The following is a 72,089-nucleotide window of genomic DNA, read 5'->3' on the forward strand; positions in this document are numbered from 1 at the left end:
GAATCTGTGCAACAGCAATACCAAAATTTGTATGAACATTAGCATCCATGCATAGTAACTGTTATATTAAACAACATGATTTTTCCATGTAGGATGTAGAATTTCACAAAATTCAATAAAAAGCTATTGTAAACAAGAGGAAAACTGGACACTTTATATACATACTTGAAATGTCCTGCTGTTTCTTTAGTGAAAGCTGGCACTAGTGAAAGATAACAGACTGTTACACTTAGGGAAACTACTCACAGGACCAGTTTAGCTTCAGGAGTCAGTTAAATCCAGCACTTCATCACAGAAAATTTAAAAAATACCAATTTCACCCCCAAATTGAGTTTAAGGAATATAAAACCAACTTAAGAATCAGAGTAAAATTCAGAGAATAATCATGGGAAAAAAAGGGAGATGTAAGAGGGATTTTAAAAATAATATTAAGGATTACTCCGTAGAAAAAGTGACATAAATTAAAGAGAACTCAAGCTGAACAATTGGGCTAAATAACCCTAAAATTAAATGAAATGTTTAGTTTTGGGTCACATGAACTGTATTTGTTTGCATAAAAACTTGAAATATTTGTTTGGTTTTGAAAAGGCTTTTGGTTTTTTTTTTTCCTGTTCAGATTAATTCCTCAACCAATAGCTGAAACCCCTGTGATTTGGCTTGGTGAATACTTTCTGGTGCAAACCTGACGTTGCTCCTCCTGTAGCATACAGTAGCTTTAGACTTATGCAAATTTATAGGACATAGATTTTATATGCCGAGGCCTCTGTGTCAATCTCTATGGCTAATCCAAGGCCTTGACTGATTTCAGCATTAATACACCCCAGCAGATTATGCTTTTTAATTGTTCTCTCAAATACGCTGAAAAAGTGCCTTCAAAGGCTGAGGAGCCTAATAGGCAAAGAGATTTTGCAGTCATCTCCAAATGAAAGCTGGAGTAGGGGACATGAACACCATAAACTGAACATGAAGAAAAGAAAAGGCATAAACAAGAGAAAAGGTGGAAATGTATGTGGAATTTACTTCCTCTAAATCAGCTGTGCACCTTGAAATCAGGAAATCCAGCTCCTGACAGATATTACAGTTTTACAATCATTTTTGAACTATGGGATGAAAATGCAGAGTTAAGGTCAGCAAACAAAATAAAGAATATTGCAGAACTAATTCACATACATAAATGTGAATGGGTGTTATAACCCATAACATACATGGGTGTTACTTCATGTTTATGGCCTCCCTTTGGAAGCTCATCCAAATCACCAGGAAATAATTCAAATGAGGGAGTTAAATTTTTCTTTGCAGCTCCCTTTGGATTCAGTTGAATGAATTTGAAGGCAAAGTCTGGTTATAAAAACTGCATTGCACTGGTGTATGCATATATAATTCTTATGAATATGCACAGAAAGCTATAGTTGTTTCATAGACAACCTAAAAAAAATTCACAGATTCCCAAAATGAATCAATTTTGGGAATAAGAATTTATAAATGGTTAAGAGTCTTTTTTAATTAGGCTTGAGCTAGGTTTCTGGGTGCCTGAATTCACCAAAACTCACTACCCAAGTGCCAGATACCTGACTTTTTAAAACTGTCTGTAAAGAAATGTTATGAACAGAAAGGTAAACAGAAGATACCTTTTCACACCTGGAAGAGTCTATAGAATAGTTTAGGTTGGAAGGGACCTTTAAAGGTCATCTAGTCCAAACATCACAAGGTACATAAGGGGACACCACTTAAAAATCTACATTGTGCTTGTAATTTCTACTTTTTTCATAACTCTTGATGCACTGTTTTGGATTAGCATTTTATTCTGCAGAATTCTTAGAAGAACTCTAACATAAAGTAATTACTGGATAGGTGCAGCCTACATGCCTCATTTTTTACAGTTACATCCATTGACATGAATGGTGTGACATATGATGAATTATTTTAGACCCTTCTCTGTAAAACCTTTTTTTTTTTTTCCTGAAAATAGAAATTACTTTTAAATAGGTGGGCAAGATTATCAAGTGTTAAAATTCTTTTGCAGCTCTTCTGATATCCATCCTGATACCCAGCTTATGGTAGCCAAGAAGCTGGCCCACATTAAGAAGATGCAAAATCTACAACAGTTGTCACCAAATTACTAAATGTGGTATATGCCAGGTTGTTTCCTGATCATTTCAGAAGCTTTCCTTTTTTCTTTTTTTTTTTTTTTAAATCAGTTTTGGACACACTTTCCTCTCTGGTTAACCTCCCTCTTACCAGGATGAAAAAGGCATTGTCCTCTGCTGGAAGAGTTATGTGATGAGGAAACCACTTCTGCAGGAGACAAGCTTGTGGTTAATTTTCTCCCTGTGTACAGAGCAAAGAAAAAGCTTTCTGTAAAGAAGAATTTAAAATAGGATTTTCATGAATCATTGTTTGCTGGACATGCCAGGGAAATCTAAATTAAGGAAGACATCCTTTCACTTAGTTAGGGAAAACTGCAGTTCATAATTCTTTCAGAAACACACAATGGCAAACATTGTACTATTTAGATACTGAAAGCCAAACCAGATTAGATTAAAAACTGGTTAGCTATATTTTATAATTCTCCAGGAAGTGCTTTTTATGAGAATTGGAGGGAAAAAACTTAACTGCAGTAGAAATGATCAGGAATTTTTGACTACATGGATTTTCATTGGAAAAGATTAATGTTCAAAACCTAACTTTTTATAGAAAAGGGAAGGTTTGGAAGGAATTACTTTTGGAAAGCTTCACAGTGTCAAAAAGATATTTCAGGCTTTATTACAATTAGATGAAAACTGCAGAGATCAAGAGCCTGGCCGATGTCCCATAGTCCCGAGGCACAGGAAAACAGACTTCCAGTGCAAAACATGTATGACATGGAACATGAACACAGATCTGCTATATTCCAGGTGAATGTCCTAATGAAAGGGTACATATTCAATGTTTTTCTTGCTCAGACAATGTTATTTTTACAAGCTCAGTCAACTCCCAACAGGAGAATTACACAGCTGCTGCTCAATAGGCTGGGGGTGGGACATTCACCTGAAACACGGGAGACTGAGCAGTTCCCTGCTCCAAGAAGGCCAGAACAGTAACTTTCTCTCTGTTGTTTCATAATAACAAAGGGAGGTAACCTAATTAATCAAATCATCATCATCATTATTACTATTAGCGTAACTGAAGTTGTTAACTATGTCCAAGACATCTCTAGACTATAATACTTCACTAGCTTACATCTTCCTACAATAAACTGGGTTTTCACCATTCCTGCCACTTTGTTTATCTGGGAAATTGTTTATTTCTTTGTTGATGCTGTGAATTTTGAAATGCAAGAAAGATGAATGTAGTTGTCTGAGGGAAAGTTGTTTACTGAAATTAGAGCCCAAAGTAAAACCAAGATCTGAAGGATTACATCCTGGCAATTTATGTTTCATTTTTGTCTAGAACTGGAACAAAACTTTACAGAGGCTCCTGGAGGAACGACTTATAAAGCCCTCAATGATGAATTAAAAGCCCTCAAATGAGAGGCGTTTTAAATTTGAATCAATATTATAGCTATGCAATCATAAGTCTTAGAAATTTTTGAAACATAATAAAGCCATGAAATAAAGTTAACCTATTTTTTTATTAATAGTCTTCAAATTTACTGTTATTTTACTTACATTTGAACTTCATAGTCATCATCTGAATCAGAAACAGGTATTCAGGAAGGACTGGCAGGACATGAAAAAACAAATGAATCCCATCATTATTAAATTTTGATGATTCATTAAAATTTTTTATTAACTCATCCCTTAACTCCAAACTTTAGTATAGTTCTCTAAATTCATATAAAATCTTGAAAACCTTAGAAATGTGATTAGCTTTTTACTTGAAGTCAGGAAAAGCTTGGACCAAATTTTATTTTCATTGGATACATTGAGTTCAGTCATGGCTATGACTAAAAATTTGAGAAGATGCAAGTCCATAGGGATGAGAATCTAAGGGGTCAGATACTTGCAATTTCATTACTCGGCTTTGAAAATACTGTACACCTCTAATTACTTTCTTCTGAACATTCTTGCTTGGCAAACAAAGTAAGTCTTAGACTGACAGTCCCCTACACTGAATGAGTCAAGTGTAAAAATTGTATTATTACATCCACAGTGGTATTAGGGTGTAAGAGAAAAAACATTTGCAGAGAAAATTAATTTAACTGTTGCTACAGAGGGGAAAAACGAGGGCTTTGAGCAAGCCCTTTTTTAGTGCTCAAATAGAAGGAAATTAAATACATGCTGAGAATAATAACAACTCTATTTTAAACTTAACTATGCTAGCTACTAGCCAGTTGGAGAGAAAAGGGCAGTTATTATCAGAGAGGAATATTAGCAGAAAGAAAGTGATAAAAGCTGTCAGCTCTGTGAGTTACAGATGGTGACATAAGAGTTAGCTCCTGGAGAACGACAATGCAGGGAACACAAAAATGTTTGTGTATGCCATGAAAATGACATCTCTTTTTTAGACTATGGTTTTTAGAGACACCAGAAACATTAATGCCAAAAGCCATCTGTGGTAGATGTTTCAAGTATTAAGAGGTTGAAGAAAGACTAATTATTTTGAAAAGGTTTTCTTCCATAGTCCTTCACTGACTGTCTTTGTGAGCTCATTTGGATGCATAGCTGTAGTTTTGCAGATGATTTTAGATGTATTAGCTGAAGGATGTTGCATTCTGGTACACACAGGTTTAAGTCTGCTGGATTTAAATAGTTTTTTCAGTGTTGGGGGCATTTTTTTGGTGTCTGTAGACAGGTAATGGCAGGATTTGCTAATATAGAAACTAAGAAATGATCCTGAGAGATCCTAAGATAAGACTTTCATCATGCAGCTTGAGCCCTTTACTAGGAAATCATGATTTTCCAAATTCTTTTAGGCATTATGGTAAGCATTGGATTTCTCTGTGGAAACACTCAACAGCCAAACCACAGAAGCTTGCTTTAAATTCCACTGAAGCCAGTTCACAGCACTGAATCAGGTCTCAAATTGGACCTAGATATAATCAGCATAATTAAAAGTTGAATTCATAAGCAAGGGGCAGAATAAAACTTCATAACAAATAAAGGCCAGAGAAACCAAGATGAAACAATAAAAAAGTCTGTTCTCAATGTAGCAGTCTTGTTCCTGCAGTTCTTTTCCTACTGGTTTATATCATCCAGCTCCTGGGAAATCAGGTGCTTCCTGCCAATTGAAGATCATTAACACTCTGAAAACAAACACATGGTTTTCTGTAGATTCTTGTTAGCATAATATTAAGGCTCTTGCTTTATAGGAATACATTTTGATCTAACCTCAGACAGGCAGGCGCTTCAATATGCCTTTTTAGCTTAAAAGAGACAAATGCTTAGTTTATATCAGATCATAAAGAAATCAGAATAACACAGAAAAGAAGAAGAGAGACAAAAATGAAATTCATCTCATCTAACTCTGGAATCTGTAGTGGGAGACATCTGTATCTAACCTAATAACCTCCCCAAGCTCCTTTTATCATAAATGGAGAGGAAATAGGTACTTTTGGTACTCTAAACAATTAGCTCAGATGTCAATGCTTACAGTGTAAATGTTTACATTTATTCAGGTGAATCCCACTCTGAATTACTATAACATGTAACCTTTAAGTTATGATGTCATGCCCTTAAGTCTGAGTTGATTTCTGTGGCTTCAAATCAGCAATGTACTTAAGCAATGCCCTAATTTTAAGCATATAAATAGTCCTATTGAAGTCAGTGGGATATTCACATATTAAGGATACACTTCAGCACTTTGCTGAATCAAGGCCTATGTGAGTAATGTGCCACATGTGTTTTTTCTTGCAATAACTCTGTTACATCACTTTACCTTTAGGCAATAATTTCACTGTACAGTGGAATGAATGCTTTCAGAAAGCTCTCTTAAATTTTTAAGATTTTGGCATTTTTAGAGCAGATGCTAGTAAATTAGTAAGGCTTGTATTCTTTCCTATACTTCATAATAGCACTAAAATCTAATAAAATATAATTCAATGTTTTGGCTACGGCATTAATTGAACACTAAAGCCGTTTCCATCTCTTAGTAAGAAAGGTTCAAAATATAATTAGAGACATATTAACTTTTTTTCTATGTTTCATGTAAAAAAGATGAGCCCAATAGTAACACCAGTTACCAAAGTAGTAAAGATCTTTTCAACCATTTAGCAGTTGGACAGTTCAACACATCCATCGCTCATCTATGTAATTTCTAATCCTTAAAAGCATAGATGGCCCTAACAAGTTCTGAGCGTATCTAAATTTTTTAATGGTTTTGAAGCTGTCCTTAATATACAATTTATATGATCTCATTGAAGAGAGCCTAAACCTGGAGCATATCTTAAACTTTAGATTTTTTATGTGGTTTAGTCTTCTGGTTCAGGTGAAGGAAGACAGCTTGGTTATAGTGAACTGCAACCTGAAATCAGAAATTGTGAAGAAGGAAATCCTGCCTCAGGTGTTTGATGCTCTGTTTTGATCTCAGTGGACATCTGAACAGAACACAACATTCTGGGCTCAGCAGCGTACCTGGCCCCTTGGATCAGGACGGAGGAGCACTGCCAAGAACAGGTCGTCCCAGCCCCACTGCTGCTAGGGAGGTTTAAGCTGTTCAGCTGGACGCAAATTAAACGTAAGCCTGAGATTTCTGACAAATTCCCGACATGGCCTCTGGTAGGGTAAAAGCTTGGCCTCTTCTCCAGCAGGTAAGGAACACTGTTTTGCTTGTAGTTAACTCCCATATCAGTCAGCTACTCAGTATATTGAGATCTTCCCAAACAGGCCTCACTGTAAACTATTTTTATACCAAGATATCCTGTAGCAGTCTTTATAAAAATAAATGAACTAGTGACATTAAGCTGAAAGGTAAGCAAAGGTGCTGAGTGTTAAACATATTAAGAGGGGGAGGGAAAAATCTGTTAATCGTTTTATTAATGTTTTTTTTTCTGAAGAAATCCTTGAAAATGCTTGTAATTCTTTGCAGCTGACAGCCTGCTGATTTTGCAGAAAGAAGAGCTTTTTGAGTCCCTTAACTCCAAGTCACAGTTGTTCCTTGTTTTGACTGTTGGAGAATTAGTTCAATAACCTCCCAAATAGTAAGTGCCTATGCTCTTACAATTTAAGCATAAGAAGGTCTGCATCTGAGAAAAATTACAGTCAAACAAATACTACATTGAAACACAAGCTTAATGACTTACGCTGAAGCTGTGTAAGGGACTGTCAAAGTCATTTTGCTGCCGTATGGATTTTTACAATGCTGTTACTTCACTTGTTTCAACAGATTTAGTCCCAATTTGAAGGATTCCCCTCTTTCACACACACGAAGCGGCACTCAAGCATTCCCAGGCTCGTGGGAAGCAGCAGCCGGGGGTGAGGCTTTGGGTCTGTGATCTACCCTGTCCTTTTACCGTGCCTACGATAAAGTCCACGAGGCCCAGTCCCCAGCTGTCACTTGGCCTAGCCCTAGTGCTCTCTTGAGGACTGTCACGGTGGCACCTTTTCAAAACTCCCGTGGGGAACCTCCCACTTTGAGGCACACCTCTGATGCACGTCTCCAAGCAGACTGGATATTCCCCGCTTGGGGTATGCACCTAACAGCCACAGGCTCCTGCTGCCCGAGTCCACCAACGCATCTCCTGCAAGACGTGTTGCAGACCAGGCGCTTTCTCAGCCAAGCCAGCCTGTTCCCGTGCCCTCGCTCACTGCTCGGAGCACACGGGGCACCGGGTTGTCCTGGCCAACCCTGCTACCCACACCACAACATGACACCGGCCAGGGGGAAGGCAAGGACTTTCTAGGGAAGAGATGTGTTTTGGACCACAGGTGGAAACAGGAGCACATTCCCTCTGCAACAGTGAACAGAAAGTTATGCAGGGACACCATTCCTACCAAATCCCTGAGGCTTTTTGGCTTTCCTGAACACTGTGCTGAAGCACCTGATGCTCCTGCTCTAGCCAGCCACCGGGACCCGGCTTGACAGCGGACCCAGGTCTGACTAGCAGTTGCTTCATATGATCTGCAAGTAACGAGAGCCGTTCACCATTTTGCACGGTTGTACAGCTCTCCACCACTGAATCTTCTCTCCTTGCTCTGCTGCTTTTATCCTCTCCCTTCCCTTCACCTTCGAAGGCAGTGAAAGGTGTACTGACAGCTCAGAAGTGAGTAAAAGTATTTATCTTTCCCTTCCCACCAAGAGCCATTGCTTGGCAGAACAAGCAATTGCACCTAATATTCTCACAGTAAAAATGAATTTGATAAATTTAGGTTATATTTTTAAATACTTTGTGTCTTGTTCTGATTTTCTTTACATTTATGTCTTACTAAATACACCTCCAAATTTTGGCATGAGTGTTTTTGCTGAAGTGCTAGACAGGCTGATGTTCCTGTACGAAAACACCTATGACATTTTTCACTGTCTAATGTTTTATGCTGACAGAATCATTCTGGCAGCTTTTTTTCCTGTGGACCAACTGCTTCCAGAGACACTGAAAGAACAGACTCCAGGGTTTCAGGTTACAGAAGTCTGGAATAGCCGTATCGCACAAACAGCCTTCGTACACTTCCTAGGTTGTCTGAAAAGCCGTGGCCCTTAACGTACTGTTCTTGAACTAAAAAGGCTAGATAAGCCTCAGCTTTCCTGGTGGTAAAACAAACAAACGAACAAAATTAAAATGAAAAAAGTAATGTCAAATCATGTTTATTGTGCAGTGTGAGTGTGCTTTTCATATTCATGGAGGACAGTGTTAAACTTGGATAGTGAATTGTGTTAAGTAAACTTTTTAAAGGCAAGATATCACTATAAGGTCAAGTAGTTAGAAAAATGAGAAATTTTATTTTATTTCATCGTATAATTTCTATGAACCATATACAATAGTCAACCTTTCAAATGTACTATGGTCTCGCATGCATTTTTCTTGGCTCTGTCCTCATTCTTGTTATCTGAACGTTATGTTATTCTGTGAATCAGCTGTGGATAGGCCCTATTATCAGAGACCATGGTCTGGACTTGATGAAATAAATGATGAAATGAATGATGAGATTGAAACAGAATTGCATCCCCTTTCTTTTTTTCTGTTTTCCTAACTTTTATAATGTAGATTTTTTTTTAATTTGTTCTGAATTGAGCATCAGTATGTATTATTCAGTCTCAGATAAAATATATACATTATACCAGGAAAAAAAAGTATTCTCCAAAAATCCTTCTTTTGCTACTTCAAGTATAATTACCTGGTCAATCTTAAATCCTACATTCACCATAATCTCTTCTACACTCCCAAATTTCAGAGAATTTACTGGGTTAATTCAGGTCACTGCCTTTATAAATTAAATCTGAGAGCAACGGGAGCAGTAAACGAGTAAACAGGAATAAAGTACAGTGCAGACAGTTACAGCAACATATAGGAATTATGAATGGTTTGCCAGAAATACCAATCTCATGTAGAGACAGGAAGAATTACTGCGGGGTACGTATCCTCACATGGAGAAGAATGGAAGAGAGAGTTCTTATTTCCAGCAAAGAAGAGTGGAAGACAGAATATTTAAAAAAAAAAAAAAATTAATTTTAACCCAGGATTAAAAAAAGAGATGATCAAAGCAGCTAGCAGCCCTGAGGTGGTGACTGCATGGTTTTAGGACCATGCCATCATATCAATCCTACACCTGTTTTAAGCCCCAACTCCCTTGTTATCACCACACAATCTCCCGGTGCTCTGTGGAATTCACGTTTGTTTTCATGGCTAATGGGCATGGGTAAACGCCAAACTCTGCTTCAGTTTATGTTGGCATCTCTCCACTTTGCAATGAGACTGCAAAATCACTAATAATCCTCCTATGACCTTTCTGTAGTTCACTGGACTTTTGCAGTTGACATCTTTTGCAACTGCCACTATGGACTGAGAAGGATTTAGAAATTTTAGCTGCTTTTGGTAACTGAGGACCAAGGAATGAAGGTGGGATTTCCCTGTGGAAATCATTATACTCAGGGTGGTTAACCTTGACACAAAACCAAAACAAAAATGTGGATGTTGGTGGTATAAAAGACATGAGCTGGGAAATGAGGCTAACTTAGAAAGTATCATTCGTTTAAGGAGCATATTGGGCTCAGTTTCTGCTTAGTTAATAGACATCCACTCTAAGCACAGCATTAGTGACATTCAGAAATCAAACGCTGCCAAAATGAAGGTAAAATGCTCTCAACATACAGTTAGAACATTCTTAAAATTAAATTCAGCACAGCATTACATCACTAGGTACAGGATATTTTGGGGCTGCACATTGTCTGTCTGTACTTAGTTATACCAAGTGCAAAATAAGATACACAATGTATTTTGTGGTCCTTCTAGAACTTAAGCAGTATATTATGATGGCTGGAAATGGCATTCAATCTGTTCAGAGAGGGCTATGACTTTTTGATAACCACTGCAAAAACTTTAGGGAGTGCTTTGTTTCTCAAATATAGACTGAATTTTAAATTTAGAAAGTGAACCCTGTTGTGTTAACTCTCTTCACTTTGTTTTCAGTTAATTCAGGCAGCTTTGAGTAAAGCTTCAGAGGGGAAATGTTGACTATTCTCTTAAATCTGAAGAAATACGAGAAAAATGAGAGAATCTGGAAAAGAGATAAAATCTTGTTGAAATTGAAAGGGTTAGAAATGCCTTTCTACTATCAGCAATGGGTTTTGTTGTGAGCTGAACCTGAATGTCGGATGCAAGCACATCTATTTGGGATAGTGAGCCTTAAAAGACCCAGATATCAAGACTACAAGTGGCACCCAATTGTGTTATTGCTTTGCCTGCTATTTGTTTACACAGATTCCTTATAACTTCACCACAGTTAGGTGCAGACTTATGTGAAATGCTCTTGGTCATGTGTTCTTACACAGCCACAGAATGCAAACTCTTTGATAGATGGTTCTTGTGGTGCTTGGGATGCAGAGAATACAATGGGGTTTCTCTCCTCAGTCTTCTCCTTTCTAGACTAAACCTATTTGCTATATTTTCCCTAATATTGTTTCATTTGAAGTATCTTTTTATCTCTCTTCTGCTGTTTTTGACTCTATCCAATTGGTCTACCTTGTTTTTATAGCAGGGTAGTCAAAACTGGACTCCATCTGAGGCCTTATGTATGCAAGATAAAGAATAATTACCTCCTCTGTGTTACTTGCCACAGCCTGTTACTTGTTAATAGCATCACATTTTTCACCTGGATTTAGTTTGTGAACCACTCTAACCTCCCTTCCTCAACCTTTCCTTTTTTCTAGCATGCTGCCTAGCTAGTTATTCCTGATTTTCTGTTTGTGTGTTCAATTTCCTCTCTCAACTGTTGCCCTTTTTTTTTTTTTCCATTTCATCATGTTGCTTTTGGACCATTTCTCTAGTTTTTCAGTATCGGTTTGAACAGTAACCACAGCTTCCAATGTGCTTTCAGTTCTGTGTGACTTACAAATGGCATGGGTAGTCTCTGTACTGTCATTCATGTGTTTAATGAAAGTAAGGAATAGAAGAGGGTGCTGCAGAAATGTGTTGCCAATTTGTGAGAGAAATGTTGATGACTTCTCTTTGAGTATGTTTTTTTCAATCAGTTGTGCATTTATCAGAGTCATTTGTTCAAGAAAATACTTCCTGCTTTGGCTTAAGAGAATGTCATGCAAGGCAATGTCAAAAAAACTTACTAAACCCAGTTGGAATATATTACTGCTTTCAGTTTATCTAGCAGACCTTTCCAAAAGGAAAGGAGGTAAGATATGTTTTTTACCTTCTCTTTCCTCTCCATTTGTTTCTTTTTTGCTCATTTGTGCCGTCTCTCTGTTTCTCTTCCTCCTTCTCAACCTCGTAACCCAGTGGGTTTTGGTGAACTGGCTCAAACAGAAGTGATACTAAATGGAGCAAAGGAAAAAATGCGCACCATAACACAACGTAGCACTTCCATAATGGAGAAGAGGAGATGAATTCAGCTGATTTTTTCAAAACCAACGTTGAATTCGGAGGCAAACTCTACCACCTTTAATCATAGTACTCTGTACTTCAAATACACCCATTGAGTTCAGGGAGATGGGTATCTTGGCATGTTTTGCAAGAGCCTTGAGCAAACTGTAATGCAAAGAATCCTGAGTAAGTAACCTCTGCATTTGCCCAGAGAAGTGTGGCTGTGCAAGTGTTTAAAGGGAAAGCAGACTAAGAAAAAGATGCTGTGTAAAATGAATGTTTCTTGATATTTAGGAATATTTACTTTTGATTTTTGCATTATTGTGTGGCATGTTTACATTTCATCCAGTGTATAATGTTTAGTACTGATTTACCTATCTCATAAAAGTTGCCTCATACCTATGTCATTCTCCCTGTCCAAGAGCAAAAAGCAAGGTGACATTCAGTGAGATGAAGAGTGTCAAATGTCCATCTGATGCAGAAGAAATGCCTTCTGCAGAACGCAAGATGATTCTCTGGAAATTGCTGCTGCAGAAGATCACAGTGACCAAGGCTTTTGTAGGTGATCTGACACACAGATGAATAAAAAGGAGACAAACTTACAACGAATGATGATAGCAGTTTTGAAAAAACTTTTTAATTTAATGTCTCAAGATTTGGAAAAGGGACTAGTCTGAGAATTAATGAAAAGGGCAGACTAATGCTGATTACAGAGTTTTCAAACTGTAGCTCTGGTTTAGATGGACTTTTCATCTGAGCTGGTATGACATTTCAGCTTCAAAGTCCCCACATTAAGCACTGTGAAGAAAATTATTAGCAAACCATAAATGCCTTATTTTACCTCCAGTGTACAAAACCAGTAGCATAGAACCAAAGTTGTTTGCATGACTTAGGATAAGCCAGTCACCTGAGCCTCAGGCTCTGGGTCCTAATTTTGTTATTTCCTTGCAAATAGCAATGGTAGCTACTGGATCTGTGCTGGACGGTTATGTGTGTGGTTGCAGCCCCAGCACCTCTGCCTAGCTGTAGCAGCTGCACAGGGTATTGGAGAGGCTGCGTATGATTCCTGAACAGGAATCCTGCTCCCTATTTTCTTGGCGAGAAATTGTCAAACCATTCAAAACTTACCAGCAGTTCATCAGCTAAACTAGAGATAATATGGTATGATTAGCTTCCCTGATCCTTAGAAATTTGCAAGAAAAAAAAGCAAGAAAACAGTTCAATAAATTAAGATGTGACTTCTCTGAGGTTTCAGTGGTATAACTAATATCAGATTATGGCATGGTCTTTATTGATGAAGGAACTTTTTAAAATTTCCAAGGTTATCAATGTTTCTGATGCTGTGGAAAGGAAAAGGCCAAAGTAGCTGCAGAAATATTGTCCCACATTTTGACCAGATGCCTTTTAAAACAGATTCTAAACAAGACTTTAGCATATTTACTCTCTGTGAATAAACCTTATTTTCTACATGGCAATAACAGAAATGAACTCAAGGGAAATTGCTCACATATGTCAAGAAGGTAATGTGCCCCTTCACTTTCAAAGGATTGGCATCAGTGTAAATTATTGCTTACAGGTGTTAAGTAACCTCTTTGATGGGTTTTTTAATTGGCTGACTCACATTTCTTAGGAAGATAAAAAGTTACTGTAGTAGAGCAGTTATTTAATTAAAAAGAACTAAGGATTTTCACAATAAAGAAATGGGTGTGGATGGGTGATTTTTGTTGAATGCACTTGGGCCAAGACTGAAAAGAGTTTACCAGGTATTCTTTTTACCTTTCTTTTCCACATTGCTATTTGTATCACGTGCTTGAATGTAAATTTTGTTTGAATAAAGACTATTATGCTGATTTTTTTTTGTCATTCAGTTAACACAAATAGTGGTATTTAGAAAGTGTGTAGGTACTTTCTTATGATTTTAAGTTCTTCATGCAACATAATCCTTCAGACTTACTGGTTTGAATTGTCATAGATACTTTGCTTTCTGCAAGTTCAATGGAAATGAAACTTCAGTCAGATGTAATACACATGGACAAATTCCAACAAGACTCTTGCTGCTGTATTCTCAAAGTGATCATCAAAAAGACCCAATTTAAATAACTTCCTTTTCCTCCAAGTCCAAAATTTGTTAAAACATTTGAAAGTGCAAAAGGCAAAAGCTAATTCTATCTTGTTTAAATACCAGTAATTTCCTACTGAATTAATTGCTTTCCTTTGTAGTGAAGTAAAGATAGATAAGAAAATCAGTTTATGAATTTCATACCTCCAAAATACATTTGCAACAATGCCTGTAATTCTTTGCAAGAAATTTTACGATGGAAAACTGTAACAAATTTATGGTTTTCTCTCCCCTTCTTTAGGACAATATCCTCCTTCCCCCCAAAAAGGAACATATAAAGTCCTGCTGCTGGTTTGCACTGCAATAAAGCACCCAGACACATAGTTTTATCAACTGCTAGTATGCCTTTAACAAATCACAATTAAATATTAACAGCCCGTGGAGCAGCATGGAGGGCTCTGCAATCCTTTGAAGGCATATTTGCCAATTAAACAAAGTCTGACATTAGACTAAAGGTGGCAAGGATCCAAACCAGAGAAATGAAAGTCAACCACTTCAGTGGCATTCATTAGCTCGACAGACATTCTTTGTGTGGCCTGTTTCTTTACTACTGCCAAATCCACACCCTGTTCAGGAACTTACCCAGGCTCAGATAAGCTTATTATGGAAATAACACTTTGTCACCCTTTACAACTTGCTTCTTGTTAAATTATCTTTTATCTTCTTTGTAGTATTTGTCACCTCTTCTTGGGTGCCCCTTGTGTGGCCAAATGGTATTGTGTTTGATTTGGAATAATCAGGTTCCAAAGGTTAATTGAAGCTAATAGGATAATACTTTAAAGATTACCTCTTCAGTATCATCACACAAGAGTGGTTATGGAGAGACATTTGTGCATATACACCGTATTGTTTTGTTTGGCAATGTATGAATGTTTACATGCTCTCTTGGGTCATCTGGTAATAGGTGCTGATGGGGGTGAGAAGGAAAATTTGGATGTGAATTCTCTAGCCTGTATGTGGCCTTTCCAAATTTTTGTCGCAACTGCAAACCCTGTGCTGAAACAGCAGAAATACTTAGTGTTGTCTCTACGTACTGAGAACATGAAAGGGAAAGAAGGACCTTTTCCACCAGTCCCTTTTCTGTTAGCTGACAGAAAAGCGAGAAAACCGCGGTGTGGGATGCTGAGCACCCTGGAGTAAGAGGCCGTGCCAACCTGAAGTGTGCATCACCCATGAAACCTGCAGACTGCACGCAAGCTTGTGTCCCCTTTCCTTCATTTTGCACCTCCAGAGTTACCTCAGTAAAGGGCTCTTCTTCAAAGACTTGATCTAGCTGCTGTGTGTGCCTGCAAGAATATCCACACAAAGACAGTGGTTTCTGCTCTTGTGCCTTGAAGAGATAAAGATGGAGCAAGAAAGAGTGGAATTCAGTCTCCTCAGAAACAGTTCAAAGTGGTAAAGGCAAAACTGAATATTACCTTCGCCAGCAGGTCAAGACAAGGCTTGGGCTGTCACGGCAGGGAGTAGGAAGAGGGATGGTGCTAGCATGGAGAAAGAAAGGAGGAGAACTGGGCTTGCTGCTCCTAGCAGAAGGTACAGAAGCAGCCCATATAAAGACTTTCTCCTGAAGTGGTCCTATTTCTGCAGCAATAGCTAGCTTTGCACAAACCCTGACCCCAGCTTTAGCACAGACACTAAGACACCCGGCCTGTGTCCATGAGTGACAAAGCGGGCACCAGGGCTGTTTTTCTGCAATCCGTATGTGTATTTTGCCTATGCATATCCTCGCCTGTTGTTGAGATCTACATTTTAATACAGAGTTGCTCAACCTTGCTGTGCTATACACACGTCTTTGGACATTCTCAGCTCTGCAGTTAAATACTTTTTTTTTCCTGGGCTGAAACACTGCATTTCATTTCACTCATCCTCCCACACAGAGACAGAGAAACAAGATATCCATCAGTAAGTAACTACAAAAGACTAGAGAGCCAAGTGAAGAGAGAAAAGTAATTTCTCAGGCAGATACTTACTTTAAATGACCATCATATTTTGAATGGTTCTTTGTATTTGTCATATTTAAGCTGATGCCCTAGTCTGTGTTATTATAATATGTATCTGTTGGTTCCCAGGATTTATAATGACATGAAACATTACTGGCACAGAAATTTAGAGAGTTTTTTTTCTATATTCTATATTCATTCGTGTATATACATCATGCATATTCACTGTAGTCACACAAACTGCATTTTCCATAGACACATACAAATGTAGCTTTCACTGAAGCAAGAAAGAACAAGAATATCTCAGAGTTGTATTGGTCTGCTTAGGCCTCATCATAGGCAACACTGAAATATGTCTCATTCAACAATACTGCTGCTCATATCTCACATATTACTTCAGCTTCTCTTTCACTGTTTCAAAAAAAGGCCCTATTTAGCATTCCATACACTGGAAAATTCCTCACCCGAAATCATAGGAGTATTCTCCTGCCTGAGACAGATATGAGAGAAAGGGAATTAAAAAATAAGCTTTCTTTGTGAACATCAGGAAGAAAACATCCTTTTTCCTTGCTCCAGTAATGCAGGCTTCCTCTGAAGCAGCCGAACCAGTGCCTCAGCAGGTGTCTATCTGCCTCGAAGTTGCTGGCGCTGTGCAGATTTGCAATAGTGATGGGTTTTGCTTCTAATCTGCTGATTTTGACATCGCTCTTACTGCTGATTTAATGAGCCCAGTGTCATAAATAGGATTACAGACCCCGGAGGTCTAATTCTCAGCTCCTGAATACACTGAAGAGTAACAGTAACTATGGTAAATAATTACCTCAAATCAAATCAAAATTACAGCTTTAAAATTTGAATGCCAGAAATGTTTGTTCAGTGATCTGTACTGTGGGAGTCATTTGTCTTTATCTAGCTCCCAAAGGAACAAGATGGCACCCAACGAACAAACGTTGACATCACAAATAGCGCCTTTGCGAACATAGTATAGAAGGCAGCACTGAAATCAGCTGGAACCAGCTGAAACCAGTGGTTTTGCAGTGGGAACATGGCTGAACTGTGACTGTTCTGTTCCCTCAATAGCTTTTTTTTACCTTTTGGACTTGGGTAAAGTCAGGATCTGATTCTCAAAGTACAGATGTACCATGCAGTTCTCAGAGAGTGCAATGGGAATTAAATAAATGCTTTGGGAAGCTAATCTTTATCAGGAGAGTTAAGGCTTGTTCTGTGCTTGCTTTATGACTCTAATTTACAGATACTGCCTGATTACCAGGATGTCCACATGGGATGTTTGGTCACCTGGATAACTAAAATAAATATTCTGCTTTTATGTCACTATTTGCATGTAGATTTAAAATCGTGGTTTGTAAAGGAGGATATTTTATAGAGTGGAGTGAAGTCATTTACTAAGAACCTGAGGAGGTTAGTAGAAGACCAAAGGATGGGACTCAGGTCTCCTACCTGTTACCTGGTGTCTTCAATCACATTGCCTCTTACAAACATCAGCCAATTTTCAGCTGTTGTAAGTTGGGCTGAGATTAGCCAATGCGATATGCTTTAGGATACGTACATGCAAATTGTTCAGGGTATTTTCTAGTATTCATCAGCAATGCTAAGTAAATGACATTTCTAGATGTGATTAGCGCTGTTTATCCCCAGATACTAATGCACATATGTAAAATAGATGCAGCTATATATTTTAGCACACACAAACATGCAGTCATGAGCACATAAAAACAATTCCTGTCTCACACAGATATGCATGCACATATACCGCTTGTGGCAGATAAAAATAAATATGCCATAGGGAGGGGTTTTGGATGAACATGTATTTTGCTTGCCTTATCAACATGATGAATTTCATTATGTGCAGTACTACAGAACTGTTTTGTAAATGAGATTAAATACTATAAAGGTGCTTATATAGATTCTATATAAGACCAATTCCCTATGCAGAACAGCAGAGTTAAACCAAAGGAGGCAGGAAGTAGTCAAGCAGGAGAGGGAAAAAATGCACAGTTAAGCAAAAGACTTGAAAAATTAGGCAGCAAAGGAAAGAACAAATTGAAAGCTGCTTAGATTTACTGTAGCTGTAATGTGTGTTCTGCTTATTTACATAAGGTCTATGTGATTATCTTCTCTGCTGTTCAGTAAGAATAGTCCTTACTCTAGTATCTGCTGCAACACATGGTACTTTTGTTATCTCGGCTATGCAGCCCTCTTATTAAAGAAACACACTAACCAATATGTAACGTGAACTTTCAACCGTTCACAATGTTTGGAGACGAAGAATTTATTCCACCACTAGAAGTTGCAAAGGGCCAAGACTGTATTCCAAAGTGTGCAGATTGTTCTGTTTTTATTTTAGGCTTTGCAAAATTTTTGTTTGTTCTTCTTTTTGTTGCTGTCTGTTTGAAAATACAGGTTCTCCATTCTGGACTTCATTTTAATGCAGTTCTGAGACCAAATATTGCACTCTATTACTTGCGAAACCAAGGCCTTTTCATGAAAAAGCTGGACTCTCTTCTAGGCCTTAATTTCCCTCAAAGGTTCTTTACTCACCCTGCACGCCTAAATCACTGTCTTAAATGTTGTTCAAGTATCAGCCTTCAACATTCATTTGCTAAGGAAGAAGCTTTCCACTTTGCCCTCTTTCTGTTTCAGTGGTAGATGGGATGTATATCTGCTTGTTCGTGTCTATCAGGGTGGGTGGGTGTGCCTCAGAAATCCCATTTATATTGTATCTGGTATTTCACTCACCTACAGGAAATCCAGCACCATATTCTTAACTTCTAATCCTGAGAGCGATACTTCTTTGATGACCCATCTTTCATTTTACCCATGGCAGGCTCTGCCCAGTGCTGTAGACAGAAGAGGACAGGAGTCGGGGTATCTACAGCAGTGGTCTGATGCAGCATTGGGTCAATTCTGGGCCAAATAACTATTTGTAGTTCCATTGAACTCTTATTTTTTATACCTGTGTTACACTGGGGCTGTTAAGTCCTTGCTGGTCCTTTACAGAAGCATCAATTTGACTTCAGGTAAATGGCTTTACGCCAAAGTAAAGGAAAATATCTTTTAGATATTGGTTTCTTCCTTGTTCATTCTTTCTAAGTTTTACCATAGGTCAGAATGTGTAGTATGGCATGACTCCTATAAGCACTTATAAATAAAATATGGATTTTTGTCTGGTAAGGTGGCTTTGTAGTTTTCATGTGGTCTCATTTTTTGAGATTTTTTTAGACAGGACAAAGCTGGAAAGCAATTTTTTCATAGTCCAACAAAGAAAATTATGTTCTTCTATTTGGCAAGACAAATTCTTAGAAAGAAGTTACTATTCGCCCTCTGCCCCCCCCCCCCCTCCTTTTCTGCCCTATTAAACTGTCTTTATCTCAAACCATGAATCTGACTTTTTTTTCCTGATTCTCTCCCCCATCCCACTGGATGGGGGGGAGCGAGCGAGCAGCTGTGTGGTGCTTAACTGATGGCTGGGATTAAACCATGACAGGGAAACATTTTCCTGGTTAAGATTTTTGTGAGGTTTTTTGCTTTTAAATATTCACAGGTTCTCTAAATGTCTGAAGAAGTTCCCATTAAAAATCAAATCCTTGACATAATTAACAGGTATTTGCTCCCATAGAATCTCACTTTAAAATGTGACCTAAAAAAGTGCAGGTGTTTATTATTTTTTTCCTAATCAACATCTGATTAAACACTGGTTATTGTGGCTAGGCACTAATTCCCAAAACAGGGCTCTACCTAACCATCTAGTCCATATCATAATCATTATCATTCACCTGAGCTTTCCTTGTGTAATGACACCTACATGTACAATTTTGTTTTGAAAAGTACAACTGTACGGCAGTAGTCTGTGCTCATTCAGTTACCACCAACTTTTACCCATAGAAAGGAGAATGAGTGTGTGCATTTCTAGATATGTTAAAAATAACATGCACATTTTTTTGCTGAGAACAACAGCATCATATGATTCTAGGTGGGTACTCAGTTACAGATTCTTACAGAGAAAGTAGTGCTCTGTCTTTCAAACCATTTGTGCTTCGTTCACTTGAAAGGGCTTTTTAATTTCTTTTTTTAAGTTAAGTTTTGCATAGTTAGCACTTGAAATATACAGGAATTGTGGCTCAGGTCCCGTAGGGGAATAAATAAAAGACTCCAACATATCCTGTGGTGGCAGAAGTCTCTAACGCAGTTTTAAGGATTTCTTCTTGGCAAAGCAATTTGCATGGATATTGAAAAAAAAAAAAAATGTTGGTCTTAAACCATCTTAAGACCTTCATGCTACATCAGATGAAGGAATTTTGAATTCACCAGTGACAAAATTATTAATAGGTTGTCCATCCTTTCATGATGAGCGAGAGCTCTTTGTACTGTCTCTCAGACTGCTCTATGTGGGACAACAACATTTCACGCTTTCATGATTTCTTCTTGTTTCTTTTCCTTCCTAGAATGACAGGACTACACTGGTGAAATGCTACTGAGGCACTAGAATTTGGTCAGTCCATTGTTTGAATATGAGGTTGGAAAAAACAGCAAGATATTGTTTAGTAGTTAGGTGCAGGAAATATTTTATCAACTCTGCAAGGAAAAAATGAGAGATTTGACCAGGAAAGATAATAAGGTGATTTTTATCACATATATGACAAATCAATGGTGGGATAACCCTGGGAGATGTGAAGCATTGCAAAACTGCACAAGTGCTGAAAAGCTGCATTTGGGAGCTCTCAGCTTTCAGTTATGAGGTCATTAGTAACTCAGAATGAAGAACTCATAACAGCTTAGAGTAAATGTTTACTATTTAACTAGCCTGTTGCAGGGCTGGTCTTCAGTCCATGTGTCGGGCCACATATATGCTATTAAACTGTCTTTTCCTGCTGGTAGCCATCTTCATGCTCTCTGTTGGGGGCTAAATCTACACATCTTTTCTGGCATCAAACACAATAGGAAAATTAACCAGACTAATTGGTCCATCAGCTAAGAATGTCCATGGACCACTACCCAAGAAATCAAGAAAAAGCTAACATTCCTTCCATCCTCTCCATGTCTGAACAGGCAAGTTTTCCTACGTTGAATCAAATTTAGTCTCAGACTCCACTTCTGGTAGTGCCCTTATAACCAACCTCCCCCCAGAACCCACAGACCTGGGTGTCCTGCAAGCTGCCTGGCGGGTGAGGGGAGTAATGCCACCGTATAGCGACTTGGCACAAGCCTCCAGCTTTTGCTCTTGATTAATGAAAACATTCTTGGGAAATGCTTTTGCTTTAGTTCATCGTGCACCGGTCCAAGAATTCCTGTTCAAGTGGCACAATATGAATGCCCGCAGCCATTGCTCTTAATCATGGCCCTGCTTCCAAAAAACAACAAAAAAAGAGCCAGAGTCCTATTCTGTTATTCCTGGCTGGGGTGCACTGTTGGCCAGCCAGCTTTGAACACTTTGATTTCTTCAGAAAAATGTATCAAACTTCTCAATGAGTGCATGCTAAAGCATTGGGTTTTGTTGGTTTGGGTTTTTTAAGTAGTTGTTGTAGTAGTAGTAGTAGTAGTAGTAGTAGTAGTAGTAGTAGTAGTAGTGCTATTTCCAGTGGAGGCTATTCCAGCAGAAAGGACAGTCTGGCCAACAGTGTTTTCTTACAGTTTCTCTGACTGACCTTGTTCTAACTAGCATGAGCAAGGGCAACTCTGGATTGGCAGTGAGAAGAGTTATTTTTTTCTTCAAAGCTTTCTTTCTAACCCACAGTGTAAAAAGCACCCTGTTCTGTTCCTTCTCTGCCTCAGTTTACTTCAACTATAAAATGGAAGTGATAATTTCTGTTGTAAAACACATCTGTGGATGGAAAGCATTACAGAAGAACTAATTACTGTTATGCTTAAACATTCCACCATTGCGATTAAGTGATTTTTATGCCTTGATAATTATATTTCACTAGGGAAGAGTGGGCAACCATCCATCAAACTTCCTGGCTGTGACTGAAATTCTAAGCTGACAGAAATTTTGTGGTACAGTCATTGATAACCATAGTTATGAATAGCTCTGAAACAAAGCTGTGAAAGAATTCACAGCCTCTTCAGATTGACATTATTTATAGCACACCCCAGGATGAGGTAAATTTCTGTCACGTACAGCTTGTTTAAAAGCAAAGTAAATTTTTATCAGTCTCGTGAATGCTAACAGATGAAAGACTGTGTTCAAATCTTTAGGCCTTATACAGTAGATAGCATAGCAAGAACTAATTGGTGCTGCTGGCATTTGGTGTCGAGGTTAACATGAAATAAAGCTCTTTTACAAAATTATTATTTATTGTTTTGTACAGATGGATTTGATTTGTAGTTTGGAAGTTTCACAAAGCATCTGTAGTACCCAGAGGAAAGTAAAAGGAATAGAATAAATAGAAAGCGTAATAGGTACATAGCATGGTTTTAGAAATACATCCACTTCAGACAGCTTCACTTTAAGTACAGCTTCTGAAGTCCTTACTTGGCTTTCCTTCTTACTAAATCAATGTTGAGCAAGGGCCACATGATTTTACTGGTAATTAGGTAATAGCAGTTTGTGCCAGGCTTATATGGAACAGAGCCTCATTTTACAACTTCTTCCTTTCATGCCACTGGGATTTTTGAAGAACGAAGATCTCAGTAAGCTAGGAGTTGCAAAATGTTGGCCAAGGAGTAGTCATATCTTGGTCTGACTACAATATGGCTAAAATAGGTCTGGCACCCCAACGTCCATCCATGCACATGTACACTGTTGTCCCTTACTGTGCCATGACAACATCAGAGCTCCCACCTCATCCAGAAAGCCCTTTTGTTACCTTGATTGCCTTGTGGGAGAATTACACCTTTGAAAGTCTCTTTGGCAGAAAGTGGAGTACACTTTGGGTCCCAGGAGGACAGATGCAAAAGCCAGATCGACCGCTGATGATAGCAGCAGTCAAACCAGGTATTGCACGGTGGTGTGAAGGAGACGAGTAGAAAGACAAAGCACTGCTCTTGCAAACAAATGCCACTGCAATGTGGAGTGAACCTTACTTCAGTATGACTAAATTTGCAGAGGAGGAGTGCAAATATATATTGCATAACCTTTTACAAATGTACAGAATTGTAGCTTTCTGTGCAATAAATAATGAATGACTCAGGCCTGGACTTCACCATCGTAACACAAAGCACTTTGCCATTGAAAACTTGGGAAACTTCTACTCCAGTGGTGTTGAAATTACTGTATAAAGCATCTAAGTTCCCTAGATATTGAAGAGGGAGGCCTGGATGCCTAAAAATAGGATTCACCATGCCTAGCACACAGGATGGAGTGGAGTCTCAGCTAGCAAACAGAAAATGCCTGAGAGGAAAAAGCTCTGTTTATTCACCTCCTCTCCCCACCTTGCCCACTGGCAGCTCTGTGGTAGGTACTTATGTGAAATGAGGATTTGGAGCCAAAAGCTGTTTCCAGATTCCAGGCACCAGCTTCATACATTTTCATAGAAATGGCTGGCTCACTTTCTTTCAAAATATGCAATCGGTTCATCCTACTCTTTCCAAACTAATCTAATGGTTAAAACATTAACCTCCTCGGCCCGAAGCATTCAGAGCTGCACCTCCTGCTCCCCTACCCAGCAGGTGATGGGTGAGTGCTGGGCTGAGGGGAACTGTGTTTGCCACTTCTCCTCCTGCATCTGGGCCACTCTGCATTGTGGGGCAGAAGGGCCCATGGTGGGAGCTGCTTCTATAAGCCCGCAGATAGAGGAAAAGATCTGAGCAGAGTTGAAAGCCCAGGGCTTCGTTCTTTATCAGGATTGCCCTACCTACAACCTTTAACCTCACTTGTGTATTGAAGCCATGTCTGGTTCATGTGGGCTATTAATATGGGCGGCATGTAACTCTTAAGCATTAACTTAGGTGAACTAAGATATTTTATTGCTATCCTTTATGTGTGAACGTTTGTCATTCTATACCTCTGACTAACTTTAACAAGAGTTGAGGGATTCACATTGAGAGAAGAATTAAACTTTTTCCAACGAATGACATCAATGCAGCCCTTGGCACATTTTCACAAATCACTTTTCTGTGCTACATAGTAGTACTGTATGGAGAAATAAGGGCAAGCTGTACTCCTGGAGTTCACCTGGCTGCCCTCAAGACTCCTTGGAAATGAGCTGGATAATCCATCCCAAGAAAGAGTGCATGAAATAATAGCTGCTATAGGCAGTGAAGTTATAAAAGTTATTTATTTCTCTCATAATAACCCTAGTTGATGGGGGGGGGGGGCGACCAACTGAAAAAAACCCCAACCCTGTACAATAAAAGGCTCACATTGTGCATTACTGTAATTTCATTTCACATCTAGACACCCATATGCATTTACTGTTTTGCTGGGAGGGTTTAAATACCCTGAGCTAATTATAGGACAATATTTTCCAACTTACAAGGGTTAAATTGAAAGCACTGCTAATGAGATACTATTCCTGGCTATTAAACTGAAAGAAGAAGGGTCTATTTAATTATAAAGTATGCAAAAAAAGCATAATCATCTTGCAATGTAACAGCTCTCATCTGGTTTATTATTTTTGTGCACATTCATAAACACTGCCTGGCACATTATTGAATTGTTTAACATTTATGTGAATGTATTTATTCTACAGAATAACAATATTGACACCATGGGTTAGCCTTCTTTTTATTTCACCAAGAATATTTCATATCTACTAGACATAGTTTGTCCTTTATCAGACATAGAAAATAACAAAATGTGAAGGAGGTGGGAAAGACAGGAGGAACTATTAATCTTGTCTACCAATACCTCTGTATGTTTTCATGTAGCCATTTAAAATACTAATTCATTTCGCTTTAAAGAACTATGAAGTGTACTGCAACTAGCAATTCTCAGCAACCTATGAGATGAACTAAAAAGCAAATTATGTTTTTTTCCTCATTCTAACTCAGTTACAAACCCATTTATAGTACAGGATGCTCTTCCAGGATGACTTGTTCAGTAAAACCCACATTTCCAAAAAACTGAGATGTGAACAACTTTGAGAACTAATTACTGAAAATATGCCATGAGTTGCTTGGATGTCACTTACTGGAAAGCTTTTAGTCCTCTTTTTCACAGCAGCCACGTGACTTTTGTTAATTCTTTGCCTTCTTTCAGCTGGCAAGAGCTGCTGGGAGTCATCAGGTGGCACTGGCTGTACCCACTGCAAGGCCACCGTGCAGGGAAAGGTTAGCTGTGATTGAGATATGAGGCAGCTGAGATGAGCCATTGAAGGGATGAAGGTGGAGGAAGGTGACAGCTGTAGTTTGGCTGATATGCAGGTACCATGTGGTTAAAGGAGAGGCACAAGTAACTCCAAAGTTTCAGAGCACATCACTGACCCACTGTGTAGGGTCTCTGGCAGATTGCTCGAGACTTCTTGCTGTGGCAGCTGTCAGCAGATAAGTTGGAGATGTTTATGCCTATGGGTTTAAGGACTAGTTTGTGAAGTTAATTGCATACCTAATAGAGGCCTTTCTTGAACTTCTTGAACACACTGAACTTCTGTGAAGTAAGCAAAGCTTTTGACTGGAGGGAAGCTGTACACATCTTGCAGTAGATCAAAGACGGTGTAAAGTATATATATTATGACTGTACTGGGGCATTATATATCACTTCAAGAGGGTGAAGTATCTTAACTCTTTATCTCCTGGATTTAGAAACTGAGGTTTTACTAAACTAGATATTCTGAAGGTCACAAGTAATTACCAACTCTCATTAGCTCCCTGTTAACAGCTTTTTGTCATAGAATTTCCTTGAATTTATAATAGAAAGAGAATGCAAATATAAAAAGTAATTGTTTACAGTTATCTCACGGGCCTACAATTTGAACCACTATTCTGACCAGTGGAAGATGCTATTCATCTTATTGGAGCAGAACAGAGATAAGGGCCATAACTTCATGTATGTAGTTGCCCACATACATGCTGGGAGGAATTATAAACAGTTGTGACTATTCCATTATCTGGAAGTCAAGCATGTGAAAAATAACTGATGTGTTCCTGTCCTTCTGTCTTCCACCATCTCCAAAAACGTACAGGTCCACATCTGTCTATCACTATTTTCCAGCTGACTTTCATTGATTTTTTTTCTCTTATTAAGCCAATAATTACCATTTTAGAAGCTATTGGCATACAAGATCATGCTGCTTCATGTCTGAGGCTCTTTGATCCTGTCCACATCTGTCACTTGCAGCAGCTGACTAGTGACTGGTCACTTGGAGGTGGGATAACTCTTTGATCACCTTGTCTGAACTTGCATATTAAGAAAAGAAAAAAAATCTCCCTAAAAAGCCTGCACTATGAACAGGAACATGAGGAAGTGTTACTCTAGATTAGCAAGCCTACGTGTTCATGTGGGGAGAGTGGAAGAAGAGCTAGCTCTCACTAGATTCAGTCCAGGTTTTCCAGATCCCACTTTATGCAAGGGAAAAGGAGGATGCCTAGGATTTCCTGGTAGCTGCCGCATTTGGAAAGGAAAAAAAAAAAAAAATAAAAAATTTTTTTATGGAAGAGCAAGAAATGGAACAAGTTGCAACATAGTCCTCATATCCTGTTAATTACATGGGAAAGGAGAATACACGGTTAATATTTCCACTCACAATCCTTTTACCTATTCTATTTCCCACCTATGTCATTTGCTTTAGTGCTCCTTACCTTGTTTTTTCATTTCTCCCAGTCTGTTCCTGCTGTCTGAACTGTCTCCCATCTTCTTGCATCTTTTCCCTCTAACCTAGCCCACAGGTTTGCATCCTTTTGTGTGATCCCCATCTTGAAAGCATTTGCATGTGGATTGTAGTTTCTTTTTGAACATAATTTGGGCAGTTTTAAGCTCTACAGTGATTTCATTTCCCCATGAGGAAAAAAAAACAACCCCAAAAAGTGTTTTGCTAGAGGCACAAAATATGTCTACATTGAGCAAGTGGTATGACCGAACTTAATAGATGTGTATCTGAAGCAAAACAGTACCGATGACCTGATGCCAGCAGTGAATGTATTTCAGGGCCTTTACTTTGGACTAGTTCTAGTCTGACTCTGCTGTTTAAATACTCCTTAGCCGTTGAAGTGCATTGCATGTTCTCCTGCAGTACATCTTCCAGTTTAGTTTCATCCAAAAGGAGTACAGTTTGCACACACTTTAAGACCACTCGGTAATGCAATCCAAAGCACAATAATGGCAAGGATGAGGAGGCTCACTTCAAAAACATGTTCCTGGTCCAAGCTAAAACACTAATATAGCTGCACCTATACTGAGGCAAGATCTTTCCTCTCCCTTCCCTCTTCTACCCTAAACTCTGCTTTAGTATTCAGATGAACCTGACACAGCCTGCTCCTATTCAGTGAATATTGCATATTCCAGTGGAGCACCTAGCTCTTAGGGAAAAGGATAGTACATATTTCTTTTGGTAACTATGTCTATGAAGGCTCAGTGTAATATGTTTTGTTTTTCCTAGTCTTGTTCCTGTATGGAAATGTGATTTTCTTTGTCAATATAATTTTTATTTTGGCTCACGTTTCAGTAAAATAGAGAAAAGATATGGTCCTCTTAAAGTACTTCTCTGGAAATCATGGAACTATAGCTTTTTTTCCCACGTGCTTAAGTATGTTGCTTAATTCATTTGGGTAAAGACATTGAAGCCATTTATAAATTTAGATTCTATTTCAGCAATACTAAGACCCATTATTGATTACAAAATCATAATTATGATGACTGGTCAGAAAAGATGAATTATGTTTTGCAAAATATGTCATGTTTTTACATTTGTTATAATTGCATATTCCCTGGAATTTTTCATTCCACTTGGAATTATGAGAGTTTGCTTCAGGTCTGATGTTCTCCCTATGGCTTTTTGAGTGATATCGCTGGCTTCAAAGAAAACTTCCCAAGGAGACAGATATGTTTCTGTGAAGATGTGAACGTGTTAAGATTAAAAAAAAGTTCATTATAAAATCAGAAACAGTGATACATACAAGGCAACTTCTGGGGCCACTGAGCTTATTTTCATGTTGCTGCAGGCAAGCATTTTAGGAACAACGTTTTTCCTAAACCAATTCAATATTATATGTAGTTCAGCTTTTTGTTCCCATTACTGCCATTGGAAAATTGCTCTAGAATCTCACTTATTTCTAGGTGAATTAATTTTTAATCATTTATATCTAGTTGTTCTCATGCCACACTGTTCTTCCCAACCTGATATTGAATTGCTAGAAATATTAATGGAAAACTTTGTTATTTTCTTGCAGCTTTCAGCCCTCATTTTGACAGAATAACACAGCAAACATCACCAAATGGTGAAAAATTTGCTGTATCATTTTGTAAAACAGCACAAATACTTACCTGTCTCAGCTGATTTAACTTAGAATCTCATTTACCTTTTTCACAGGAACAGCTTGCTGGTGGTGTAAACCTTTTGTTAATAAATGTATGTCTGAGTCCTTCTCGGTTATTTCTAGTTGATGAATATCTGGCTTATAACAGAGATGCTTTTTATTAGTCTCTAAGATAAGTTGCAGCCTGGACTATTGAATTTAGTCTATTACTCTGATCCTTGACACCATTCTGCTATTCATCCTCCCTGGTACTAATCATTAACTCACCTGCTTTTGGGACACTGAACCCTTTGATGCTACTTCTTCCAGCATCACCCATTGCCATCTCTTTCTTTTAAAAAATTCAAGTCCTATTTTATAATCCCTTATTGTCTTCTTCTTTACTTTAATCTCCTACATGGTATTTTCAAAAATTGCATACAGGAGTAGAAATGTATGTCCTAGTTTCAGCTGGGATAGAGTTCATTGTCTTCCTAGTAGCTGGTACAGTGCTATGTTTTGAGTTCAGTATGAGAAGAATGTTGATAACACACTGATGTTTCCAGTTGTTGCTAAGTAGTGTTTAGACTAATGTCAAGGATTTTTCAGCTTCTCATGCCCAGCCAGCAAGAAGGCTGGAGGGGCACAAGAAGTTGGCACAGGACACAGCCAGGGCAGCTGACCCAAACTGGCCAATGGGGTATTCCATGCCATGTGACATCACATCTGGTATAGGAACTGGGGAGTGGGGGCGGGGGATCGCCGCTCGGGGACTAGCTGGGTGTCGATTGGCAGGTGGTGAGCAATTGCACTCCGCATCATTTGTACATTCCAATCCTTTCATTATTGCTGTTGTCATTTTATTAGTGTTATCGTTATCATTATTAGTTTCTTCTTTTCTGTTCTATTAAACGATTCTTATCTCAACCCACGAGTTTTATTTCTTTTCCCGATTTTCTCCCCCATCCCACTGGGTGGAGGGGGAGTGAGTGAGCAGCTGTGTGGTGCTTAGTTGCTGGCTGGGGTTAAACCACGACATGCACATTTTTTTAATCCACTGTTTCATCACAGAAAGCTATCAGAACAGTATGGCATAAGCAAAACTTAGCAAATCCATGTTGCACTCCATATGATTTTTCCATTTATCTTTAACTACAAACCTATAAAATCAAGTTCAGGTTTGATCTTGTAGTTGGGTACACAGCTTTCCTCTACTTAAATATTTAAGTGCTAACTTGCTGTTCTCCTGTTCTCCAGTTCTCCAGTACTACTCTGAAAAACTTTAAAAAATTATTAAAAATACTTGCTACCAGATCAGCAACTTCAGAATTCTGGAAGCTTTTCACACATTGTTGTATTAAGCTCCTTGATTTCTGCTTTTAAATCAATATTTTAATTTCTATTTCAATGCCAATTCCTATACTTTCATTCACGTCAAACCATCAGACCTCTGATTCCAAGTTCAGCAGAACTATGAATGTCAAAAATTAAGAGGTAACATTAATTTAGTTTTTCACCCACACCTTGAAGTATCTCTACCTTTTAACCAATACTCACTGCACAAGAAATTAATTTTTTGAATTACCATCTCTCATTTATTTTCTCCTGTTTTAACTGCAGTTTTTAATTAGGTTTGATTCTTAAGAGTTGTCGTTATGCTCTTTCATGCTGTGGCTTCAAAATATTCATAGAATTAATCCTGAATGGATCATAGAATGGTTTGGGTTGGAAGGGACATTAAAGATCATCTCTTTCCAACCCCCCTGCCATGGGCAGGGACACCTTCCACTAGACCAGGTTGCTCAAAGCCACATCCAACCTGGCCTTGGACACTGCCAGGGATGGGGCAGCCACAATGTCTCTGGGCAACCTGTTCCAGTGCCTCACCACCCTCACAGTGAAGAACTTCTTTCTTACATCTAATCTAAATCTACCCTCTTCCAGTTTAAAACAGTTACCCCTTGTCCTATCACTATACTCCCTGTTAAAGAGTCCCTCCCCATCTTTCTTGTCGGCTCCCTTTAAGTACTGGAAGGCTGCTATAAGATGTCCCCAGAGCCTTCTCTTCTCCAGGCTGAACAGCCACAACTCACTCATGCTTTCTTCACAGGAGAGGTGCTCCAGCCCTCTGATCATCTTTGTGGCCCTCCTCTAGACTCACTCCAACAGGTCCATGTCCTTCTTGTGTTTGGGACCCAGAGCTGGACACAGGACTGCAGGTGGGGTCTCACGAGAGTGGAGCAGATTGGGAGAATCCCCTCCCTTGACCTGCTGGCCACACTTCTTTTGATGCAGCCCAGGATAAGGTTGGCTCTCTGGGCTGCAAACTCACATTACTGGGTTATGTTGAGCTTCTTGTCAACCAACACATCCAAGTCCTCCTCTGCAGGGCTGCTCTCAATCCCTTCATTCCCCCAGTCTGTATTGATACTGGGGGTTGCTCCTGACCCTTGTGCAGGACCTTGCACTTGGCCTTGTTGAACTTCATGAGGTTTGCACAGGCCCACCTCTGAAGCCTGTCAAGGTCCCTCTGGATGGCATCCCTTCCCTACAGCGTGTCGACCGCACCACACAGCTTGGTGTTATCAGCAAACTTGCTGAGGGTGCGCTCAACCCCACTGTCCACGTCACTGACAAAGATGTTAAACAGCGCTGGTCCCAGTACTGGCCCCTGAGGAACGCCACTTGTCACTGCTCTCCACTTGGACATCAAGCCATTGACTGCAACTCTTTGAGTGTAATCATCCATTCTGTTCTTTACAAAGCAGTCCCTGTTTTGGTTTGGTTTGGGTTTTTTTGTTTTGGTTTTTTTTTTATTTTTGCATTTCTTGTAGATATTCTGTTTATTCTTAAATATCTTCTGTCATGCAGTAAAGTCCAGGTTTAAAAGCTTAGAAGTTAGTCTTCTATATCTGGGATAAGGGCTCTTCATAGATTTTGTACCTTTAATAGAAAGAGTTCTCAGGCTTACACTGCAGTGAAGTCTATATGCTCATCAGTACAGCTGACTTCATTAACTAGGTAACTTAATTTGTCCTTTTCAAATTGAGAACCCGAGTTATAGCCATACCCATGAGTATCTTTTAATTTCATTTGAATGAATCAGACTGGGATTGGCTAATCTCTAATATTTTTCTTTGAATATCTCTGAAGGTCATGAACTTTCAAAAAGTAAGGCTAAACTAATCTTATTGTTGCCTTTGTGTTTATTTGATTGTTTTTTTCTGTAAAGGAAAGGGCTCAGAAACAGTTGAGTCCTATCATTATTAGCACCATTTGTCTTCCTCGCTATACTTGGAAAGAGAATTCATTCATGCTACAATTCCAAATAGTATTTAATGACTTTATACATTATTCAAGTTCATCATTAGGTTCAGAGGCACAGAACTTGTGCTACAGCTCTCTCCAGGAATGGTGCTGACACAGGCAGGCTTATACTGTCTTCTCAGTGAATGTGGTTACATTCATATTTCATTAGTCTACTTTAAAGTCAATGTAAGAATGTGAATATATTGATCTACCAGTTCTTGCTTTAGTTATAGCTTTTCTGAGCAACACATACCCTTAAATACCTCTGTTTCAGTCATGTTTCCAATTTAACAATGTCTTTCTTGTCCTATAAAATTTGCTGTCAGTTCTTTTTCAGTAGTGCAAGTTTCTCCACCGGATTCTACAAACATTTCCATTATTTCCTACTGATCACAACAGTTTCTCAAGTATATGAGATAAGTTCTTTTGCTAATGATATTGCCTTAGATGAGTACTTTTCCAGAATTGTTACTAGTGGTATTTGGGATGTTTTTCTGCTTGATATTTGTCCCCTACTTTCTGGTATTCCTTTACAAAAAGCCATGACATTGGCCAGCTCCATTGTATAAATTAATGGAAAACTCATTGAGATGTAGTCCCTAGTCTGTTTGAAAAACATGCAGATAGAGTATATGACAGGGAGGGTGTAGAAAGTTGCAGTTCCTAATTTAAAGTAAGCCAAGCCCAAGACAAAACCTGTAGCTGCCCAAATTATATGCCAAGGGCCGTGATGTGCGCTGAGCACAGTCCTTGCTCCCAGTCTACAAGTTGTTGGAAGGGGCCTGGGAGAGGATTAGGTGCCTGGGGAAGAATGGTGTTCCCCATGTGTTGTGGGTTAACCCCAGCCAGCAACTAAGCACTACGCAGCTGCTCACTCCCTCCCCGCCTCCGCAGTGGGATGGGGGAGGAAATTGGGAAAAGAAATAAAACTCGTGGGTTGAGATAAGAACGGTTTAATAGAACAGAAAAGAAGAAACTAATAATGATAACGATAACACTAATAAAATGACAACAGCAATAATGAAAGGATTGGAATGTACAAATGATGCGGAGTGCAATTGCTCACCACCCGCTGATCGACACCCAGCTAGTCCCCGCGCGGCGATCCCCTGCCCCCACTCCCCCCCAGTTTATATACTGGGCATGACGTCACATGGTATGGAATACCACTTTGGCCACTTTGGGTCAGCTGCCCTGGCTGTGTCCTGTGCCAACTTCTTGTGCCCCTCCAGCCTTCTTGCTGGCTGGGCATGAGAAGCTGAAAAATCCTTGACTTTAGACTAAACACTACTTAGCAACAACTGAAAACATCAGTGTTATCAACATTCTTCGCATACTGAACTCAAAACATAGCACTGTACCAGCTACTAGGAAGACAATGAACTCTATCCCAGCTGAAACCAGGACACCATGCCAGGTGACCACCCTGAACAGAGGCACTTCTCCATTGGCAGTCTCGCTGGCCTGAAGGTGCTGTTCCTGCTCAGCGGTGCTCAGTGACCTTAGTGTGTCAGAGAAGCTGGACATACGAGATACCTGATCTAAATGGCTGCTTGCTGCATACTGTAGTTCAGCACACATGCTCTAAAATACAACACACAGACCAATGTTAGAGAAGAAAAATGACATCAAATGCTAGAGGCACAATCTGCCACTGCAGCCAATCCAATGCCCAGAGTATGGGTAGATATATTAACTTTTCCTCTGCTTCACTCAGTGGTAAAATACAAGTAGCTACTATGGCAACATCACATGGTACATTTGTTATCTCTGAACGAGAATGTGTTGAAGGAAGTAGCAGATCAGTATGCCATGTGTGCTTTCATTTTCTGGAATGTTTTCAAGGGAAAACATCTGTTCAGATATTTTTCCTGGGATTATGGTTTTAGTTAAAAAAATGTGAAGAGGAAGGGATGCAATTCTCTCTCTCTGCACTCTTTTCTCGTCTATAAAATTGCAATTTTTTCTAAGAAAATATAGCTCTTGTATCCTATACCATGCTGTTTTCCTTGAGTGGACTCTATTATTTGTATCTTTAGCAGTTTCTTTAAATGAATAAAAAGCTAAATGTTCCTTTGAAAGCTTATATAGGGATATTGTGGGTAGGTGGGAATGGAAGGTATGGCTGGGATGTTAGCCAACATCTTTCTGTACTAGCTGGAAGCATTATTTTAAGATGTGACAAGTTTTATATACCTACTTATAACATTTCATAGAAAAGGTGATCTGTGGTTGAAGTATTGACCTGGAATTCAAGAAATATGTATTCCATTCTTGGCATTGCTACTCAGGTGTCATCTGCGATGCTAGGCATGTTCTTTAATATTTGTACGGTTCAGACCTTCCCCATATGATATCCACATTCTTGTTTTTGGATGGTAAACTCCCTGGATTCCTTTCACTTAACTTCAAACATCTGCAGTATAGACATTTACATCTGAACAAGCTGTCTAGACTTCCTTTATAGTTAACAGAAAGATGTAGAGATTTAGGATGCCATTCATCTGGACAATTTTAGACATCTAGGTTAGAGTAAGATAAATTGCACCCTAAAAGTGCCTTTTTTTTTTTCCACTAATCAAGTTACATGCAGAAATTCAGACTGTATATATCAAAATTTAGACAGATGAAGCCTACCTTTGCAAAGAGTGCTATCTGTTTATGTGTATTAGTAAAGCATCTTCACTGATGTGTCCCTTTGTCATGGCTGTGGTTTCTGTCTGATACTTGAACACAAGCTACAATCAAAAAGTAAACTGTAGGAGGCCCCAGTGTTCTTTCATTCCTAGAGACCAAGGCAAATTTCAATCAAACAGGCACACAGATGAGAAAACTGGTTGAGAGAAAGTAAAAAAAAAATGTTGGCCGGAATCCCAAGCATTAGCTTTTTTAAATACTAAAAAATAATCTTTTTATCATTGCAAAATGTTTTTAGAAATTGTTGTTTGAAATAATATCTGCAGCACTGGTCAAGTACTTTAAAAGAAAAAGAATAGTTTTCTTTACTAGAAGATGCCTGTTATTAGAAACTGAAATGTCTTCTGCTGTGAAAGGTTTTCACTTCCATGCCAGGATGTCTAGCTGAAATGCAATTGATAGAACCTGATTGACAGGGGAGAAATGTTCAATTAATTTCTCTGTTCATGGGTACGTACTGCTATCTGAGATGCCCTAGTGTCTCAGATGTCCTGATGGGGCAGGCAACCAGTACAATACAGGACCTGTGAGAACTCGTGTCCATCTGGGAGAGTGCCTGGAAACCAGGTGAAACACACTAGACATCTAAAATAGGACTGAGATGCTTAAGTGTGCACAACTGAGCTGGGCACGCAGCGAAAGGATAGCCACAGTTCCTACATTAAGCGTTGCTTTTTACGATGCTTAAGTAAAGTAATTAGTCTCTCTCAAAGCCAGACACATACTGTTGGAATGTTATTCAGAAGAGAAAGCTAGGTCGGAGGTTCTGAATTGCCTTATCTATGTTTTATCTCTTCCAAGTGACTGTAGCAAGTTAAAAGGACAAGATCTGGAAATCCTGCGCTTTGAAAGACCAAAGTTAGGATATGACTCATTTTGCACTTCCACTAAAGTCAATAGGGAGAGGTGCTTCTAGCATGAAATACAAAGCTTATATAGGCAGAGGAAGATGTCTTACTCTGGAAGTTAATTTATTCTTCTTTCTGTGTCTAAGGTTAAGGTGACATCATTCCATACTATGTTAGTAAGAACCCTCTCACAAATAAAAACACACCAAAGAAGTAAGAGAATTGAATCCGAGGTGAATCTGAGACAACCTTAGGACAAACTGTATCCATTTCTTTCAAGTTTTTAATCAACTTTTAAAAGTAATCCAGATGCAAAATTCAAAAGTTTCTGAAATCTCAATAATCATGAGATACATTAAACGTTTAATTTTGTTTTGTGCACAGTTTTGGCACAATTATCTGGTAACAAAGGCCAATTTTGTGAAGATTTGTAGCTAATTATCAGGCTAAGGAGCTTCGAGTTTCACTGGAGATTTGCATCTCAGGTTAATCACATCCACATCACCACTCCAAGAAGTTTGATGCCTTTAACCGAAGGCACTGAAGTAGAATTAGTGAACAAAACCAAAACCATAACTTAATTCCAAGCCTTTATCTTTAGTCACAATGGTTTAAAGAGTGCATCTTCATGGTAGGTCCACTGACTTGAAAGGTATTGTAATGTAAAGAATCTATGAAGAAGCCAAAGAAGTTATCTTCTAAAATACGTAGGGTCAGTTTAATAGTAACTAGGACAAGAGACAGTGAAATAAACCTGAAATAATAAATAATAGAAATACAAAGAAAAACAGTTTTAAGGAGAAAATATAAACCAGAGGAGCCAGAAAAAGTGGAATGGCTCTGCCCTTGACTACACTCTCAGAACATTTAAGATGTCATGGGACAAGAAGACTCCAGATTTTTCATTACTGTATGAGCCGAAGGAATCCAGGAAAACATGCTGACTGTCCCTAAAGGATGGGAGATAAAAAGACATTAGCTGCTGCTACTAGGAAGGTCCACTGCCCTCACAGCAGTAGATGCTGCTCTGATTTCTCCCTTTGGGACAGTAGCAGCTAAGTTTGGCTTTTCAGGTTCTGGCACAGGAAAAGCTGGAAATGGGACTGTGGCTGTTTTGCCACTGTCGATAACCCACTTCCTTAAATGACTGCCTGCTTTGCCTCTGCATAGAGCCAGTCCTGGTGGGAGGGTTTAGTTTAGTCTCAGTACAGGAAATACTTTAAAACTCCCTTGTTAGTCTTCTGCCTTTGATGTCAATCTCAAAATTCCTACCTTTCCTGAGGACTGTCCCATGCTGCTGCACATTAAAAGCTTAGCTTTCTGTCAGCCTGTGACTATCTGCAGGATCAGATCTTTTCCTGGTAAATGTTAAAAGAGGAGTTTTCTCCTGAATAATTTTACATTTTTGCATACTGTGCATTGAAAGAAGCAGGAAAGATTTGCTGATGGCACCCAGGCTTGGGCTGAGACATTATCCTCTGCAAGGATTTTGGAGGGAGCTGACATACAGGGTTCAATGCAGACTGAAGTTTCATGTCAGACAGAGATATTGTGAATCAGGTGAAAATGGGGATAGAGCCTAGACAGAAGCAGCATGAACTGCCTGAAAAAATGGAGAGCTGCTCTCTGTAACTCATCCATATTCAGTTCTATAGATGGACTCTATAGCCTATAATAGACTTCTTTTATGGGATCATGTAAAAATATCCCTGACAACAGATGGACTTTGAGTCAATGAAAGCTAATTACATTTTACAGTTCTACAGACATGTAAATTTGTTAGGATGAAGGAAAGATTTTGGAACCGTGCACAGTGTTTTTATTGAATCTATATTTAGAATAGCAACCTGACAATTTATTGGGCTTATGTAAAAGCTAATATCATGATTGTTTTCTCCCCTGAGAAATTCACTTTCTTCCTATAACCTGATGTCAGTTCAACACATGCCTGTAATTCCCATTTATGTGCTGATGTGCTGCTCTTGGAAATGAAGCAGTATTACATTACAAGTCTTAAAAGTCAGAATGTCCATTTCTGGGGAGGTAATATTGTGTATATGGTATATTTAGTGTCTATCAGTTTAATTAGGGTAAGTGTCCAACACTGGAAAAAAATGTCAGAATATGAGAAATGCCCTAATGGGTCAGATCAGCAGTCCTTCTAACTGAGTATTCTGCTTCTGACAGTGGCAATGTGACATGCTGTTTTGGGAGAGCACGTGAGCCTGGTCACACTCTGTAATTCATCTCCCACCAAAATTCGTTTATAAGGAATGGAGAAGACACCTCTCTGCTTGGTCCTGTCAGCATTGATTTATGAATCTGTTGTCCATGAATTTATCTAATCTACTTTGAACCTGCTAAAACTGTCCTCTCCCACAACCTCCTATGGCCATAAGTTTCAGAAGTTTAATTAGCTATTGCCTAAAGAAATACATTCCTGATAACAGTTCTAATCCATCAGGATCTTACAGAAGGTTATTATATCCCTTCCAGGCTTTTTGTCTTGAAACAAAAGTTTTCCAACTTTTCTAATGTTTTCTTGTAAGGCAGCTCTTCCATCACCTACTTACTCTTCTCTGTACTTTTTCTAATTCCATTATGTCCCACTTGATATCACAAACCCACATACAACACTGAGGAGGTAGATGCACCAAAGGTTTTATATATATGCAAAATGATGGCATCTGGGTGGTGTCCCTCCAATGATATCTAATGTATTGCTGGCTATTTTTAACTGCAGCCAAACACACTTGTGAGATCTTCCTGTTGTTTCTTGTTGTTCGCATGATATTCAACTATCCAAGAGATCTTAATTTCATCTTCAGACTTGGAGATGTCACTTTTCACTCCTGTTGTCAGGTCATTGTTGTAGTAGTTGAATAAAACAGGTTCTAAAACTGATCTCTGAGGGACCATACTGTTCACTCTTCTCCATCCTGATAAGTAGCTATTAAGCCTTACGCCTTGCTTCCTATCTTTTAATACACTTTCAGTCCACGCTCATGGCAAATGAGTTTTCTAATTAGGTTTAAGTTTCTTTAACAGTATTTTGTCAAAACCCTTTTGAAATTTCAAATACTTATTGTCTACTTAATTTCCTTTATAGATTGACACCCTCATAGATATGTTCACTCCCTGGTTGCGTGCTCTGAAAGGCTTCCAGTCTAAAGAAAAGCATAACTGTATCTGTTACCTTAAGAAGCTGAAACACAATGCTTCTCTTTAAAAATTTCCTACTTGCTCATTTGTCACTCAGTCGGGCCCATTTATTTAATTATAGTAGGCTCAAGGCAGAGCCAGGCTCTGTGCTCTCTGTTCCTACAGAACCAAAGACAAAGTTCCAACTCACAGTTGGGACTCTTGGGAAAAGCAGTAGTATAACAATATCTAAATTTCATGTTAGGCTTTTTGTCAGTTCATCTCAAAGCATTCATCATCTCCCTTCCCAGGGAAGAAAAACCAAAGAGAGCAAGGCATTCAAGTGGAAGAAGCAGGAGCTGAACCCAGGTTACCCAAATCCTAGCTGTACTACACTGGGCTGTCTCCTAAGCCCAGGGATCCTAAGTGTAAATGTGCATTAGCATTTTGATGGCATCTCCTCTCCTGCCTTTCCATTAACAGTGAGCTGAATTAAATTCTTGCACCTGAAGAATGAAAATATTCAAATTCTGTGGAAATTCAGGTTTATATGCATTTCAGAAATTTTTTCAGTTTAAGTTTATCCCGTGTCTTTAAGACATTTTTTTACTTAACAAGTTCCCAATCTTCACATTTTCCCCATCCTCAAGCTTCCTATTTACTTAGCAAGCCTTCCCACCCCCAACACTGAACCAGCTTTTGACTGCTTCACACTTAATCAGCATTCCTTTATTAAAAAGCTATTAATTAGCTTCTCAGCGGCCCAATCTACTGACTATTGTGATAATTGTAAGACTTTTAGAGCTTTCCCCCCCCACTTTGTTGACAGACCATTGGACTTAGAAACAGCACCACAAGGAATGCGGGCTCATCTTTGTTTCAACATACTTAAGGTGCTTTTATCTGTAGGTTTGCCTTGAACAAAATCCTGTTCAAATTGTATTAAGCCCCAGATAAACCTCTCTTTCAGATTATGGTTTCCAACTGAACTCCTGTGCACTGAAGAGAGGGCACCGAATTCTTGATTGTTTCAAGAAAACCTCTTTGAGTAATCCCTTGAGCTTGCCTACAGGGCTTGGATTTCCTAATGGATGCTTTGATGACAGGAGATAAGAGCCAAAGGTACCTTTATTCTCTTAGAAATTGCTCCAAACAAACAACCTCGATGATTAAAGCTAATAGAAATACCTGGAAGATTGATAGCTTGCAAAGCACTGCTGAGTGAATGAATAACTTCCCCCTTAGTTCCAAAAGCTAATATTAGTCCACATTTGCTGCCTTTTAAGAAAGTGCAACGTTTTTTGTATGCAGAGTGTTGATCAGGAACAAACAGACACCATTCAGCTATTATTTGAATTTTAAACAAAGCCTCCCTACTTCAGCTATTGAGGCAGCATTCTGCATGGGCCCATTTATAATAATTCAAACATGGCACGGGGAGGGTCGCTAGAGTGAAGTACATATAAGTGTGAACATGATACTCTTGTAAAAGTCTTTAATGATGTGAATGGGCAGCACACTATGGTATTCTATACAGGGGTTTTAAATTGCACAAAGGGCCTGTAAAACTTCTATATCTGTTCCCAAGCAATACACCTAGCAGAGAGTTGAACAAATGGAAACCAAACTCTGCAGCAAATAAAAGTCTTAAATTTACAATGCTGGATTATAAAACGGTGTCTTTCAACAGCAGCTCTGACTTATTTCATGTTCTGATGAAATCATGGTTTGCGAATGCCAAGAAATTCAGCTGTAAACTTTTGGCAATAAGTAGAATCTCCTTGGAACTGCTGCTTTTGAAAACATCTGTAAGTAAGGAATCCACTGCAGAACCAATAAAAGGGGCTGAAGAGACCAAAACTTTCACTAACACCTCGTAACACAGGCAGTGCTCTGAGTGCCACCAAGCCCTGCTCCCTGGTATGTGGGTTATGTACATACCAGAGTTCATTTCCAAAATGGGGGTTTTATGATTCCCAGTGTCACAGAGCGTGCAGTCAGAGAGTGTATCACATAACAAAGCAATCTAACAATAGAGCTGCAAACAGTTGAACATTTGGTTTTGAAGTGATGCAGCCCAGGGGTGGGGTGTTCAGATATTGAAAATTCCTCAGCTTTCTTTCACACAACAAAAGCAAAACCTTAAAAGGATCTGCTCTGAGTGAGTGGTTTAAGGAATTTCCCCTTTTATAACCACATTGAGGAAGGATCCGAATTAATCTCATTTTCCTTAAAAGACAATGGAGTATGGAGTTAGGAGTCACAAGAGAAGCCAGGAGGTTTCAGGGAGAGGAGGGTATCGGTATGTTTTGACAGTTGAAAAGGAAATTGTGAACCGCTGTTGACTCAGAGCTTCCTTCCCTTAGCCCAGCTCATCATCTGGCCTTTGGAGTTCAGCTAAAAGGACCTAGTGAAATGGAAACAGAAGTGTGAGGTGAGATTTAAAATTATGTTCTATTCTCTGACTCAGGCTTGGGTATTCAGCAGCCTTTAACACATCTGCTCCAGAATCAGCCTTGGGAAAGAATTCTGATATGGAGAAGGCACAGATTTCATTTAACTCTTCCTCCCCCTTGTTGCACTTGTCCTCCATCCTCCCCAGTACAACCTGTGGTCCCCACAGAGGATGAGGGTTCCCAGACAAGACAAGAGGGAGCTTGAGATCCTGTGCTCTGAGCAGCACTGCTCTGATTACATCTGAAATGTAGTGATCAAATCCTTTCCCTGTCCTCTGCATTGTGGGGAGGGAAAAGGCTGCTTGTCCTCTCTTCTCCCTCCCAGTTGCCTGATCCCTAGCAAACCGTAGAGTCCCCTGCAATTGGAAACAGTGCAGCTTGTTCACTGATGCCTACCCAGCAGGAGGGCAACCATGGCTCGTTCTGCCCCCTGCGTCAGTGCTTCGCAGAGAGCTGAATGAAATCCATTTTTGCATTACCATTGTCACCATTTAATAAAGCATGATGAAAACAAATTAAAGATCTTATTGAAAGGAGTCAAAATAATTTTTTTCATATTATTTTTGATGACTGGGTTGATGAGGCCACTGCGTGAGAATTTGATTTTTTTTTTTCTGAAACAGCCTTGATTTCATGCTGTGGGACACAATTGCACTTTTAAAGACTTCTTTTTCACGTAGAAAATCAAGGCAATGTTTCATTTACAGCTCCCAGGAGTTCAGGTTTAGATAATCCCTCTCTTTGACCAGCATGTCTTCCACAGAAAAGGGGTTATGGCTTGTAACAAAGACTGTCGACTTGATAGCATCTGAGGTTATTACATGGGACTTGTAGGATGATGACAGCCTAGATGATCGACAAGACCTTTTTCATTTCACAACCCCTTAGAAGACTGGGGCACAGAGCTCCCATCCATCTGGAAAGGTTTGGGGAGCACAGTCCACCAGGCCAGGCTAGAGACAGGGAGGCTGGATGGAGAATGGGGTTATGAGCTCCACGCAGGTTTTGGGGAGTTCTAGGTAAGGCACGTCTCAGGCCGAGTGCAGAAGTGCTCTCCCTTGTGTTATGCTAAAACACGGCAAATCCTTGCCTTTGGAGGATGCTCAGTATGACAACGCAAATCTTACTCCTCTGAATTTACGCCTCTCTGAAGGCTTGTGCTGGAGGCGTTTGAAGAAAAATCTGTGGCAGTCTTTCAATCAGGCACTGGGTCATGCCAGGTTAATCTGACCCATGACTCCCTTCATCTCCAGCAGGGAAAAAATAAAAGTCTATCCTGGTTTAAAGTATTCAGTAACTAAACATTTCAGAAGAAATCCAAATATATGTAGCATACACTGTTCAGTGACAGTAGGAAAAGTATTAAAATATTACTTGGCTGACAAGACTTTACTGTGATGTGCTTTAACTTGTGCTTTCTGTTTGTTTCTGTTTGCTCCTGTTTTCTTTTCACTTATGTAGTGAACTAGGAGCAGTCATGCTGACCCACTGCCAGTATTTCTTAATTCTCCTTAATGAGGACAACCTCCCTGCCAAGTCTGATCCTGAAAACCTACATAGTTTGTGAGTATGAAAAAGGCTAGATAAGTATTTTAGAGATGTTGAGTTTTAGCAACATGAAATACAAATAAATATGGTTTCTCACCCCAAATGCTATGAATTGTGCCATGTAAATATTTTTTAAAACCTGCATCTCAAAACCCCTTAATATTAATTGAAATAAAAAGTTATTTATAAAGGAGCAAGTTGAAAAACAAAAACCCAAACCAGACGTATTTTTTGTTACCATACTTCATTGTGTAAATAAATAGAGAAATAAGGATATGATTTCATGTCTCATGGAAATTAACAAGTGCTAGTCAGAAAGGAATTATTCAATTCAATTTTATGATACATTGTCAGATTTCGGCATCCTCTTTCTGTTTCACATAATCAAGAAACAAAATTACTTGTGATCCCTCAGAAACTTGACACAGAAATTATTCCACATGCCAACAACCACACTAAAGAACGTGAGAAAGAAAAAGCTCTATTCTGGAACAATCAATAACTTCCTAGTTTGCTTACTCTTCTAAAACTCGTGGCTCAAGTCCTTGATCTGCCCCTTTCAAGCCCCAATGTAAATGCTGATTTCCTGCGTCAGGGTACTGTGTCTGAAACCATTGCCTTGCTGGTTCTTCTGGGAGCAGAGAAACAGAATCTTTTTTGAAGTATGTTTGTAAAAAATAGTATGTTCTCAACATCAACAAAAGTGGAACAGGCCTGTAGCTACAGCTGAGCTTGGGAAACTGCTGGAAGGACCCTATGGATCTTGGGATTTCTAAATGTCAGAATAGAGTCCTTCAGCCCTTTGAAGGCTCTGATTCACATTTGTGAAGATAGCAGTGGTGTCTGTCACCCACTCCCGCCAGGCACACGCACCCACTCTCCTCCATGGACAGAAAGAAAAAGTGAAAGTTAATGTTCCTTGATATCACCGATACTTTTGCAGCGCTTCTTGTTCATACACACTTATAAAGAAGTACTGCTGCTTTTCTCTCTGACTAGGCACGTTCCTAGACAACTGTCACAAGCACTTTGCATTCACAGCTCATCTCTTTTCTAGTTTTGCATCCACACCGTGTGTAGTGTTGCTGTCATGCTGTGGTCCGTAGGGTGAAGTGGACGGCCAGAACTCACTCGCTTCCTTGTTCACGGCCAGAAGTGTGTGCTGCTCCCCAGATACTCCTGTACTCCTTGCAGAAACTGATTAAGCAGGCATTGCTCGGAGGGGAAGGCCTTTGATGCTCAGTTGGTTTCCCACCTCTATAAGCCACCAGAAAGAAGGAGGTAGGGAAGAAATTATACCAATAAATCTGTGCTATCCCATACGGAGAGTTTTTGATGAAACTCCAGTCCGTCACAAAGAGAAGGCATGAGGGATGAGTAATAAAAGAATAAGCAGGTATGCGAGTTTATTGTCATTATCCCAGCTGGTGAGTGGGGGTATACTAGGTCCTCAGCTTTTGACGCCACTGATGTCAGCTCTTGGGAGCTGAGGTAGGCCACTGCTGAGGGCGCTTGAAAAATCCCACCCTACGAGTCAAACAAACTATATTAGTCTAGTGACCTGCGTTTGAACCCACTTGCCTTTTAAAAATAAACCCCTGTACAAATCCCAAAAGCAGCATATGGTTAGTTCACATCATGGACTAATAATAGCTTACATCATCTTATTTTTAAAATCAGTCCTTTTTTGAATTATGGGAACGCCAAAAATAGTGTTGGAAAATTCCAGAGCCTACCAATCCTATAACTTAAAAGTGGCCAATCCTTTTTTTGAACCTATTTAAAAAAAAAAGAGAAAAGAAATCCCAACCTCTAAAACTACAACCTTTGTCTGCCAAGTTTCAGCCTGGAACACATTTTTACAGCACTTATAATCCCCTGAACAAACTAGGTTTATAATGGAAGTGCTGACAGACCTTCAGCTATTCCAGCTATCTTAATAGCTCAGCTGTATTTATTTTTCATTACATTTAAATATAATTGGTTGAGGTTTAACTCTAGTTCAATTTGATGAGAACCTTTTCATTTAAATATCAGTTCTGGGAAATGGGTCCTTTCTTGGGTGCCTTTTGGAGTTATTATGAACATAATTTTGGGGTTGCTTTTTTAGATTTTTCTTACTACCCCATTTGTGTGGCTTTCCTTTTAATTCAAAGTGCAAGAGGAAAAATAAGCATTCTCATGGAGCATATGGTACTAAATTGTGGTTTGAATCCTAGTGTGAGGAACTCCACTAGAAGTTTCACTCATTCTGTCTTGGTCTCAATTAAGAAATATTTGAGCTGCCTGGGCACATCAGTGGAAAAGCAATGTGCTGAAGTGCATGGATCCTTGATGCTCTCCTGAACTTCTTTTGATAAGTCTGAGCGGGGACAAAGTGAAAAGAGGCAAAGTGTGAAACAACTGTGGAAACCCAGAAATGCATGTGTTGGGGATTGCTGGTGGAATAGGTGTGGGATTAGCTTAAATATGAGGTGTCTGTACTCTCCAGATTGAAAAATATTTTTTTCTGGGTGAAATATGACCAAGATGGAAGACCTCTGAAATTGAGAATTAGGAAGCAAGAAAAACAAACTCAGAAAAATGACTTTAAAACACCAAATCTAGCCAACTGTTATCCCATAGGGAGAAATACCTTCTGAAGTGAGAAATGTGGGATTTGAACTTTATGTTTAACTACTGTCATACATAAAAGGTGATGGCAGTGGAGATAGAGTCATAGTTATTAATACTATTACTGATATTAAGTAGAAAGTAGAAGTGTAAATTTAAGACAGAATCAGTACAATAATTTTTATATCATTTAGAGGAACCATTTCAATGACTCAGTCCAATATTTTTCATAATATAGGATAAAGAACCACATCCACTCTTTTCTAAATGAAGACTTTAGCCTTTTTTTAAGGACTGTGGTCTTTTTCTAGAAGATGTGATTTAGATAGGAAGACTTAAAGAGATGGATAATCCACTGGGGGTTTTGTCCCAGTTGCTCTCCTTCTGGTGAAAAGATTATTTCCAGTTTTTTGATCTTTTTATGTCTCTGCAGAGTCTTCAGTATCTCTTTTCCTTATGATTACATGACTAGTGATTATATACAATCACCATTTTGTTTGTTAGCTTACTTTTCTATAATGTAAATAGACTAAAGTCCTTAAATCTTTTGCCAGCAAAGATATTTTTCCAAGTCTTGAAAAATTTCTCAGGGCAAGGACTAAGGTGACTTTCTTAGCTATATTATTGCATTGGATGTTCATATTGATTTGGTTATCCAAGTGATTTGTAAAGCCTTTTCAGAATCACTGTTCCCAAGGACACAATTTCACATTTTGTGGTAATGGCACCACTCTTGAATACGAATCTACCACTTGCCTGTACTGTGTCAGGAAACATGCTTGACTGCACTCACCTTATGAAGCAATCTAGATAGTGCGGTATATAGTGGTCTTTCACTATCAATTTCTGAATTATTAACAATAATTGAATAGAATACTTTCTTTCATATAATTGGAAAAATATTGAATTCCAACTGGATTAGGAACAAATCTCTATAGAAACTAACACTTTCATGATTACCCATTCATAGTTGAAATATATTTGTCTACAATTTTACTTTTCTTCACATGATTAGGTGTATTTTGGGGTAAGTGGTATGTCATAGAATGTGAAATGAGAGAGGCCATTGGAAGCTGGGTAAGTTAGATAAATCAAAGGAGAGAAAACAGTATCTGGGGAAAAGCAAACAAACCACTGTATTCTTGTATTTACTCATGCAATTCTGAAGCTTGCAGAACCTTTTTGCCCACGTATAATGAGAGTATTTGGTGAAAAACTGATCGATACTCCTTCTAGTGACAGTGACTTTACTCTCAGAGTGGCAATGCAATTTGAGAGTGAGAAGAAATTAAATGCTAAGGTTCTTCAGCTTGGAGCAGAGGTGATAGGGAGCATGAGAAAGATGTGCAAAATCACAATATGAAAAAGGTAAACTCAAAACAATTACTAAGCTTTTGAAGAATATGAAAACTGCTAGGTGAAAGGGAACTGCAGAATAACTGAACAGAAACAGTAAGTCAAAAATAAATACTTTATCAATAGTACATGAACTAACTGTGGGATGCATTGCCATAGAAGAGTGGTTGTGGAGGCCAAAAGTTTAAAAATAGTAAAAAATTTAATAGTAACAGAAGTAGTTATTAAAAACAATCCAATTTTCCACTCAGAAGTGTCTGATAAGAAATTTTAGGTAAAGAGCTTCCTTCTACTCCTTTTTTCTTATATCTGCCAGACATGGGATGGCTAGATGGTCTCTTAGTATGACCCATTGTGTCAATTTTTGAAGTCTTATGTATGAGAACTTGCTACTTAACCTTTGATGAAATCTCTTACACTTCAGTACATCAATGAAACACATACTATACCTGACAGACATACAGAAACAGAGCCAGCTGTTCCCTGGTAATCACTAAGGTTCTGTGTTATCTAATAGAGTTCAGTAGGGGTTGACTCATGCACAAAAGCTATTACAAATCAGGATATATAAAAGAGTCTGTAACCAGAGAAATTAAGCTTGGGTGTCTAACATATACTGTACAGCTGACCAGAATGCAAGATAAAGTTAAACTACAGAGCTTCCAGAGTACATTATGTGTTTGGTACAGGAAAAAAACCCACCTCAAAGCTAGGCAATAATACATAAGATACAATTTTTTACAGAGCTTGGTATCACTTTGTTGGCAGGAAGCAGAAAACAGACATTAAACCATGGGCAAAAGAGGAAAGAAAATAAAGAGATGTGGAAAAGAAAATAATGAATGGAAGAATTGGTGTTAAAGCAGAATGAGTCTGTATTATGTCCACTACGCTTGCATCAGCCAGTTGGTAGCCACACAAAGAGTGAATGTAAGCAATTAGCAAGTCCCCTTTCCTTGGCCAGATTTACTATGTTTGTGTTCTGCTCATTAACATACCCAAGATTTAGCCTGGGACCTTTGTGATTTGCAGTCAGCAGTTCTGCGGGGAAAGGCAGAAAGTCAGCCTACACCTTGCCAAACCAGGAGCTTTGTTATGCCAGTCTCAGCTGGTCATTGCTTTTTTCATCCCTGCTGATGCTTGCCCCACATCGGCTCTGGGAGAACAGCAGAAGAATCAGGAGAGTTGCACGTGAGCGGGCTGATCCAGCAAGAAGATTTCTGGGCTGGGCGGTGATGGGAGCTGTACCTGACTCACCACCCATCCATCAATGGGGTACTGAGCCTGCCAGCAAGAGCTAGAGCCTAGGGCAGGATACCACAGATTTCCAGAACTGGAACAGAAATTTTAAGTTTTGATGTAATTCACAAAGATCATTGAGCTTAACTGGGTTTTTTTTTCAGGTTTTTTTTTGGGTGGGGGAGTTGTGTGTGTGTGTGTTCTTGTTTTTTCTTTTCTTTATGGTTATTGAGATAAACATTAAGTCCAAGGTTGTTTTATTGCTAGGAAAATCAAAAGAAAAAGTAAGCTTGTTTCTGGAGCCAAGAAAAATTTTTCAATATGCTTCTCACTTCCTATCTGGAATAGAGTCAGTCACAGTATTATCACTACTTGATAATATATTAGTAAAGCTGTTTGAAGCTTATATTTTCTTACATTGTGATAGTTGGTAATATTCTGATTAAAAAAATAAACGACAATTTTTTTTCTTTCTCAAAGTATGCACCCCTGTGGCACCAGTGAAGTACTGTCCAAATAGATGTCAAGATGTTTTTTTTTTTTCCATTTTAAAAGCTTTCCATTGTTAGAGAGTCACACTAACTTCCATGATGCCAAATACTTCACTCAACAGAACTACTTGTCCAGAGCTTACAACTGCATGGCAAGTGCAGCATCTGCATTCTCCCAGGTCTGCCAGGATCATAAGCAAATTACTCTCCTCATCGCAAGCAATTCCTCTCCTCATTTTACATCCCCAAATATATATTTGAGACATCCGGGGAGCACCTGGGTTGGTTGCTGTAGAACTGTGAAATCCATAGGATATCTCCATTGCATTTTGAGTGACCCTGTCTAAGACCAAATACCCACTCCAGCCAGTCACCCATACCAGTGTTGTTCAAGCTGGGGCTGGCAGAACTGCAGGGCTCCTGCCATATTTAGCTGTGGAAATCAAGTACCTGATGCAGGCAAATGTGGAGTGTTGGCATTGTTCAGTGTTGCTGATGCCAGAGCAAATGATGACACAGTTACTAATTCAAACTATTTGATTGTAGCTTACTTTCCTTTCTAATGCAATCCTGATGCAATATTATAGCTTTCAGGAAGTAGCCAAGCAATGCTGGATTATGCCCCTTACAGCAATATAACACTAAAAAGTTATCAAAAATATTTTAGTATTTTCAAGTTTTCAGGCATTAGATGCTGCAGGAAAAATATATAATTTTCTTTGTAGCACTCTCAACTGGAAAAAAAGCTAATAGTCTACTGACAGTACAAAAAGCTACTATGTTTTTCATACTAAAATGTATAATTTTAGCTGTGGCTGAATCTTGAAATACATTAGTTAATTTACTGATTATATATTGATCTACTTAGATAATATTGTAGCATGCTTGAATTTTTCCTGCAGTCATCACCATGTTGTTTTGTGTATCTTCATATTTTTAACTAGAAGAACTTTCAAAGGTTTTCAGGTTTTTTTCTTAGATCCCGTGTAAGATTCTTCTATAATAATTTGCTCTACTTCCATGCTGATGCTACTGACAGCCCGTTATAAGTAAATGAGAAATTCCTTCTGTAAAAAGTACATTAAGACTTACTGTCAATTAATCACAGAATCATAGAATGGTTTGGGTTGGAAGGGACCTTAAAGATCATCCCGTTCCAACCCCCCTGCCATGGGCAGGGACACCTTCCACTAGACCAGGTTCCTCAAAGCCCCATCCAACCTGGCCTTGGACACTTCCAGGAATGGGGGAATCCACAAACTCTCTGGGCAACTCGTTCCAGTGCTTCACCACCCTCACAGTAAAGAACTGCTTCCTTACATCTAATCTAGATCTACCCTCTTCCAGTTTAAAACAGTTACCCCTTGTCCTATCACTACATGCTCTTGTAAAAAGTCCCTCTCTGGCTTTCTTGTCAGCCCCCTTTAGGTACTGGAAGGCTGCTATAAGATGTCCCCAGAGCCTTCTCTTCTCCAGGCTGAACAACCCCAACTCACTCATGCTTTCTTCATAGGAGAGGTGCTCCAGCCCTCTGATCATCTTTGTGGCCCTCCTCTAGACTCACTCCAACAGGTCCATGTCCTTCTTGTGTTTGGGACCCAGAGCTGGACACAGGACTGCAGGTGGGGTCTCACGAGAGCAGAGCAGATTGGGAGAATCCCCTCTCTCGACCTGCTGGCCACACTTCTTTTGATGCAGCCCAGGATAAGGTTGGCTCTCTGGGCTGCAAACTCACATTACTGGGTTATGTTGAGCTTCTTGTCAACCAACACATCCAAGTCCTCCTCTGCAGGGCTGCTCTCAATCCCTTCATCCCCCAGTCTGTATTGATACTGGGGGTTGCTCCTGACCCTTGTGCGGGACCTTGCACTTGGCCTTGTTGAACTTCATGAGGTTTGCACAGGCCCACCTCTGAAGCCTGTCAAGGTCCCTCTGGATGGCATCCCTTCCCTACAGCGTGTCGACCGCACCACACAGCTTGGTGTTACCGGTAAACTTGCTGAGGGTGCGCTCAACCCCACTGTCCATGTCGCCGACAAAGATGTCAAACAGTGCCGGTCCCAATACTGGCCCCTGAGGAACGCCACTTGTCACTGCTTTCCACGTGGACATCGATCCATTGACCGCAACTCTTTGAGTACGACCATCCAGCCAATTCTTCATCCACCAGGTGGTCCATCCATCAAATCCATATCTCTCCAATTTAGAGACAAGGATGTCATGTGGGACAGTGTCAAACACTTTGCACAAGTCCAAGTAGATGATTCCATTGCTCTTCCCTTATCCACCAACACTGTAACCCAGTTGCAGAAGTATTCCAAATTTGTCAGGCACGATATGCCCTTAGTGAAGCCATGTTGGCTGTGGCCAATCACCTGCTTATTTTCCATGTGCCCTAGCGCAGTTTCTAGGAGGATCTGCTCCATGATCTTGCCAGGCATAGACATGAGACTGAGTGGCCTGTAGTTTCCCATACCTTCCTTTTTTCCCCTTTTTAAAAATGGGGCTTATGTTTCCCCTTTTTCCAGTCAGTGGTAGCTTCCCCAGACTGCCACAACATCTCAAATATGATGGATAGTGGCTTAGCTACTTCATCCACCAGATCCCTCAGGAGCTGCGGCTGTGTCTCATCAGGTCCCATGGACTTGTGCACCTTCACGTTCCTTAGATGGTCTCAGACGTGATCCTCTCCTACAGTGGGTGGTTCTTCATTCTCCCAGTCCCTGCCTCTCCCTTGTGCGACTTGGGCGGTGTGGCTGGAGCATTTGCTGGTGAAGACTGAGGCAAAAAAGTCATTGAGTACCTCAGCTTTCTCCATGTGCCGAGTAACCAGGTCTCCCATTTCCTTCTGGAGAGGGCCCACATTTTCCCTAGTCTTCCTTTTATCACTGACATACCTATAGAAGCTTTTCTTGTTGCCCTTGACATCCCAGGGCTTTAGCTTTCCTAACCTAATCCCTGGCTTCTCAGACAACTTCTCTGTATTCCTCCCAGGCTACCCGTCCATGCTTCCACCCTCTGTAGGCTTCCTTTTTGTGTTTGAGTGTGTCCAGGAGCTCCTTGTTCATCCACGCAGGCCTCCTGGCGTTTTTGCCTGACTTCCTCTTTGTTGGGATGCATCGCTCCTGAGCTTGGAGGAGGTGAACCTTGAATATTAACCAGCTTTCTTGGTCCTCTCTTCCCTCCAGGGCTGTATCCCATGGTACTCTACCAAGCAGATCCCTGAAGAGGCCAAAGGCTGCTCTCCTGAAGTCCAGGGAAGCAAGTTTGCTGTGCCCCCTCCTCACTGCCCCAAGGATCTTGAACTCCACCATTCCATGGTCACTGCAGCCAAGGCTGCCCTTGAGCTTCACATTCTCCACCAGCCTCTCCTTGTTGGTGAGAACAAGGTCCATCACAGCACCTCTCCTCGTTGCCTCCTCTATCACTTGGAGAAGGAAGTTATCATCAACGCATTCCAGGAACCTCCTGGATTGCTTATGCCCTGCTGTGTTGTCCCTCCAACAGATATCGGGGTGGTTGAAGTCCCCCACGAGGACCAGGGCTTGTGAACATGAGGCTGCTCCTATCTGTCTATAGAGGGCCTCATCCGCTTGGTCTTCCTGGTCGGGTGGCCTGTAGCAGACTCCCACTATAATGTCACCTGTCCCTGCCCTCCCTTTAATCCTGACCCATAAGCTCTCAGTCGGCTCCTCATCCATCCCCAGGCACAGCTCCATGCACCCCAGCTGGTCATTGACATAGAGGGTGACACCCCCTCCTTTTGTCCCCTGCCTGTCCTTCCTAAAGAGGCTGTGTCCTTCCGTTCCAACACTCCAGTCATAGGAGATAATTACTATTATCTTTTCAAACCTATACCAAATAGTTTTCCTGTTTGAATGGGAAAACTAAGTCTTTTAGTGAAGATTTTGACTTGTTTTCAAACTGTTGCTATTAACAACTTGAACAAGTAAATGTACTAAGTTATGTTTAGATCCCGTTATGTCATCTGCTGAGTCAATAGATTATCCAAACATATCCAGGTATATCCCATCCTTAGCCTGCAATAAATACACAGGATAAAATAATCTGTAGCTACCAAGAAGTGGTATATCCTGTCTGCAGTCTGTAAGCACAGCTTTATGGTAATACATTTCAATCTATCTTTTTTCCATTTTAGTGGCACTAGGACTCATTCCATACAAAATTTGTAGAAAAATTAAGAATACATTGGTTTTTCAAGTGCTATACCTTTATGCTAGTATACACAACATTGGCTTGGGGAAATGAAACAGAATTCAGCAAAGATAGCTCAAATGCAAACATTCACAAGTCCCCATAGAGGACTGAGCATTCACAGTAGATCTTCAGTTTGGAGTTCTTTGCCTCACTGTGGCCATATTCTTCAGTCTTCAAGCACTATTTTTAACATAGGATTTGAGGGATTTTCCATCACCATTTTATCAAGGAATTTTCTACTTTAATATTTCTCTTTTATCAAGGAATTTAATACTTCTCTGTCTTTGTCCCAAGCTTACAAGTAGTCCATTTCTTGTTCCAGTTTCAGCACATGCTTTGAAGTCCCATTACTACTCACCAGCAGACTCTAAAAGCTTCAGTCCTCTAACTACTGACTTCTGGGTTTGGATGAACATTTTCAAAGAACTCCATTAATGTCTCTGCCTTGAAAGTGTGGATACTTACAAAAGAAGGTGGTTCAAATCTGCTTTCCTGAAGTCCTACATGCAGAACACACTCAGCTTTTAGTATGCCCTTTTAGAAAAACTCTGCTGAATGGAATTAATTGCACTATTGCCTTAATGACTTTCTACATTGTTCTTTCTCATATGTTGTTTACTTGTTTTATAGATGCCAAAACAGAAGCTGAAGACAATTTCACATTTTAAAAGTTGTGAAGTCTCAAATAGGAAACGGCATCCAGGCTGTTTATTTCAGGTACATAATTCCATCACTTCTAGGATACATGCAGAGAACATTTTGTTGCTATGATGGTGGTGGTAGTTTTGTTTGTTTGCTTGGTTGTTGTTTGTTTGGTTTGTTTTTTTTTTAATTTTGTATTTCGTTAAAATATCTGATTTTATTCCATATTCATTCCTTCAGTTAAGGAGTTAATCAGCAGGCTTAATGCTTAGATTTGATGGAATGATGCCACCATCTTTTTTTCATGAGAAAAATTAATGAAATAAAGGCTGTCCATTAGAAAAAAAAAAAGATGTGTGGTCATTTTTTCTTCCAATAGTCTTCAGTTACATAGAAAGCTGTTGCAGAGAGGAAGGGAATAAACTCTTTTCTATGTCCAAATAGCTATAGCGAGATGTAATGAACTTAAATTGCCAGCAAGGGAGTTAAACTGGATACAAGGAAAAATATTTTCTAATAGTAAGGCCAATTAAGCATTAGATGGTCTAGGGAGCCCACAAAACATAAATTATTGGAAGTTCAGAGAACATATTGGGCAAAGTATGATATGGCTACCATTTCTTCTGATTTCAGCAGAGACAGATCTGGTAGATGACCCCTTAAAATTCTTTTCAACTCCATTTTCGATTATCCTACCTTTTTTTATATTTTGTTCACATTTTATATATAATTTTCCAAGCTTTTGTATTGACAGTGCTTTGAATTTATTCACAGCTTGCCCAACATGAAATGTCTTTTTGGCTTACCTTTAACAGATGAACCAGTTGTAAGCTGAATAACTCATTTATACTAGAAATGTGTAATACTTTCATATAACTTTCTGTATGATTTTGCAGCCTGTAATCCAGCATCAGATATTTTGGCAGGGTAAAATGAATTAGTTCACCTTTATTTTCCTTTCTGCAAGATAAATAGCACAGCAATGCTTTCATCTTTTTGAGGAATTTTCAAGGTGTGAATTTTCTTTTTAAATCTGAAGTGAAGGTGACGAAACAAATTCAATATCATGTGGTAGCATTCAGGAAACAGTTCTGTCACTTACCAGCCTTGAGAGGCCTTAGACAATCTTTTTTTTTTTTCATCTTCTTTTATCTTTTAGACTGCAAGCTTGCTGGGGCAAGAACAGTCTTACTTTGTTTACATTATACCTAACACAAAGCAACCTCATTCTGGGATTCTGTTGCCCATTTTTCCAATGCACTTTTGCACTAAGGAAATAAATGCCTAATGACATAGCATCAAGCAACCTGTGATGAAATATAATAAAAATGCAGCGTGTTGCCAATATATCGCATTCTCAGAACAGCAGTAAAGAATAACATCTCTTTTTCTCCTTTTCCTAGATTCTAATGCACGCACTGACTGTGTGAAGCAGCTGTACAAGGCTTTGAGTGTTCCCATGAAAACTGCCAGGAAAGCCCCCTGCACGCTTCGCAAAGAGCAGTGCTGAACAACTGCTGCTCGACTGACTTATGTGCTTTGTCCTATGCCATACACGTGGGCTTGCAGACACAAATTTTAACTCTGATGTAAGCAGAAACCTCTGTGACATGAAAAACCTCCATCGAACAAAGCCTGTGTGAAAGCAAGTTTCCAGTAACTTTTGCTATGCCATCTTTTAACTGATTCATGAAAACAGAATAGCAACAAACAGCATTGTGTCATTACTTGTTACAGCATGGAAATGCCTTCGGCACTACAAAGGACAAGAAAAGGCAATCTAGAAGAGACATGATATAGATATAATACACTGGGAAAACTTGAGAGTTCATTTAGGCCCTGATCCAAGTATCAGAAAAGTCATTAGGAATTTCCACTAACTTTTCTCACAGTCTTTTGAACATGTATATTTTAAGTTACATCTGCCTTTCCTTCCCTAGCCAAACGTAGAGTGCTGTTGGACTCTACAGGGAAAATTATTAGTCACTTCTTTTCTCTAAAGGTGATAGCAGTTAAATGTTAACGTTATTATATCATTATGTATCTAATTTATGACCATTACCCTCTACAAGATAAACTATTTTTACCTGCGACACAAAAAGCTAAAGTAATTGTGACTGCTATACCATTGCTTTAACAGCAACATAATGAATTAATGTAAGTCATTAATTATTGTAAGTCATTAAGAGTAATTAACATATTGTGGCACAAATTTGGATCCACATTACTGCATAAGAGATGGATTAATTTGAGTCAATTCATTCCTTGGTGTAACTGAGATAAAAATCAAGACCACCAAGAGATTAGAAGACTTTCTGGGTATTAAAAAATTCTTTCTATTTTGTTTTCATAGTTCTTTGAATTTGTGCACTATCATCTGCCTCTAGCTGGGTGGTCATTTTCCTCACTGCCTCCCTACTCAACTGCTGCTTCATGCTAAGGAACTTGCTAGTGGTGCACTCTTCTCTCAGGCACAAGGGTCAGGCAACTAGGGAGCAGATACTCTTGTAGAGAAGGCTGCTAGTTCGTTGCTCTTTTGTTCCAGTATAAAGTAAACATACATATTTAAATGTAATTAGAACTCTTTTTTGGGGGGGGAACAGAGGAGAAAGTTATATTTTCCACCACTATTCACTTCAAACTGAAACAGAAAGTAAAAAATTTTGTGAACTGAAAAATTCCTAGTTTTAAGTTGGAAATGTCAAAGAAGAGAAAGTAGATTTTAAATCTAATTGAAGGTAGTCAGCATAATAAAAACATATTAAATATAGCACAATTCTTTTGTTTAGATTCTCCTGAGCAGGAAAAAAAAGTCAAAAAAAGTTAAAGCAGCATGACCATCTTTTCCAAAGCTAATATTATTTTAGTTTTGGAAAAATCTGTAAACATTAATAATACTTCATTATTGATTTGACATAATAATAACCTTAAAAAACCCTATTTACAAGTCTAGCATTGTCAGATAATTCTCTCCAAAGAATTCCACTGACTGAAAATGCAAACATTTCATCCTGTTTCTCCTTCAACCTCTAAACTTCTGTCCAAGAAAGTCATCAAATTCAGGCTATAGTATACTAAAGGAAAAATCAAGTTCAAGAGTGAAAATTTTTTACACAGCGTGCACCACTCATGCACCATTTCTATGTCATTTGAGGGATCTAGTTCATGTGTTGAAGTGGGAGGGAAGGGACCGATGACCACAGTTCTGACAAGATGGCACCGAAAAAGCTGATAACTTTCAGGTAAGATAGATGCAAGCTTTCCATCTGCAGGAAGAATTTCTGGTCATTTACTGAAAAAGAGTTGAATTTATTTTCGCTATATCATACACAATAGGATGAGGCAGGTTAAGCGTTTACTTAAAACCCTGGGAGGTCAATAGAAAGCATTGGATCCACAAAGAAGTACAAGACCACAAGGGTGGATTTACAAGACACTTTTTCCTTTATATTAGCTGTCCATTTGCAGTCTTACTCTAAGGAAATATGCAGCTTATGGTAGTTTCACCAAGACATAGACTTCTTTGCATTGACTGTAAGGAAGAGTATGCAGGAAGTAATTTACCACAGAATAACTAATGAATAGCAAGTTTATAAGGTAGTTTACCTTACTTACAGGCTTATTTGTCTGCAAGATCATTATATCCTGAACCAAAAGGAAAGTCTCTAAGGACCAGTTGCCCAAACATTAAGGTCAAAAGCCTGAGTTAAATTAAACCTTTAAAAAAATATTTTAACTCCAGCTTGCTAACTAAAAGGGCTGAAAACATGCAGAGGTAATTATCAGTGATTCAAAAGCTATTGCTAACATGGTAATTTATAGTTGTGTTCTTCTGAGTGCCTCTTTACCTTCTTTGCTACACAAATAAGGTTATTTCCAGAATCGTTCTAACCTAATTAAATCTCCTGTTATCTCTCAGCCAAGCATAATTCACAACCTATTCTACCAACATCAGCCCTGGCAAACGTTACAAGGAGTATGCAGTGGAAAACATTTCAGTGGAAAACCTGGAGGATCTCAGCTTTCTACATTCAATTATCTGATATTGTGATGAATTTAAGGAGAGAGAGAGGTAGAGATAGAGATCACTATGTGATAGGAGCTGGTTGGATATAGTGTTAATCAGTCAAGGACAATTATGTTCAGTAAAGGTTGCCATAGGTGAAAGATAAAAGCAAAAAAAATGAGGTAATGTGCGAAGAAGCAGTAAGGAATAGAGTTTCAGACCAGGATTGCCACTTAATCTTTGCTCTGGTTATTGTTTGGATCCTATAAATATGCATATTGCTACTATCTAAGGATGTATACAGGAGATTTTATTACTGATGCTTGAGAGAGACACATAGCGAAAAGGACATACAACCACAGAAATGGAATTAACAGCTTCCGTGTCACAAGCATTTCATGTACCAGCTACCATCTCTTTTTCCTGTTTATGCAAAACTAAACCCAAGATGTGTAACCCTTCTGCTAGCTGGTACTGGCAGCAGCCAGCACAGTGTTTACTTTCACAATCTCATCTCAAGCATACTCATACCCCATTATGGGAAATGAAAAAAAAAAAAAAATAGCCTTTTCTTTTCCTAAGTGGTTCTTCCCTGCATAGAAGCACACTTGAGTATGTTAGAAAGAACTAGACTGAAAAGAAAGAACAGAAACCAAAAACTATGGGGAGCTCAAGTTTATTTATGTAGTTAAGAAACCTCAAAATAGTTCACAACGACTCCGTTTGATGCCCATCCTATCAGTACATCCTTGAAGCCCTAGTATATGTGTCAGAGTGGGTAACCCTGGTAATTCAAGAGCCATTCTCCATGCCCATCTTAGCTATCCCTCTCACAGCTGCCCTCCCTGTTCTCCTAAGCTTGGCTTCAGAGTCTTCAGACCCCTAGGTGTTTATACCCTTTGCTTAAAAAGACTTATCTGTCCAGCTGAATCTGCTGGTTGCTGCTAATTCTAAAGAATGAGAGATATAAATTAGGCATAACTGACTGTTTCTTTCCCTGCTCTTTTCCATGTCAACTAAAGGTGAGGGAAACAAAAGGTTTTCTCCTTCACTCAGTGCTGTTGGGCTCACGCTGGCTCTGAACCTTGCCGACACTAGGGTTCTGGGCACAGGAGGACAGCAAGGATATTTTTGGGGGGGTTTCAACCTAGCTGAGGTTCTCCCTTCAGATGTCCTTGTACTTTCAGGGTATTGCACAGTGATTGTATTGTGTGTCAAAATGAGGCCCAAAAACTATGCTGTGAAACTAATTTTGAAAACCTGACAGGCCAAGCCATTTCTCCACAAGGTTTGTCTGTGAGCAGGTGTACATTTTTATTTAAGTAACTGCCATCGCACTTAGTACATTTTAGATATGTATCTGAAGAAGCAGCAGGCACTGAATGAAGTTTTCAAATCATCTTTGGTTATGTAAGAACTTTCAATGCTTTGGACCTTAGAGCCTGGAGCAGGACTGAAGTGAGGGAGGGAGGGAGGAAGGACAGTAGGAAGGATGGAAGGACGACATATCCTCTCCTTAGTTCAACCTTTTCACTACTGCTACACAATCAACAAAATTGTATTCAAAAAGGAGAGCATCCTTCAGGCATTCAAAGGGCTGTTTCTGGGAGTACTGGTGAGGAGCCACTTTACTGTATGGTCTCTGCACTGAGGCAGGCATGGATTCTCATGGATTTTAAAGTATTTATTTTGTGGTTTTTTTTTCCCAAATTCTTTCAATCTAGAATAAGCTTTCGTAAATGGTTTGTGGAGAGGAAGAAGAGTAAGTAGACAGCATCAAGCTGTCAAAATGACATGTTGACTAGGAGAGGACTTAGCTTACCAGTGCAGCTAGTTCTGTAGCCAAAGGGAGAAAGATTGAGATAAAGGATCTTTTTCCTTGCTGGCCTGAGGCCCTGGAAGTATGCTAGGAATGCTGCTGTCCTTCCAGAGGAGCTGATTCAGTTTCACTTGTGGCGGTTTAGTTCCCACTGTCATCATTCTCACAGTGACAGTTGCCATAGTGAGTGAGAAAGTGCCTTGCCTGGTTTTGGGTACTAACACAAAAGGCTGCCTGTCTCTTCTGCAATTTGGCAGGAGCCCCTCTGGTGCGGGATGATGTGTAGTTGTGCACTTACTCGCTGCAGACCTCGCTGGAGCTTACCGGCACATTCCTGGAGAGAGCAAGCAAGTACAAGCAGTGCTGATTGGCCATTTTCCTTAGAGGAAACCTACCACAATATCTGCATTTGGCCCGTGTGTTTTACCAGCTGTTCCCCCAGCACATTATAGACTTCACACCTGTTTTGCAAAAAAAGAAAATATTTGTTCATTTGAATGAAGCATAAAATGACTCAGCTGGCCACCAAAGGTCCCCTTGCACGAAACCTAACCCATGTTTAAGAAGTCAGCAGTACAGAACGGCCCTTGGGATGTAATTCAGTGAAGAATTGCACTGCTCTTTTTTTGGGATCCCAGCTCCCAAAATGGAATTTAGGACACTTTATTTTACACCATTAATTTCCCTGTACAGCAAGAAACCTAAAAAAGGCAATCTAAAAATATACAGATTTTAAAAGGGGCTACACAAAGCCTTCGTGCTGCCATTTAGCACTACCTAAGGATACAGGCTTTCTCTGCTGTGAGGTTAGATGCATCCATCTACTCGGGAGCCAAAAAGTGCAGAAACTTACTCCAAAAGATATAGTAAGGATTTTTATTTCATGTAAGTGACTAGTGCTTTTCCTTCCAAAACACAGTACACTAGCCCTGCTCAATATAGTATTTTAGAGGCTGGGCCACCTCCATCTACCAAGAAACCCCAGTTTCTATCCCTTCTTTAGACAGAAGAGTTCAAACCTGTATTGTCCCACTACCAGAGTAGCATAACCACCAAAATAAAGGTTTCTCATGGGAAGAAATTGGGGTACTTCCTTAAAAGACCAGTCATTTACCTGTAATGCTGTAGTCATGGGCGAGATGCACAAACATTCCGAGATGGGCACCAAACCTGGAGAGAAAAAGCTGGTACTTTTCCCAGTGGAAATGAAAGGGTTGGCCACCACTGTTTTTTTCTGAGTCCGCACCTTAGCATGCTCTGAGAATGTCTCCACACGAAGCATTTCAGAGAATTTACACTAAAGAATATTTTGTTTCTAGCCTCTGAAAAGATACAGGTGCCAGCCGAGTCCAATACTCAAACCTGATGTGTTGAAGCGTTTTTAAGTATATATAAAGTGCAACTCCAAGGAAATCAGATTTTTTTTCTTGTCGTTGCAAATTGAAGTGCTGTTAGCATTTATCTACCTCTGGATTTGGGCAACAACTAGACAAAGGGGTTATTATTCTCCAAGAGGAGATGTTGGTTGAAAAGAGCTTGAAAGCCCCTTTAACACCTTTTTTTTTCAAATCGAGTCCTGTCAAGCCTGACTCATTTTGGAACACCTAACACAGGTGCTTCTGAAAATATTCTGCTTTTCTGGTTTTGTGTAGATTGCTTCAAAGAAAAAAAAAAGTAGAAAAAGCAGAAGAAAAATACACCTTCATTTTACAAATACCTGACCCAAAATGGAACAAAAGAATGGCCTCATGCTTAAGGCATTGAACTGTTATTCAGGAATGACCTGGAGCAAGTCATTTAATCTGTCTATACCCTGTTTCCATAGCGAAGGTCTCTTTTTCTTCCCCAGCAATTTAAGCAGTAAGCTCTTCATGAGAGAGTTTGTTGTACTTTGTGCCTTTGCATCTATATTAAAGCAGAGAGCTTGTTTCTGCAAGAGCTTCCAAGCACCACTTCAATATAAAGGTATATAAACAGAATATAAACATAAACCTGAAGAAAACTTTACAATTTTTATGATCAGTTCTGGGGACAACAGTTTAGATTTTGGAAAACCAGGTTTTCCCCTGAATATATTTTTGCAGATGTTGCTTTAGATATATAAATCTAATATTTCAGCATACAGTATCATTTGCACACATCTCAGTTTCCTCCAGTCTTAAATGAACACTGCATAATCTGGAAGGATGATCTAATGTCATCCTCATTTGGTGACAGTTTATCATGGGCTATATTCCCTGAAAGCATCATTATTGGAGATGTTATTATTACTGCTTTAGAAATTAAATTATCTCCAAGAAGGAGCTATACATATAAAATGGAATCAAAGCCTCCTTAATCTTCAGCAGTATTTATGTTATAAATTATCTCAGGGACCCAAATTAGAATGTCAAAGGAATTTGGCAGCAGAAAACAAAGGAAGTGCATGAACCTCCCTTAGGACAAATCTGATAGCTCATACTTGCATGTCAAATAGGCACTGCCCTTGCCATTTAACAATCAAACCCCAGATCCTCAGCTGGTGTAAGTTATTCTCTCTCTACCATTGGATCCCTGGCAGTTTACACCAGCTGAGGATCTGGCTCACTTGTAATTTATAGCAAGCTTCCTTGCCTCAGACTACGCAGCACAGTGTCTTTATCTTGGGATTCTCATAACAGTCGTGATAGCTCTTAGTGAAATATGGCAATTAGGATTTTTGTGCTTGGAAACAAAATTTTGTTCTTTAGCTTATGTCGATAACATGTAGATGGACACTCTAGAATTTTCATGGTTTAGCATAAAGAGCAAAAATAAGGTAAGTGGGCAAGTGGGCAGGAAGGTCATAAACCACTTTCTTCTCTTAAGGAAAGGTTCTTATTTCTGACTGTACTGAAATAAACTCCACTGTGTATTAAGTCTCCTGCCAGTGTATCATCTAAGAGGAACTGCACTGAATATTTTATTAATAAAATCAAAACTAATATCAAAATTTTATGTCATGTATAAATAACATTAAAATTGGCAACATTCCTATTTCCACATTGTTTCATGTTGAGTCAACTGGAAATTATGCTCAAAGTTTAGTATTTGTGAGAGCAAAGGAAGATTGAGATAGGCAGCTTGGCATACCTTTTTTTAATATCTGCTATTATCAATGAGAACAGTACATGCTGCAAAATAGGCAGGACTCGTAAATCTTGTTTGCCATGCAAGAATGGGGAAAAATAGGGAAATGCTTCTGAAAGTTGGTAGCAAGAGGCATTGAGCCTTATTCTGAGCAGCTATATTCCATCATTTTTACTACAAAGATTTAAGCATTCAACATAGTGGCTTACGGGCTATTACAGTGCCTATGACCTATGTGCCCAGCTCTGAACATCCAGGGTTAACATGGTCATGTTGGCTCTGTACAGATAAGTTAAGGAAGGCAAAGCTCCACACGGGGACTCACAACAGCCTGTGTGTCGGGTGCTGGAGCACATCAACCAGCCAACAGAAGTTGCCAAAAGGAAGGGTGTATCTGAATTCTGCCTCTTAGAGGTATTCACTTCCCTTCCTTGACTCTGAGGGTATCTCTGAACCTAAGATTTGGAACCTGAAAACACTCCTAGAAAGCCTTCATTTGGAGAAATATCAGGATGTGGCCTTTTGCTCAGTACTCTAAAGGACAATGTCTTTTGCTACAGAAGTAGGACAGTGGACATCCACGTCCTCTTCAACTTGAGTGGGTTTGAAGTTCTTGTCAGGTGAGTACTGCCACCAGCTGGCTATGCAGTTCCCTGGACTGCCGTTCACCCTCCAGCTGAAGATTGGCCACTCTGTGTACCCGAGAAAGAAAGATTTTTTGGATGCAGTAAGCAGAAAAAGATGATGTCCATCTGTCCCGAAGTGAAGCAAGTTCTTCACCTCTGATTATTATACTCATTATGGAATCAAAGGAAAGGCGACTAATAGGACCAAATGTGTAAGAATGAAAATTGACACTGTGAAAAGGAAACCAAAATTCAGAGCTGTGAACTACTGAAGTTGGGAAATTCAAACAACTAACTGGAACCCGATTTCAGTATTCTGCAGGAAGATCCTTATGGAATTACAAGCCTGGTAAGAGGATTTCATAAAATGCTATTGTGCAGGGCAGCAGAAGGCAGCGGTGTCTAGAGCATGGGGTACAGTTCTAGTTCCTCAGGTGCAAAACAGCTAAATTCAAAATGAAAAAGACATAAAGAAGAGCTACCAAGATGTAAACTTGGAACACCTTGCCCTGGCTGATCTGGGAAAAAGGTCTAAGATTGTTGCTTCTCTAAACATGTCAATAAAGTGAGTACCAGGAGGAGGAAAGAGGGATTTTAAGCTAACAGTGTTGGCACAGGAACAGATGGATGTAAACTGGCTAGAAATAAATTATGCTGAAAACTTCACTACTGCATCAAAGGACTGAGGTTCTGGAACAGCTATCCAGTAGCAGTTGTAGAGGCAACTCTCCCAAATCAAAATAACAACAACAAAATTAGTTTTTAAGAGGACTTTGATCACTTCATAAAAGGATTATCCACCATAGTTGCCTCAGGTAACAGGGCATGGGTTTCCACGATCCAAGAGTCCCTTTCAGTCTTGTGTTACTGTGAATTTAGAATTTGTTACTAAAATAACATAAATACCTTAAGGTAATTTGAATACTTAAGCAAATAGCTAGATACTGTTCCATGTATCTAAGACTGTTCATTAGCAGCACAATAGTTATCCCTTATCTGTATTTAAAAGGAAATGGTTTTCCATTTCCCACCGTTTGTCTTTCTTCACTGTCTGCATTAATTATTAATGTCTGTGTTTTAATTCTTTTTTCACTTTTTTTTAAAATGTGTTGGATGCCAGCTTGGTTTGCCCAAGGGACCCTGAGAGATGGATGAATTAGCTGCTTCTATTTCAGCTAGAAAGCATGTTCTGTAAGAGAGTCTTATTTTCTGTGGATCAAATGCAGAGCTCAACTTGTAACAACAACCAAAAAAAAAAATAATAATCAGTGGCCAGCAAGTTACATCTCAATCTCTGTCTTCCATACAGAATTGGCATACTTCCTTTTGTCAGCAAATTGTATTTTTTTCAAGCCTATAACACTAGCAGGCACAAGTTGCTTTTGAGCTTAGAGAAAGCTCTACCCTTCTTCTGCACCCTGTTGGTGCCCAAAAGCTTCAGTAACAGCTTTGTGACGGTGGAAGTAAAGCAGTAATAAATGACCCAAAGCCAGCAGTGGCTGTATGGGTGGCTGCTACACATACTTACTAACACCTTTTGTCTGGAAGTCACTGATTACCAGCAGAAACGATGTGGGAAGCACGCAGAAAAGTGTGTAATCAGATTACAATGCCTCCTTGTAGCTGGAGTTTCTTGTAACCCCTGACCATGTTTTGTTTTCAGCAGCAAGCTCATTGGAATCACATTACCATTTAACATAGACGCAGTTTGCTTTAGCCATAAGCAGCTGGATCTTAAAACCTCACGTTGGCCCATATGTTTATAGTCCTTAACGATTAAATCTTTTTTTTAGTTATTATTTGTACTACAAACTTCTTCTCAGCCACTTTTCTAAGATTTTCTTGAGCTTCAGAAAGCTAAACATAATGGGAAAATGCAAGAAGTCTACTACCTGGTTAATTTTACTTCAAACTGCAGTAAACTCACCTCCATCTGAAGAAAGATATGATAATGGGTAGTCATCTCCTCTCACTTCTGTATTGCATTTCAGTTACAGCAAGAAATTACAGCCATAATGGAAGGGAACGGAGGTTGTCAGGGCTGTGAAGAGAAGGAAAATGACTGATTCATGGGCTCTCTAAAATACTGGCACCACTGACCACTGGTGAGCCTATGTTGTGGTTTAAAAACAGTACAGCCTATGAAGCTTTTCTTCCTATTTCATACATTTAGAACCCTTTTGTAATGTTTACACATTCATAGGCTAATACTAGGTTTATGGAGGAAAATATTTTAACTTCTTTGTATTTTAAAAAATATTTCTATTTGTCTGCTTTCTTCTTAGAGCCAGTTATTCTTCATATAATTTGTAATGCTGTTTTCCAGCAGGAAAAAAAAATAAAACAGAAATCCAATAAGAATATTTTTGTCTCATTAGAGAAACTGATATGAACAAATAAATTTAAAAAATGAGCTTATGTTCCATATAATATTTTTAAATAGTTGAACCTTAAGTGATTTTTGAACGCCAGGTTTTCAATCAAAAATCAACATTTGTTTATCAAAACTCCTGAAATGGAATAGAAGGCCATATTCAGAGTCTCTGGTTATCCTCAAGCCAGCTTCCACAAATAGCAACTTTACACTGGTTTCATTCATGTTAAACAATTTGGCAGGGCTGTCTTCATTTAATTTTATGTCATTTTAATTTTATTGTCTATATTTTGTACAAGTTTATTAGTGATTAAGAAATACTGGTAGCTAGTCTGGATTTCATTGTAACAACAGATTGCTACCTACAACTTTCTAGTAGAAATTATTGAAATTTCCTAGGTCACGGGAGGTAACTCTGTTCTTTAATCTTTTATATAAAGGGTCAAATTCCATTCTTGAAACTCAGGATTTTTGCCTCTCTTATTTCTATTGAAAGGATGTGTTGGACTCCTCTGCTTTGATGGTTTTAAAGTATTTCTTGCCTCTTGGCCAGTTTATATTAATTTTTTTCTGGTGACAGCACTGACCTTTAATTTAAATAGTTTCATTTTTCCCCCAATTTCTGCATTTATCATTCTGTTGAATCAACAGTTATATTACCTTTTCTCTGCCTTAATTTTATTTAATGGAATAAACCAATTTTCTCCAATAACTATCTATCCTTCAAATAATCATTCCCTTAAGGTTTTTATAAGACCTGCTCATCTGTCAGTGAGAGGTAGCATTTGAACATTAAACACAGAACAAAGCCAAAGTTTCCTCTCAGAGAAGGATTTCCAGTCATGCTCTTCCAATGCTTTCCAAGCCTCAGGATAATGGCCATGTAGAGGAGGTAAAAAACTGTTTTCAGTTGATACACTATTAAAACCAGAAGACAGATTTCAGGATTGCCTAACTGTGAGTAATGAATTTATGAACACTAAGAACTACCCCTAAAATCCCAATGACATCTGGAGCAAGCCAAATAAGGTTTCTGCTGTTGAAATCCTTTGTATGATGTTACCTCTGAATTCCTATAGCTGACTCTGTTTTTTGGCTCTAGTTTCCTTCAGGGGCAACACAAGTGTCTGTAGTTTAAATTGAGACTTCTATTTTTGGTAACTGCCACACCGCTTCTAAAAACTTCTTCAATTACCTCAGATACAACCTGACTGGATAAGTCTTAAGTCTGATAAGAAAATTATAAGAAGATGTATATCTGTATTTTATTCTGATACCTTGTCCACCTGACTGTCCCACCATTTCTCCACATTCTATACTCTGAATTCATTCTACCACTACAATGACCACTTCATGTTAAAAATTTCTTAATGAAATAGCCACTTTAAAAGTAATGGGTTATTCAAGAAATGAACAAATTTAAACCTACTGAATAGTTTTATTATTTCTTCTTATCAGTCACATCACACTGGAGTGCTGCTGGATAAATACAAGCTCTTGAAATAGGGGACGGTGACATAATCTCGATGGAGAGGAGTCTGGACCATTCAATAAGCCTGTCATGAACTTATCAAAGGGTCAAAATCAAAGGAATTGGCAAAAAGAGGGGCATAGTGGGCACCCCCACATTGGTAAGTGTCTGCTGCTGACCACCCAGTCAAAAATAGATGGATGGATAAATCTTCTTTAAGCAATTGGAAGGAGTCTTATGTTCACAGGCCCAGAGAGCATAGTGGACTTTAACTTCCGCAGTATTTACGGGAAGGACAACTCCAGGTGTGTGAAAAAATGGTTGGATTATGGGCTTGGGGGGTAGTATTTGATGGTTCAAAGCCTAACTGATGGCCAGCTGTGAGTAATGTTCCTTATAAGCTGAGTCTGGAGTCAATGCTCTTTAATATCTTCATCAAAAACCTGGATAATGGACTGTATTCAAGTTTGTAGATGGCATTAAAGTGAGTGGGAGCAGGTGATGTGCTGGAAGACAGGGCTGTCTCAGGTTCTGATGGATCTTGGTTAAGTACTGGTACAGATTACCCAGAGAGACTGTGGAATCCCTATCTTTAGGGTTTTCTACATGTGGCTGACTAGAGCACTGAGCAACCTCTTCTGACTTTCAGAAGGAGGTTGGACTATATGATCTTCTGAGTGTCCTTCCACCTGAAACTGTTCTATGATCATATTATTAACTTGGTGGGGTAAGATCACAAATCTAAACAGGTTCTGATATTTTTTTACTTAGGGGTTTGTGAATTTCTGGAAGACTTTTTTTCTGTTTCTGACGGATCTGCCAAACATGCAACACAAACAACTTATTTTTCACTGGAAAATATTGGGATTTAACAAAAACAAATTGGAAAACCTGAAATAGATAGAAGCTAGAAAAGGCATAGTTTTTGCTGAAGGAGCTGCCTGAACTGGATTTTAGAAAAACTCTCCCAGGCCTGTGAATCAAATTCAGAATGAAGCCTTCTTTCATAGAATCATAGAATTTCTCAACTTGGATAGCACCCATAAGAATCACCAAGTCCAACTCTCTGCTCCTCTCAGGACTACCTAAAACTAAGTCATATGACTAAGAGCATCATCTAGATGCTCCTTGAACTCTGACAGACTTCCCTACTTTGACCACTTCCCTGGAGAGCCTGTTCAGTGACCGACCACCTTCTCAGCGGAGAACCTTTTCCTAATGTGCAGTCTGAGCTTCTTTCTCCTGACACAGCTTCATTCCATTTCCTCATGTCCTATCAGTGGTCACCAGAGAGAGGAGATCAGCACTACGAAGTTTGACTGAATATGGCTAGCTTCTAGCCTGCTTCCTTACCACCCCTTCGCAGGCAAAGGCTGGTTTTCATTCTATTTCAACCCATTTCTTAAGTTAAAAGGTGTTGACAAAACAAATGCATTGCATAACCTATTTTTTATAAACAAAGAAATTTTGTGCAAATATAAGTACCTGATAAGCACTTAGGCTTTGGGGTGAGTCTATGAGTTGAATTACAGCTTTGTATAATTCATGGTTTGTTCTCACTAGTCTGTTCGCACCTTGCTGTGTGGAAGTTTACAAGTAACTCCCTGCGGTGCAAAATGCAAATAAGCTTCATTTAAAGAATAAACTCAACGTGAAGCAGTGCGTTATGACTTTCCTAGAAAATAAGATATTCTGCAGGTAGTTTTGATACTGAAAATGCAGCCAGGTAGTCATAAATTATAGAACTTTCAAAAACTTCCCTTTTTATTTGCAATTCCTTTTATTTGTAGTGTTGCAAGCCTGCATATGTCAGTACAGCAAAAGCCAAGAAGCCTCTGAGGATTTAAGCAGTATGATGTATTTAACAACAGTATTTCAATGTAGGGAAAAAATAGGCACTTTTTACCACGATACAAAGGAAAAGAGTGTGAATGAAATAAAAATACCTTAGAAATAAGAACTATAAAAATAAAAAGGAAAACTATTACTTTTGAAGCAAAAAAGAAATGCATTTCTAAGTAATCTTTAATTTTGAAAGTCCTGGCATCTATGCACAATTGTTGTCTCTTCCCACGTCTGCCTAGAATTTATTTGCAATGGGAACATTTTAATTCATTAGTACTATTGTACTAGTATCCTAACTAATGAGAAACTTTGATTTCCCTATGACAAGAACTGCAAATACAAAGACAGAAGATTATAAGCTAAGTGTGGTTAGTTAGACAAAACCATGAATTAAGCCTTCTTACTTAACTTTAATTAGAGCTAGAAAACTACTAGCCTAAACTGTCAGAAATCATATGTGTGGTTTGTTTGTAATTTGATTGCACTTCATATATTACCTAAACTAAGACAGTCTCAACTTCATCTAACTTGCTGGAGCCACATTGCAGTATGCAGCAGGAAAAAATTATACAGAGACGAACAAAAAAAAGAGGACTACAAAAGACTAATAAAGTGGAGAATGTTTGAACAAGTTAACTGTAAACCAGCAGTACAGAAATCATCAGGCTAATATGTTCACATATAGGTAAAGTGAATATCTAGTATCTTGAGCCATCAAATGTGTAAGGTTCTGTTTACGTAGTTGGGGTCTGTGTCTGCAAGAAAATTTTTTCCCCTAATTATCTATGTTTGAGTCACTCTTGAACTAGGAAAAGGTGACACTCACTCTTTGCACAGCCCACACCTGTACTATACTAATTTTGTGCATTTTAGGATAACATCTGGGGGCAACAACCAAAGCTTTTAGCACTTATTGTAAAGTAAGTCATCCCATGCATTACTGCCTTGAAACCCGAGGCAGTCTTTTCAAAATACAAACACAGGAAGAGCAAAACCTTGAGATGTCACCAATTCATAAGGCACACAGAAATGAGCCCAGAAAAGCACTGAAAAGCTGTGTTAGAAAGTCAACCAAATTTTAACCTGTAGCTTCTCTAAGGCCAATTTACACGAGCTACATAAATATCAGATATCATCAAGAACATTAGAAAAATATTTACCTTGAAAGACAAGCCAACAGAGACACCTACCTTGTGTAACACATTTAAAATTCAAAGAGGAGCTTCTAAACCCAAACTGCATCAATTAGTCCAAGAATAGATATATTAATTTTTTTAAAACTTTTGTTGCAGGCTTAGTCATCCCAGAAATCCCTTTGTTTTCACTCCTGCGTGCCCATCATGCCCGGCAAAGAGATGGAACGGGAAAAGCCACCCTTGCCCAGGTAGTGAGGACATGTGAGGAAAGTCTGAGCCAACTCCAGACCTGAAACAAGCTACAGGGTCCTGACAGCATGGAAACAGCTACAGCTGAATCCCTTCTGCTTATTTGCCCCATTCCCTAGAAGCAGTTTAGTAAGCTGAATTTGTAAGGCATGATTTGAAGATGCTGCTAGGAAAATGTTTGGATTAAATTTATAGAATTCTTTAATAAATTTGGCATATATTTACACAGAACTAAGAAAGAAGTGTGATGTCTGCCCTATGCTCTGTTGCATGTTGTGTCATTTTAACTTAGAAAAACAGAATTTCTACCTAAAATTGAAAACTTTGTTAAATGATTAGATCTAGTTCATTTTCTGCTATTCTAGATTATCCCTCTTAGAGAGATCTTTGTGCAGTTAGTGTCTGGAGCAAATCTGTGGCTTCATTGTAGAATTCCTGTGTGACCTTGAGCAAGTATTTGGTTTTATCAAATAACACAATGCTCTGACTGAGCACATGCTAATAAAACTTCCCTACATCATAGGCAGGCTGTGGGAATCAACAGCATTAAATACCTGAGGTGCTCAATAGTCTGGTGATTAGGACCATATAAGTAGTTCCATAGTCAATCCCCCTATGGTTAGAACGTTGTCAAAGTGTGTGCTCCATGTATCTGTGTCTGATGTGATATTTTCCTAGTACCAAATTATCTGGAGACATTACAAGCAGAATTGTGGAAGGATCAAAAACAGCTCGAGTGGCTCACCCAGTCCCTTGTTGCAAGATAAAATGGCATGCAGCTGACACAAAACATCTCAAAGCCCTTGATTTGCTTTAGTGCCTTTTAAAGTACTTCTTCTGAAGAAGGAATATATGTGTGCACACAGGAGTTATTACCAGCTAAAAACTGTCTGCTGATATCCCACGTTAGAACACTGCATGTATCTATTCTAAAATCAGATGCGACATTGAAAAAATATTTGACAGAGGTATGGTTGTCTTTTGATCTTTATGAATTCCTGACATACTTCTACTGATCATGACCTTCCTGCTACTTTCAGAGGTGTACAGAAATGAGAACCATCCCTTATGTGCTGCCAATTTTTATCTTACCAGCGAATAGTGATAATTTTTTTCTTTTTGTACATTTACAGGGGGTCACTCATAGGCCTGTATGGGATTTTTAACTACATCAACTAAAAGAAAATATAATAATATAATAATGATTATTAATGTAACGTGCAATGCCTGGTCCTATAAAACAAAGTTAAGAAGCTTGCTGTCTTGTACATTAATATTGATTTGGAGATGAGATCACTTTCCACAGAATTTAATGCAGCTTTGGTCTCAATTGCCAGTACAATTCTTAAACCATGTCCTGTTTTTAAGAATAGGACCTTTCAGCTGCGATAGAGAGTTCCTCAGTGGCTGATCTAAACCGCTTCATACAGTAAATATGGGATCGCTGGAGCTGTTCCAGTTTTGCGATGATGACGAGCCTGATAAGCAGATGGGAGACACATTTGTAGATGCTCTTCACTGCTTCTCTGTCAAAGCTTTTCGTTTGTCCACTTACTCTTATGCTTGCTTCTCCTGAACAGAGATTCAACCCCAAATAAAAATCATCTGAGAACTTCTGACTGAGGTAGGAGCTCACGTTTAAAAAACTAACCAATATGGCTGATGGATACCTATTTTGCCTGTTTACACCCCTTTATGTGAAGAACTGCAATGCTGTGATATGTCTTCCATATAAGTTGTGAGTCCATCAGTATCTGATGAAAATCATCTGCTGTCTTTCCTAGTAAAGATTTTTGTGTGTTCTTTCAGATCGTTGACAAAGGTGTTATATAGCATAGCAGCAAATCTGACCCCTGCATGATCCATTAAAACATATTCATTCTGTTATACCTCCCTGTGTCTAAACTAACCAGGTTTTAACCTACTCATTTGATGACAAGTTGCTGATTTTGTTAGTCACCGTAACTTCTTAACTGAAATGTTGACTAGTTCCAAATTCAATACTTTGTCAAAGTCCATTACAGCAGCAGTCTTGCTTGTAACAATCAAACATTCAAACTTGTGTTTGATTTTTATCTGCTCAGATAGGATTTAGGTTTTTTTTGTTTCTCTCTGCTCATTTTCATCTAATTCTGTATTAAATAAATAATCATCAGCCACTCTGTTTTGCCCTGGGGTTGATGTCAGGCTGATGGACTCCTTGTTATTCATGCAAGTTAGCTGAAATGTTAACAAAATGTTAGTTTGCTTTTAGTCTCCAGAACTTCTTCAGCTATCTTAGAGTCAATGAAAACCACTCCCAAGGATCCTAAGGGCTCCTTTTCCAGTACTTCAGCTTGCTGTAGACAAATTATCAGTACTTGCTGACATAAAAAAATTCTAACACAAGTAGCTGCTGTTTAGCATCTTCTGAAGCTTCCAATTGGAAAATGAGTGAAAAGCAAAATATAGTTGCCTTTCCACTTCCTTGTCTTTTTAGTCCTTCTGACCAAAAACAGAAAAGAAAAATTGTATATAAAATAAAATAAATATGCAAACTTTTGGAA

This window comes from Aquila chrysaetos, chromosome 15 (assembly GCF_900496995.4).
Source record: "Aquila chrysaetos chrysaetos chromosome 15, bAquChr1.4, whole genome shotgun sequence".
In the NCBI taxonomy this organism is placed as follows: Eukaryota; Metazoa; Chordata; class Aves; order Accipitriformes; family Accipitridae; genus Aquila; species Aquila chrysaetos.